Source organism: Pseudochaenichthys georgianus, chromosome 17 (assembly GCF_902827115.2).
Source record: "Pseudochaenichthys georgianus chromosome 17, fPseGeo1.2, whole genome shotgun sequence".
NCBI classification, from domain to species: Eukaryota; Metazoa; Chordata; class Actinopteri; order Perciformes; family Channichthyidae; genus Pseudochaenichthys; species Pseudochaenichthys georgianus.
Window position 1 is genome coordinate 31759225 of NC_047519.1, and position 68489 is coordinate 31827713.

General features: G+C 39.6%; 2 protein-coding genes across 2 annotated transcripts; one reads left to right on the plus strand and one right to left on the minus strand.

Annotated features, from left to right (window-relative positions):
• The first annotated feature begins 2145 nt into the window (after positions 1-2145).
• Positions 2146-48432, plus strand: LOC117462378 (dynein axonemal heavy chain 8-like). Its single transcript, XM_071206222.1, has 91 exons — positions 2146-2246; positions 2365-2499; positions 2753-2837; positions 2974-3125; positions 3406-3592; positions 3834-3997; positions 4176-4352; positions 4579-4692; positions 5346-5453; positions 5548-5649; positions 5752-5898; positions 5982-6179; positions 6304-6380; positions 6498-6597; positions 6701-6820; positions 6913-7048; positions 7425-7612; positions 7703-7783; positions 8181-8297; positions 8472-8591; positions 9455-9611; positions 9731-9837; positions 9928-10034; positions 10112-10181; positions 10322-10445; positions 11229-11401; positions 11519-11645; positions 12088-12323; positions 12489-12593; positions 12685-12798; positions 12885-12947; positions 13154-13254; positions 13374-13511; positions 15839-16079; positions 16624-16823; positions 16903-17056; positions 18445-18608; positions 18777-18984; positions 19624-19785; positions 20005-20229; positions 20319-20487; positions 20574-20756; positions 20833-21020; positions 21101-21187; positions 21279-21386; positions 21469-21603; positions 21712-21873; positions 21962-22208; positions 22322-22563; positions 22664-22804; positions 22908-23139; positions 23235-23377; positions 23466-23600; positions 26237-26359; positions 26447-26660; positions 26740-26849; positions 26954-27117; positions 27200-27392; positions 27484-27606; positions 27696-27826; positions 27947-28100; positions 29288-29452; positions 29648-29874; positions 29994-30112; positions 30194-30297; positions 31169-31345; positions 31621-31788; positions 32050-32265; positions 33010-33147; positions 33243-33370; positions 33479-33650; positions 33751-33906; positions 34797-34952; positions 35029-35211; positions 37771-37876; positions 37952-38204; positions 38329-38519; positions 39314-39435; positions 39510-39625; positions 41150-41352; positions 41943-42016; positions 42112-42264; positions 42414-42569; positions 43798-43914; positions 43997-44098; positions 44198-44358; positions 44476-44632; positions 44726-44878; positions 45883-46072; positions 47781-47902; positions 48063-48432. Exons 1-91 carry the CDS (start codon positions 2205-2207, stop codon positions 48348-48350), a joined length of 13683 nt encoding a protein of 4560 aa, XP_071062323.1. The 5' UTR covers positions 2146-2204; the 3' UTR covers positions 48351-48432.
• Positions 48433-52706: 4274 nt separating this feature from the next.
• LOC117462996 (retinal homeobox protein Rx2-like) lies at positions 52707-56385 on the minus strand. The gene is made up of 3 exons (XM_034105395.1): positions 56103-56385; positions 53500-53747; positions 52707-53144 (listed from the first exon to the last, which is right to left on the minus strand). The coding sequence occupies exons 1-3, from the start codon at positions 56383-56385 to the stop codon at positions 52707-52709; spliced, it is 969 nt and encodes a 322-aa protein (XP_033961286.1).
• Positions 56386-68489: the final 12104 nt, after the last annotated feature.

Below are 68489 nucleotides of genomic sequence, written 5' to 3' on the forward strand. Positions count from 1 at the left end.
TTATACATTATCATTTCTTTTCAATTTGACTTGAAGCATGGTTTGCTAAAATAAACAAACGTGCTATATTTATGATGAAATATTGGCGAGTGAGGGTTGCAACGCCCTTGGCAATTGTCGCTTCTTGAGGGGAGTTTCCACTGCTTGCTACGATAAACCAGGTGTATGACTAGTAAAGACAAATAATTAATAAATACATATCTGTATTGACACAGTAATGTGTACACTGGTGTTATTAGACTTGGCTACAGACTTAGGGCAGCTGTAACTGATTGCAGTTGCCACTGCTAGTGAGATGCTATGGTTTCCTTTATAAATTAGGAAAAGGATTTATATTTGCCCCATGCCTTCAGCAGCAGCAGGCCATTCACTTTGATTTAATCCAGTTATGAAATGTCATCATTTCGACAATAAAGAAATGCAACATAAACGTTATCTTGCACGTTTTATCGAACCATCTCCGTTTCTAACTTTCAATATATTTAAAAAGAGATCTCTCTCATCTGCGTGCGGGGGCGAGGCCTCACAGACATGCTGCTGCGCTGTGCACACAGTTCTGCCGGTAATGAATATTAGGATACATTTTCTGAGGAAACTTTTCCACCAATAATTCCAATAAGTATTCCAAAATGTATTCACTCCAGGTTTACGAAAGTAACTGTATTCGGATTAGTTGTTTTTCAAATGTAACGCGAGCTGAATACAGTTAGGCTACTTGGTTTTTGTATTCTGATTACGTAACGCCGTTACATGTATTCCGTTACAACCTTATATATACAGTCTATCTATGGTTACAACCCAACCCTGTGTACAGATCATCAGTCCTGTGTACAGATCAGTTCGATAAAGTCATGCCAAAACAGCGACATTTTACACGATAAATACGGGTTTAAATAGCAGCATTTACCACGGAAGGCGAGTGGCAGCTACCGTAAACGTTCTCTGGCATCTTGTGGCAACTCCCGTTGAGCAGCGGCAGATGCCTCGGCAAGTTGTGGCACCTGTGGCATATGCCGGAAGTACTTGCCACAGCTACCACAGAGTAGCGGCCTCTGTGGCATATGCTGGAAGGATTTGCCACTGCCTGCAGATGCCACGAAATGAGCCAGGCTCTACTGCATCGTTGTTTGTTTGCATGCGTTCATGCTGTTAAAGCGTCTCAAACAAGACTATAACATATAAACACAAATATTAGAGCGATATCTGAAAGAAATACACGAACAAGCATAATACAGTGTTTGGCTTTATCTCTTAAAAGTAAGAATAAACATCACCACTCAATTGAAAGTTAGTTAGAAACGTTCAGATTTAAATGACCGTTACTGGTTTGTTTCCCCACGTCATATCTAGCACTAACGGCTAGTGCGCGTGCCATCTTTTTAAACAGTTACCGTTAGAAAACGCAAAGAGATAACGGCTGGATTTCGATGACATTGTCAACGACACCACCAATGAGTCTTCCCTGGAAGAAACAGAAACAGCACTCAAAGAAAAATGAAGCCAACGCGCAGCTATATTTGTATCGGATTACTGAGTTTTGGTAAGTGTAGACAATATGTTAAATATTGTTAGCAACGTTGACAAGAGGTACGATATGTTAGCTAACAGCAAACTGTCTGACTTGCTAACGGTAGCGTTGATGTTAGCTAGCAAACGCTTACTGTATGTTTTTAAATGTATTTATTACAGTTTTAAGTTTAGCATAAAGTTAATAAACTAGCCAGTTAAGAATAATTTAGTTACATAAACTGTATGTTTTCAACAATGATAGGCCTTTAAACCCACAACGATACACAAACGTTGGTCTAGCTTAGTTGACCGTTGACCTAGTTTTTTCTTCTTTTTTTTCTCCTTTATTCAAGAAAATATATATCTACATCAAACATTATATTCACACAAAAATATTGACATCAGGGGTACACAGGTATTTATACAGAGTAAAACAAGAAAATACAAAATAATTTTACTGAAAAAAATACACAAAAATACATTTTACTTGGATTAACGGTATTTCTTTGAGGCTTCATCAAGTCACTTTGTATAACTTTGCTATGTCTATTCAACAAACTACAGTTCATGTCCACGATAATGAAGCGTTTGTTGGTATACAATTATGTTGTGTTTCTTTTGCTCATTACAGAGAATATGCAGAAAAACTACGTTATTCAACAGTGAAATAAGTAATATTGCCTGAGCCCTCAAAGATGGATACACCTGATTCAAAGGCAAACAAGCATGCATCTCAGGTACATGTCCTTACAAAATATAAGTGAACACATTTGTTGTACTAGTTCAGTATGGCACAGCGTTTTTTCCAAGTGTTGAAATACCATTGCTTCTATTTACAACCTTTGTTTTCTACAGGCCAAATACATGCAGGCTAGACAGGAGAGAAATAAGCTCCTCACCCCTTCACACAAGTACATGATTGACATCCTGGCCAACGGTCTGTTCTTGAAGCCAACAGCAGTAGAGGAATTTATTTTAGATTGTTCACCTGTGAGTTATTCCATTGGTGACAACTTTTTTTTCCCATAGATAATACTAGGTATGTCACACCATACATAAAGTAGTTGATACCAATACCAGCGGTGTCTCTCCTTGACTTATAAGAGAAGTTTACATTTCGTAGATGTTTTTATTTACGACGAAATAAAAAGTGTGTTTTTGGTTTAATGTCCTTATTGCCTATTTAACTCAGCCATTTCATTAAAAGTTTAAAATAATTTAATTTTTTTGTCTTGCTAAATAGCTGGATGATTTTGATGATTTCTTCGCCAAAGGAGGTCGTAAGGCCATTTCCTTTGTGTATCAAATGTCGGAAGTTCCAGGAATAGGTAGGCATAATTGTATTGCATAGTTGATTGTATTTGTCCCTGTACTTAAATATTACATTTTAGTACAGAATCTTTATAAATTGTCCAGATTAATTTGAGATTTTAATCAAAAAAACATTTGACCATTTAATTTCAGAGTGTGGACGCTCATATACTGGCACTACCAAAAAGGGAAAAATATTGAGGCTGTTTTTAGCCAATCTGTCTCAGACATGCCTGACAGGTATTTGCTGCTCTTTCACACGGACCAGAGTGGACATTCCTGTGAATTCAGAAAACATACGTGAGGTAACGTCTGTTTTGTGTAAAGTAGTGTTTTTCTGGATATTGTTTGTGTGTAAAATATAAAGCTTTAATTTTTACACTGCAAATCAGTAAGATTAGCAACCCCAGTTCAGTTATTTTAATTGCCTTTTTTTCCCTTTTGGATTTTGTGAAGAGATGGAAATTAGCTATTAGCTATAATCTGGCATATTGCATCTCTTCTCTTTGCTGAGATTAATGTTTTTGTATGCATGGTCCTTCTATAAATAAAATAAATGGAGGATATTATCTTCATGCTTTGTAGGAGATCTTCTTTTCAATGGTCGATGCCAGAGAGGGCCTTCTAAAAGGAACAAGAAATACCTTCAATTTTCTGTTACCAGCTCTCGATGCGGGACAAAACTGGGGTGTCTTAGATAAATCAAGACATGGTGAAAAAATTAAAAGTAACTTCAAGTACTCCATGAAGTTTTGCCTTAGCTCTTTAGATGGTAAGTTGTTATTTGATTTAAGTTGGCATTTGCACTTTTTTTTAAGTCTTCAAGTTTTGATTATAATACATTATAAGCAGCAACACCACACCACACCAACAGTCTTTACCATATTGTTTCGCCAGTCATATTTAATTTCTTTAGAATGGTCAATCTTTATCTGTTAGCCATTATATCGGTGTAACCCAATAATGGTGGTGAATTTGATGATCTTGTACTTTTTTGCTTGTTTGTACCTTAGACATCCAGATGAGCAATGAGAGTATTGTTCATCTTTATAAAGTCACTGACATTGACTTCTCTAAGTTGGTCTCCGTTGAAGACATGAAGGTTGCAGCTGCTAACTTTGACATGGTGCATCGACTGGAAGAAATTCTCATGCAATGGTATAAGCAAATCGAGAAGGTAAATTTATTTACAATCTTTAAAAATAAATCCTTTACCACTTACCCAGTATCAAGCATCAGTTAACTGCCAAAGCATATTACTCACAAAATTAATCTTATTGTACATGAATTACTGCGTGTGGAAAATACTCATAATAATAATAATTATAATTATTCTCTATATCCATCCTCGTCAGGTCCTGATTGAAACTGATCAGTTAAGGAAAGGGGTTGATTCTGCAGGCCCGTTGAGTGAGTTAGAACACTGGAAAAAAATGTCTTTAAGGTTCAACTCCATCATCAATCACATCAAGGGTCCAGAGTGTAAGGCGGTGGTGATGGTGCTCCATATCAGCCACTCCAAGACTATGAAGGTATGGACGCTTAAGTGTAGAAAGTCAACATACTAATACAGAGTTATTGTGTATATATTTTTCAATCTTTTTTAAGACATGTCTTATGTGTTTTTAATTAAACCTGAGAACATCACTTTAAGTGAAAAGAGTTTTTATTTGAAACAAGAATCGGTAGGCGTAAATTGCATCTTTAACTTGTCTTTTTGAAGGATTACATTGTATATCAACTTTTTGAACTATATAGATGTGGCGGGAGCTGGATGCCAGGATAACAGATCGCGTAAATGAGGCAAAGGACAATGTCAAATATCTTAACACACTGGAGAAAATCTGTCAACCTCTTTACAATAGTGACCCGGTAGGAGCATTCATTTATAATACATGTCTAAGCAACGTTTGTATTTGTACTTTTTGTATGCTACAATGTACTCATTGTATCTGCACTAAGATGTAGGGGTATATTGCTGGCACAATGTGCCAATGGTTGTTAAAACACTGCATATCAAATGTATTACTTCTTTGTAGAGTGTTGACATTCTACAGGGAGGACTTATTACACCATACGTATTAGAGTGACATAATGACATAAATCGGCATAAAACATATTAAACATTGATGATCACCTTTCACATTACCCATGATATCAATCCTTATTATTTTTTTGACAATAACACACTTAAAACAGTTGACATGTAATTCAATGTTTATTGAACAAGCCAACAATCTCCGGCAGTGGCTCAGTCAGTAGGGGCTTGGACTGGGACCTGTAGGGTCGCCAGTTCAAGCACCCTTAATTTCGTTACACTGTGCTTGCATTTTGTAATGACAATAAAGTAATCTAATTTAAGTGCGACAGATCGTACTAGTCACCTTTCTACTTCTCTTAGAGCCAATGGATTTTTTGGTAATATCAAAAATGTTACAACTTTAACTGGAACTTTAAGAATGTCACATATGAAGGTGATTCGGTACCTAGTAGTTTAATAATATTTGAATTATGTGTGATTTCAGGTCACCATGTTGAAAAGCGTGCCGAACGTCATCAATGCTATTCAAATGATTTACGATGTTTCATTGTACTACAATACCAGAGAAAAGATATCGGCACTGTTCGTAAAAGTAAGTGTTTTGTTTTTAGTCGCAGAACATTTAAGTTGTTTTCAGAAAATGTAAGCGTCCAATTTACTTTTTGTTTCTCAAAAAAAACTTCCAGGTTACAAATCAGATGGTTACAGCCTGCAGATCATATATTACTGACAACGGCAAATGTCTAATATGGGACCAAGATGCTGAGGAAATGGTCAAGAAAATGCAGGTGATAATGACACCTACCGCTTTATGGATCATTTTGTGGTGTCATGTAACTTGTGTTAAAATCAGCATGCCACTTTATTTATGCATCTTCTATTTTTGGCAGGACTGCATCCGCCTATTTCAGGAGTATCAGTCATGCTTCCAGAAAGCAAAGAAAAAAAATATGGAAAGTCCTGGAAAGAAGCCCTTTGATGTTTCAGAGAGTCAGATTTTTGGCAAGTTTGAGGGCTTCTGCAAGCAGCTTGAAAAGGTGCGGTCCATGCTCACTTTTTAAATTTGAATCCCACTCTAATCACAAGGTCTCGCAAAGTAACCAAGCATTCTTTATTGTAGATCACACAAATAATTACACTGTTCAAGATGTTTGAACCCCTTGGGAAATCAAATATTGAGGGCATTGAGATTCTGGCCAGACAATTCCACACTGTGTCCATGAACATGAAGAGGAAGCAGTATGACATGTTGACTCCAAGGACCATTGAATTTGAGTCGGATTTCACGAAGTTCATCGCTCAAATTGGCCACATTGAGGTATATTTATATCCTTTTGTGTACAGTTTGTAATGTAGGTAGCTTCCTTTCTTTAAGTTCATTAAGTATTGTTCCAAATATACAATAGATGGTTTATTTATATTTCGGCTATCCCTTTCTGCAGCATCAGCTTCGGGCATTTATGAGTTCCTGTTTCTTGAACAAATTCTCATCTCAGCAAGCTCTGGTCCTAATACAGCGGTTAGTATATAAATATAATATAAACATTGTTCTGTCTTTTTTTTTTTTAAACTGGATGATTTGGCTTTCTAATCCTAACATTTTAATGCGGTGTTTAATGATTCTTGTTATTTGTAGTTTTCAGAGGCTGAATATTCCCTGTCTTGACTCTGAAATCTCCAACCTGTTGGCTCGTATTCTTCAGCACTATTTCTCAGAAGTAGAGTTTGCGAAAAAGGTATCCCATTTCCATGCTTCAGTCGACACAGAGAATAATATATAAATGTCAAATTAAAACTTTGACGTTTTTGATTAAATTAACATGTACATTTTCTCTGCAGCTCTATGAAAAACAGAGAGATGACCCACCATTAGCTAGAAACATGCCTCCAGTGGCTGGAAGGATTGGTTGGGTCAAGCATCTCTACCAAATAATAGAGGAACCCATCACATACATAAAAGTATGGCTTAATTTCTCTCTGAAAAACAACTTTAAATAATGAGTTATCTCCTGAATTGTTTTAATGTTGAAATCACCTTTTGCCATTAACAGAACAACTCTGACATCCTGTCCAGCCCTGAGGGACAAGATGTGGTGAAAATGTACAACCAAACTGCAGCTGCATTTCTAGAGTTTGAGTCTGTTTACCACAGAGCATGGATGACTGAAGTGTCCAAATTGGATTATAGTAAGTTACCTGGCTATGACTTGTTATGTTGATACCCTAGATTGCAACACAATAGAGTGCCACAGTGATGCGTCCTAAAACTAGGACATAAATCTATCGATTAGATTTATGATTCGAAAATTATAAAAGTAGGGTAGACATGTGGAGATTATCCGGCTGAACAAAACGTGATCTGTCTCTTCAATGTGTGTCAACCACAGACCTTATTTCAAGCTATTTTACAAAAGCCTATGGAGAAATTGCATTGGTTTTTGTCGAAGGAACCGGAAGGTAAAATGCTAACTTACTTCCGGGTTTTAGGACGCGTCACTGTGGCACTCTCCTTGAACCTTGAATTATTTTCAAATGCCTTCTCCCCCATTCCTCCTTATTACAGTCTTGAATATTACTCTGCTGGTTCGTCACGCAAAGACTGGAAAATTAGTTGTCAACTTCGACCCTAAAGTCACCGAGGTCATACGGGAGGCTAACTGTTTGATGAAGATGGGAATGGAGGTTCCGAAGCAGGCTTTGAATCTTTTAAAGTTGGAAAGCAAACTCAACTCCGACCACCTCCGACTGCAGGTAAATTATAACGACATTTAAAACATTTTAACAGATGGACTGGAAGCTTTATTAAAAATTACTTTTTTGTGTGTTTTTTTTTTTCTATAGACCATTTTGACAGATTATGAGGCGACCATTCAGAGCATTCCTGCAGAGTTAGTCAACCTGATGACTTCAAAAATAAAACATGTAAGCAGTTTGTAAACACAGTTAATTTTTTAAGTAGAACATTTACCTTAATACAAAATAAATCGAATTGGTAAAGAGAGACTTGTATCAAATATAATGTTATGATAAATTAAACATAAATACTTCAACTTCTATGTTCCACAGGTCAGTGCAAACAAACCCTTTCAGTGCTTCTTGCTAAGTTCTTTATCCACTAAAACACTAGTGCGTTATGTGAGCAATTGTATAAAAAGTCAAATGTAAAGCTTGCTACAGGCAATATTCATAGGTGTGGAACTAGCTTTATCACATTTTTATTATCACGTCATTTGTGCCTTAAAAAGTTACTGTTGTGTTATTTATAGAACGCTTTCACAGTTTCTAATTATTTACCTGTTCTGTTTTGGTGAAATGCAAGGTGGAATCTGTGCTTCGCCACGGCTCGGTGATGCTCACCTGGTCGTCCTTTCTCCTGGACAAGTTCTTCGAAAATGTGGACGCTGCTTTGTTTGAGCTTAAACATCTCGTAAAGAATGTATGTTGCTGAAGAAACGCTCTTACCAAATGTTAGCTATCTTTATTTGTCACATATGGATAGCATTGCAATCGCCGGTCAGCAACCCTTTTCACACTTCTACCCCCCAGGTATTCATGAAGCTGCTATTGCTTTAGAGGAATATTTCCATATGTTTCCTTTCCTGTTTTCCAGGTGCAGGATGTCTGTAAGATACACATTGATGATGTCCTTAGAGACATCTCAGAGACTGTGATGATAGAGCTCCCTGAAGACCATGCATCTTCAGTGCAGCACTTGATGGACCTCAATGAGGTATTTATTCATCTTCAAAATTATTACATGAATATTGAATTTCCTTATTTTTCGCTGAATATTGTTATAATAATGTTGAGTTCAACATGTATTTCTGCTGCCCTATGTGGCCTTAACAAAGGTTTAGTTTTTTATCTGCAATACATAGAGGGGTGAAGTCCCGCCCATCTATTTCCGACTCATGGGACCTCATTTCGGAAAAATAATGTATTGAAGTCAATGGGGAGAGAAAACATATCTTTCGATCCTGTTTGAATTGTGCCATGAATTACACATATGATGTTTGTGAATCTTAAAAAATAATTTCCACGTCAAAAAAGTCACAGTTTGTCGTACAACTGTTGAAATATAAGACTGAAAAATACGCAGCTAGAAAGACTACAAATCCCAGAGTCCCGGTCCCGCATGTTGGCTCTTACGGAACCGACTAACTCCCCTTTTGTGTATGTACAGCTCTCAACATGCCCAGACAGTGATTTTCACCTCTTTTAATGCTTTTCCCCTCATTCTGAAAGAAAGAAGTGAAATGTGGCAACGTGACGGCCTTCTTGGTGTGTGGTGCAAGACGGGAGATGTAGTTCATTGAGCGGTTTCACACAAAAAAAGTCTTACTTCACAGTTTTACGGCAAAACGTATTATTTTTGACCTGCAAAATTATCTTTTAAATTGACAAACATCATATGTGAAATTTGTGGCACAATTCAAACGGGATCGAAAGATAATCTTTCTCTCGCCATTGACTTCAATACATACTTTTTCCAAAATAAGGTCCCATGGAGGTGCCCCGGAAAGGGAGGGACTTCACCTCTCTATTTGAATTATGTCTGGTTCATTTATTGACTCATTATATATCTGTTTTTAGAATCATTCTAAGGAGTGGACAAAGATATTGGACTTCAAATATAATCGTGTTAAACGAGCAGTGAAGGAGCTTGATAATGTGTTCAGGGGCATTTATGAATCAAAAAGCACAAAGAAGACTGTGGAGGAACCCGTTTCAGGTCAATTGCCTATCTCAGGTATTGAATACAGGTGGAATTAATATAAAACAATTGAAGAAACGGTCATACAGCACCTGAAATTACAATATCTTACATGTATGCATGTTTATCTCCTTTATCTAACCTTTTCAATGTAGGACGACGGACCGTGTCATTCTCAGGAGAGACTCAGAAAGCCCCTAGTGAGGATGTGGGAAGGAATTCAGAAGGTCCTGACAGAGATAGAGCAATCAAATTTGAGAAGGTTTGTTTGCTTACAAACTATAAAACATTGCTCATATAAAAACCATAAGCATAAATATGTCAATGCTTAAATAAAACATCTTAATTCCAGGAGTTTAAGAAGCTTTATGAATACTTTACTGAGAGGGTATTCGATGCACTGGTGAAAACAACCAAGCTATCTCTGAAGGCCCTGAGAAGGAGAGTGTGTGGCACTAAGTAAGTGTGTCTGTTTTATTCAGCATGTAAAAATAAAAAAGGCCAAAATCTAATAGGAATGACATGATCTCTTCCAGATCGAAATCAACAAAGTCTAAGATGGTTTCGCTAATAAATAGTGAAGTCCAGCTGATTATACCAAACGTGGTGAGTTTCTACTTCTCATTGGCAACTGATTCCACCTCACACAAGTACTGTTACTTGTTTAAAGGTGATGGACAACTTAGATCTCCTTGCCAATTGTGTTAAACAGAAAATATGTGTTCTCTGTCTGATGTTGTCATCAGGTAATGATTCCCGCTGTAGAGGAGATCCAACAGGCAATCAATCGGTTAATCGATTTGGTCTTGGAAATAAGCAAGGGCATTGCCTGGCAGCGGGAATACAGTCATGATGGCACCAAGAACAAAGGTACGTTGTTGTCAGCATGCACATGGATGAATACCTGAAAGACAGACAGAAATCACATACAGTGTATCCTTACATATAATGAATGTGGATCTGAGGCAACCAACTATTCGTCTTATTAAATTGAAACAGACGAAATGCATTAAATTGAAGTTTAGTAAGTCATATATTTGTAGGCTTTTTTTTCAAATATAGAGTGGCGAAGTCCCTCCCTTTCCGGGGGACCTCCATGAGACCTTATTTCGGAAAAATTATGTATTGAAGTCAATGGGGAGAGAAAGCGTGAAGTAAAGTGAAACCACTCAATGAACTACATCTCCCGTTTCACACCACACACCAAGACGGCTGTCACGTTGGCACATTTCACTTCTTTCTTTCAGAATGAGGCGAAAAGTATTAAAAGAGGTGACAATCACTACAAGTCTGGGCATGTTGAGAGCTGTACACACACACACAAGGGGAGTTAGTCGGTTCCGTAAGAGCCAGCATGCGGGACCGGGATTCTGGTTATAGTTGCGTATTTTTCATAGTCTTATATTTCAACAGTTTTACGACAAACTGTGATTTTTTTTTTTTTATATGGAAATCATTTTTTAAGATTGACAAACATCATATGTGTAATTCGTGGCACAATTCAAACGGATAGAGAGATAATCTTTCTTTCCCCATTGACTTCAATACATAATTTCCCCAAAATAAGGTCCCATGGGTCGGAAGTAGATGGGCGGGACTTCGCCTCTCTATAGTCAAAATACATTTAATCTTTTTTTTGTGATGTTCATACAGGCGGAGAAAAAGAAAATTTCTATCACAGAGTTGTTGAACACAAGGACATAAAAAAGGTTGTGGTCATTCTGAAATCAGCAGTCAGCACCCAAAGGAAAGAAGCACCCGGTGTTCTGAAGCAATTCAGCCCGTTCAGAGTGCTTTGGGAGGTTGACAGGAACCTCAAAGTCAAGGTTTGTACACATAACATAAGACCTTCTGGCAGAAAATATGTTTTCCAATAATGCTGATGATGATGATGAAGATGATGATGATGACCAACGACATCATGTTTATCTTAACTTTTAAAGGAATTCATGGACAGCAATCCATCCTTGATCCAGATCAAATCTGAAATCCAGCACTACGACTCAATTGAAAAAGATATTGATGATATCAAACCCATCATTGTTTTGGGGTCGACTGAATTGTCAACAGGTACGGTAGCAGGAATAATGTACAGCATCAGGGTTTCACTTGATACTTGAGAGAAAGCATTACAGTACACAGCCAGAGGATGGTCTGAAGTGTTAGAGTTTTTTACTTTTACAGTTAGAAGCAGCTATGTCTTGAGCATGATTGTCTGTATATGTAATGACCTTTTGGGAACACCACATTTTCAAAATTTAAATGTTGTAATAATATATTTCTGTTTGAAACCAAGCCGTGTACATACTTACCGACATTGCTGTCTCAGCCAACAATTTTTTTACAATAAAAAACCCCCTCTATCATAGGGAATTTGATTTAAAAAATGGATTTGATAGCAACATTTTGGTTTTGCCGTGATTTGTAGGTCGGGCCTGGTTTATGAACTGTGCTTATGTTAGAGCGAAGGGGTTGCATTTTCTGCACTGTAAATGATATCTCTTGAATGCAGCGCCATTAAGGAAGTCCTTGACAGTTGAGACCAAAGCCTGGAAGAAGCTTTTGTGCAAATACCTGAAGGAGAAGTACAAGAAGAAAATGATCGACACCAGCATCCATACTAACAAATACATTGTACAACTATCCCACCCTGTGGCTAATCTCGAAGATGTGCGCAAATCCATGGGGGCCCTGTCTAAGCTCCGGGATGCTGAAATACAAACTGATATGACATTGATTTCCATTGAGGTATGACATTTGTTGCTTATCAAATTTTTAATCTGTGTGCTCTGAAAAACGTTTGATCACGCCACGGTGGTTCAGAAATGTTGTTTTTTCCTTGATAAGTAAGAACTGCATTTTCAATGATGTGCATGTCAAATAACCATTTTATGATTATGTTATATGTTACAGGAAGCTTTTGAAATTTTGACTAAATATGAAGCAGAGGTGACCAAAAGAGAAGCAGAGGGAGTGTTCAATCTGAGGCATTTCTTCACAAAGCTTCAGTCTAAAGCTGTCAGTATTATAATTGTATTCATATATATATTTATATTTTTTGGTTTTATAATGTGTTCTTCTGAAACGTTTTGGTTCCTGTCTTTCCCAGAGATTAGTGCAAGAAGAACTTGTTCGTAAGCAGCCCATTTTCAAACAAGACCTTCTGGAGGGTGTAACTACTTTCCAAAATGATGTTGGCACTTTTTTGAACCAGTATGATACAGTAAGTCATCTGTGAATTTGTAGGAAAGATTTTTATCATTCAAAGTCAATTAATCAATTAACTGATTCAAATGGTCTTGCTTTTAGGAAGGCCCCATGGCTGATGGAATTGCTCCCCAAGAAGCCAGCTCCAGGCTTCGGATCTGTCAGGTAACACAAGAAGAGAGGCCATATATTACATATACAATTTGTAGAACACTTCATTTTTAATTGTTTTAACCTGTTAACCATTACTCCAAATAATTGAATTGTGACCTCACTATTTTTAGCCCATGAAGAAACAAAAATTGAATTAAACGAAGTAAGATGAAAGAAAATACCATCAAATGAAAACCTTGTTGTTTGTTTCTCCTCAGACTCAATTTGAAGAACTGTGGAGGGATTTCACCACGTATAACTCTGGGGAGCAACTCCTCGGCTTGCCAGTCACACAGTATGACTGCCTACAGAAGAAAAAGTTTGTACAACTCTACAAAAGCTACTTTAGCTGGAGTTCTTGGTTAAGTTGTTCATCTTGATAATATTTGAAAATGTGTTCAGACTAATTCAATCAATGATTTCCTTTTATAACTTTAGAAAAGAGCTTGACCTCCTGCACAAACTCTATGGCCTCTATGATGCAGTGATGGGTAAAATCAGCGGGTACTATGGCATTCTGTGGACAGAAGTGGATATTGAGAAGATAAATGGAGAACTTTTGGAATTTCAGAACAGGTAATCCAAGTATTATTGTTGTTTCTCCCCACCTTACTGTTGCACCCAATATGCATTATGCTTTTTATTTGTTGGGAAACAACATTGCTTATAGCAGTGTTTCTCAAAGTGTGGTCCGTGAGCGCCCCCTAGTGGTCCGTGAGTATATCTCTCAGTAGCCAACGATCTGTGAGTCTGTTGGACATAAACTCCGTAATAAATGTAGTCTACATTTTACAAGAGGTGTAAAACCTGTGAGCATTTTAAATTGCATTTGAACGAAAGGCTTATATAATCTGTAGTTGTATTTGTATTGTTGATTTAATGTGTGAACGAGGCGATACAGAGAGGTCACGTTAAGCTGTTGTTATTATTAGGCTGTACTTTGTTATATACTGTTGGAGTGGTAAGCAGGCCTATTGTTTTGGGGTATTAGGCGAGTCATGAACGAGATCGCGGATACAAGCGGCCGAGATGGGTTTGCTCTGCAGGGTGGCGGGTGTCTCCCTTAGGGATAAGGTGAGAAGTTCGGTCATCAGGGAGGGACTCGGAGTTGAGCCGCTCCTCCTTCGCGTCGAAAGGAGCCAGTTGAAGTGGTTCGGGCACCTAGTTAGGATGCCACCTGGGCGCCTCCCTAGGGAGGTGTTCCAGGCACGTCCAGCTGGGAAGAGACCAAGGGGTAGACCTAGGACCAGGTGGAGGGATTATATCTCTTCGCTGGCCTGGGAGCGCCTTGGGATCCCCCAGTCAGAGCTGGTTGATGTCGCCAGGGAAAAGAAAGTTTGGGGCTCTCTGCTGGAACTGCTACCCCCGCGACCCGACCACGGATAAGCGGGAGAAGATGGATGGATGGATGGATGGATGGTATTAGGGGAGTTAGGTGGTCCGCGTGTGTTTTTTTTATTGGTTAAGTGGTCCTTGGTATGAAAAAGTTTGAGAAACACTGGCTTATAGGTAAGCATGTGCCAATATAAAAACATGATTGTACAAAACACTGTAATGTGGCCCATTAATACAATATCATCTCTATAACTTCTGTAGAAAGTTACAATTATTAAAGTATATGTAGTGTTTAGAGTTCTAGGTGAGGCCCCGATTAATTTATTCCGGTAAATTACTCTGACCTCACTAATTGACCCGACCGAAGTTACTGAGTCTATGTAAGTTTACTGCTTGGCTCAGATCCACCAAACGTCAGCAAGATCTCACCTCTATTAACTCCCCGAAGAACCAGGTTCAATTAACTGCTGTTTCTATTCAGACAACTCTTTTTAATCTGTTTAAGCGATCCCGAAGGATTTTGGTATCAGTAAATGGGGTGTGTTCCTACCTAAACATGTGTGTGGCAGGGTGCAATCTTACCTTTGGAGCAGGAGAGGAGAGCACAGATTTTCCCTTTTATTGTCCCAATCCAAAAGGTGAGATCAGTTTATTTGAAGAAAAAATAATAGGTCCAAACCAGTACAGAGTCTTTACCTTTTAACACATTATAATCATACAAAACATATCAAAATGGGGTTATATATTTTTTATCTAAAACCTTAATTCATATTCATTTCAAAAGCCCAAATCATGTATTCCGAATCGTTATAGCAACTTTCCAGCATAAAATCATGTATTCCAGATCGTTCTATTAACTTTCCAGCATAAAACCCAAATCATGTATTCCGAATCGTTATAGCAACTTTCCAGCATAAAATCATGTATTCCAGATCGTTCTATTAACTTTCCAGCATAAAACCACCGAGAGCCGTCTAACCCAGCTCTGAAAGACAGAGCCTACCGGGAGAGAGTATACCAGGGGTTTCCCCCCCTCTCCCCACCGAAAATCCAAAAAGGCCAGTCTTTTTATGCTCAAAAAACCGGATAGAAAACCCACAAACACCTCCTCTATACCCAACCAACATATTCTATTGGCTCTGGCATAAGACACACCTTCCCAGGTTTGTGTAAAACAAAACATGACTAGACATATTCTATGACTATGACATAACCACCTTTTTGAGGCCTCAATGTGTTTCTGCTTAAGTCCGGAGCCCCCCTCCCTGCTGTGAGAGGAGAGGAAAGAAACTGCCTACTCCCTTATCAGTGACACCCATAAATCATTATAAGTCTTACACTCAATTTAACAAACCACTTTGTTTTGTTTATGCTGTAAATATAGAAAAACCTAAAATATGAAGCATTTTCATTGTGGGTTATACAAGAATATAATTGATTATATTTGATTATAACTAACTTTCGTTTTAAGTATTCAACATACTATGAAGCTCTCAACAGTAGATACAACTTAAACTGTTTGTCTATTTCTTTCAAACCTTTATATCAATGTTGTTCCCTATGTCTAGGTGCCGAAAGCTACCTAAAGCACTGAAGGACTGGCCAGCTTTCATGGACCTGAAAAAGACAATTGATGATTTCAGTGAGTCATGTCCTCTGCTTGAGATGATGGCAAGCAAGTCTATGATGAGGAGACACTGGGACCGGATCACAGGCCTGACTGGGCACCATTTTGAGGTGGAGTCCGTCACCTTTACGCTGCGCAACATCATGGAAGCGCCTCTTCTGAAGTACAAGGACGATATTGAGGTTTGCTGGCTTCTTGGATACTTGTCATGCTGCCTCCCTGATGGCTCCCACAGGATTGTAGTTGACATCTTCGTAGATTCATCTTCTTATTACAGACACATGCATTTCCTAACATTTGGACTACCTATGCTTTAAAATGTATTATCTCTTCGATTTACACACGGCATCTATTGCACGTCTGTCCGTCCTGGGAGAGGGATCCCTCCTCTGTTGCTCTCCCTGAGGTTTCTCCCATTTTCCCTTTAAACTGTGGGTTTTCTCCAGAAGTTTTTCCATGTACGATGTGAGGGTCTAAGGATAGAGGGTGTCGTTTTTTCTCATACTGATATTCTGAACAATCTGTGCTGTTGTATTTGCTGTAAAGTGTCTACTGTAGGCTATTTTTATTATATGTACAGCACTTTGGCTCGACCAAAAATCGTTTATAAATGTGCTATATAAATAAAACTTGATTTGATTTGGGTTGCAACCTGCCCTAATTTCTAGTTACAGTATTTGATCTAATGTTGTTCTCCTAAGCTTGATTCTTTCTTTGCATCTGTAGGACATCTGTATATCGTCTATAAAGGAGAAGGATATCGACGCCAAGTTGATACAGGTGAAAGAAGTGTGGTCCGTCCAGCTCCTGAGCCTGATCAACTTTAAGGATAGAGGTGAACTGATGCTGAAAGCGGCGGACACAACAGAGATCCTTACCTTCCTGGAGGACAGTCTAATGGTGCTGGGGTCACTGCTGAGCAACAGGTACTGCTGAGCAACCATTGAAGCCACACAGTGCATCGTGCAGTCTTAAGTAACTAGTGTCCTTGTCTTCCTTTTATAGGTACAGTGCCTTCTACAAAGCAGAGATCCAGGAATGGGTGTCAAACCTTTCAACATCATCGGATGTTATTGAGCAGTGGGTAATTGTGCAAAATCTGTGGATCTATCTGGAAGCTGTGTTTGTTGGGGGTGACATTGCCAAAGACCTGCCACAGGTAATACGAATTGACTTTATCTTAAAGGTGGGGTAGGTAGTTCACTTCAGAAACACTTTTTGTTATATTCCATGGAATGCTCTTAACATCCCGATAGCAATGAATATATTAAATGGTTTGACAATAATACATACAAAAATGTCATCTGTGGAAGCCGTGATACTGTAAAAAGCACGACCAATCATCTGAGCCGGCCCGGCTAAAATAACTGGATGGCCTACCTGCCTGTCAGCCTTCCATCTGTGCACAAACTTATCTCGTGCTCTCATTGGTCATGTGCGCGTTTGTGTGTGTTGGAGGAGGGACTCTGTGAGGAAGTCTGAAGGAAGGGGCAGACCTTTTCCGGTTGTGTACTTTCAAATTCTAGCGCACTCGAGCTGGTTTCTCCATTCTTACCTACCCTACCTTTAAGCCCCTGTCACACTGTCCCGAAATTGACACCCGATGGACACACGAATATGGAATTGTGAATTTCGCACGAAGATGGCCCCGAACCACACACGAAGGCAACATTTACATTACATTTAAGACATACAACTGCAATGAAAGTAACAAAAACAATTATGTTACAGTACTATGATACTGTACTGATATCTTCAGACTTTGTTCTTTACTTTATCCGTCTTTATATGTAGAAAATATTACGTTTTCTCCGCAATGTTGTTTCCATAACAACAACAACTTCCTGTCAACTGTCCTTCAAAATAATATATTATATCCTTTTTAGTTTCACAGAACACAAATTGGGTTATTTACATAATATGTTTACATTATTTTGTTGTGCAATAAAACAACCCGATGGACACACGATAAAGGAAATGTTCAAATTCGGCTGTGATTGTAGCAACATCGGGCCATTCGTGAGGGCATCTAAGCCATCGTATGACCACTGGTAGAGTTTCTCAGGCTCCGGCAGCAACTTCGTGAGCGGTGGCAAAATCTTTGGCATGCCAAAAAATTGCCGAAGGACCTTGTGAAGGTTCATTTTCGTGTTGAATTCGTGTGTCAATTTTGCCCTTCGTAAGGCCATCGTGAGGGCATCTTGTTATCCTCGGTGCCATCGGGCATTCGCCCCGATCAGAGTGAGTGTGAATGCACCGATGATTACACGATTTGACAAGATGCCCTCACGAGTGCCTTACGAAGTTGCCGCTCACGAAGTTGCTGCCGGAGCCTGAGAAACTCCACCGGCGGTCATACGATGGCTTAGATGCCCTCACGAATGGCCCGATGTTGCTACGATCACAGCCGAATTTGAACATTTCCTTTATCGTGTGTCCATCGGGTGTCAATTTCGGTACAGTGTGACAGGGCCTTTAATGTTTGCAAATAATAATTATCAGCCTTTAAATAAACCTCAAATGATATATATATTTTTTCCAATGTAGGAAGCAAAGCGTTTTCAGAACATTGACAAGTCCTGGGTTACAGTAATGCAGCGAGCCCACAAAGTCCCAAATGTGGTGGAGTGCTGCGTGGGTGATCCAATTCTGGTACAGCTCCTCCCAGATCTGCAGAAACAGCTGGAGTTCTGTCAAAAATCTCTGGCAGGGTAAAGCTTTACACATTTGGTTTTGTATTATTGTCTTCCATTCCAGCACTGTCATCAGGCTCCTTCTTTTTCCTTCTTTTCATTGGTTAATACTCACATATGCAAACCCTTTGCTGCAGTTGGTGGTGGCGACGTGTTCACTGGAGTTCATGTGATCTGACTCAACAGGTACCTTGAGAAAAAGAGGCTCCTCTTCCCACGGTTCTTCTTCGTGTCTGATCCATCCCTTTTGGAAATCCTCGGACAAGCCAGTGACTCTCACACAATTCAGCCACATCTTCTCGGAGTGTTTGACAATGTTAACGAAGCGGAGTTTCATGCAACTGAGTATGACAAGATTATGGGTGTTATCTCACAAGAGGGAGAGAAGCTTCCGGTATGTAACGCTGATTGCAGAATCATGTACTAACAACATGTGGAGCTTCATTTGGTACTCCTAATGTTAAGCACTTCTTTGCAGTTGGTGTGAATCAATTGATTTGAATTACTTTATAAATTGTTGGGAATCTTTAAAACTGTATGATTTAGTATAGTGTGTATTAGGGCTGCTCAATTAATCGTATTTTAATCGCAATTACGATTTTGGCTTGCAACGATTATGAAAACAGCAATCTAAATAAAACGATTTTTTTTTTTTTTTTTGGTTTTTCAGTTGAATTATACTTGAAGTTCAGGGTAATCAACTGTTCAAAACATACTCTTCCATTTTTTTTTTTCAATAAATAGATGTTTTCAAAGTAAATGGATAATTGTTTTTAATAATCGTGGTATCAATTATTGACCCAAATAATCGAGATTATGATTTTTGCCATAATCGAGCAGCCCTAGTGTGTATGTGTTTTGTATGTAAAATGTATTAATTGATACATATATTATAATTGATACAATAACTTTAAAATGCTGTGTAGGAGAGGGGAAAAAACACCTTAAAATTGTACTTGAGTAAATGCACTTTGCTGATTTCCTCTCAAGAAGTATAGTATCTTGTATAGTAAATGTGTATTTGTGTTTTCAGCTTGACCACCCTGTCATGGGACAGGGGCCTGTGGAGCTCTGGCTCGGGCAGCTGTTGTTACAACAGCAGGCTTCATTGCACTCTGTAATAAAATCTGCAGATCTAGAGGTCAACGATGAAGACTTTGAACTTGTGCCTTTCCTCGACAAGTTCCAATCCCAGGTCCGAGTACAGTAGTGAATATGTGCTCTACATTGACTGTACCTTGTTTACCTTAAGTATCGGCTCAATACTAGGCGTGGGTCTTTTTAGATCGATTTTTCTCTATTGTTTAAGTTGGATACGAACAACCAACACTTGAAGATGTTTCCACAAAAAGAATGACTAATTCATATCCTGATTAAACTACTACGTGGTGATCTCTTTATATGCTTTTTCTAGGTGGGCTTGCTGGGGATCCAGATGCTATGGACAAGAGATTCAGAAGAGGCACTGCAGTCTGCTGAATATGACAGGGAGATCATGCCTTTTACCAAAAAGAAATTTCTAAATCTACTCGGCGCACTAATTAAACAAACAACCTGTGATCTGACCAAATTTGACAGAATCAAATATGAGACGCTCGTCACAATCCATGTGCACCAGAGTGACATATTTAATGACCTAGTAGGTTCTACGAATCTTTATATCTTTATCTTGACAGTTTTTTGTAATGTATCCAAGATGTTGATATTGATATCCTGATTTGTCCTCAGGTAAAAAAGCGTATCAAATCTATCAGTGACTTTGAATGGCTGAAGCAGAGCAGATTTTTCTTCAAGGAGGATGTGGATAAGGTCCTTGTGTCCATTACTAATGTAGACTTCATGTATCAGAATGAGTTCCTAGGCTGTACCGACCGTCTGGTCATCACCCCTCTGACTGACAGGAAAGAGATTTATATATTGATTATATTGCCTTTCTCTACACTCTTTATTTTCTAAGTTGAATCATGACATTTATTTTGATCAACAGGTGTTATATCACACTGTCCCAGGCTCTTGGCATGAGCATGGGAGGAGCTCCAGCAGGTCCTGCTGGCACAGGAAAAACTGAAACCACTAAAGACATGGGTCGCTGCCTCGGCAAGTATGTTGTGGTTTTTAACTGCTCGGACCAGATGGACTTTAGAGGACTTGGCAAGATATACAAAGGTATCCCGGGCAATAAAAAGATTCATCCAGCAGGGTGTGTAACATTTCAATTGTCTGATCATCTATTCTTTTTCAGGCCTTGCACAGTCAGGGTCCTGGGGCTGCTTTGATGAGTTCAACAGAATCGACCTGCCAGTGCTTTCTGTTGCTGCTCAGCAGATCTACATTGTCCTGATGGCACGCAAGAAAGTCAAAACCTCTTTCATCTTTACTGATGGAGACTTAGTGCATCTGAATCCAGAGTTTGGCCTGTTTATCACAATGGTAAGATACAAAAATGCACAGGAATCTCTGAAAAATACAAAAAATACACTAAATATGTTGTGTCTCCGTTCGATATGTAGAACCCAGGGTATGCAGGTCGTCAGGAACTTCCTGAAAACCTAAAAGTGCAATTCAGGACAGTATCAATGATGGTACCAGACCGGCAAGTAAGTCATAGCTACATGTGCTGGAAAACAACTGTTTTTGTAGTGCTCTAATCATTACACATGGTAAATGTTCTGCTATTGTTTTGGGCAGATCATCATGAGAGTCAAACTAGCCAGTTGTGGATTTAATGACAATGTCATATTGGCCCAGAAGTTCTTTGTCCTTTATAAACTCTGTGAAGAACAACTTACAAAACAGGTGAGAATGTTGTGGCCAATGCTTGATTCCTATTTTGGTATGAGGCTTGACCTACTGACAAACGTCCTCTGCTATTTGTCAGGTCCACTATGACTTTGGCCTGAGGAACATCCTGTCTGTGTTAAGAACACTTGGAGCCAATAAAAGAGCACGCCCCGAAGACACAGAGTCCAGCACTGTCATGAGAGTTCTACGTGACATGAATCTTTCTAAATTGGTATTACACAATCTAGTTTTGTTACCACCTTGGATAAGATAACATACTTCGGAGGTATAGTACTGTGTCAGTGGATACTGTTTAAGAGAATCTTTCTGTATATTTCAGGTGGATGAGGATGAGCCTCTCTTCCTCAGTTTGATCAATGATCTATTCCCTGGTATCCAGCTGGATGGGAGCACATATGTTGAACTTCAAGTTGCTGTGGCTCATCAAGTTGAGCTTGCTGGACTAGTCAACCACCCACCATGGAACCTGAAGCTTGTTCAGGTACCTCAGAAAGTCTTTACTTGTATGTCAAGCTCCTGTTGTGTTGTGCTTGGATCAAACATGACTCAAGTGTTTCCTTTACAAACAGCTTTATGAGTCTTCTCGAGTGCGTCATGGCCTGATGACTCTGGGTCCAAGTGGAGCTGGAAAGACTGCGGCCATCAACACACTCATGAAAGCTATGTCTGAATGTGGAGCCCCTCACAGAGAGATGCGCATGAATCCCAAAGCAATCTCTGCCCCACAAATGTTCGGTCGTCTTGACGTAGCCACCAATGATTGGACTGATGGAATCTTTTCCACTCTGTGGAGGAGGACGCTTAAAGCCAAGAAAGGTTAATGACTTAATAACTAACAAAAGACAACAAAGATTCAGTTTTTAATGTGGAAGATATGGTTTGATATTAAAACATTTCGTTGTTATGGCTTTGAAATGTTCACACTTTAGGGGAGTTCATATGGATTTTGCTGGATGGTCCTGTGGACGCCATATGGATTGAGAACCTCAACTCTGTGCTGGATGATAACAAAACTCTGACCCTGGCTAATGGTGACCGCATCGTCATGTCTCCATGCTGCAAGCTGGTGTTTGAAGTGCACAACATGGATAATGCCTCCCCTGCTACTGTGTCCCGGGTGGGTATGGTCTTCATGAGCTCCTCAGCTCTCAGCTGGCAACCCATACTCCAGGTACAGTTTATTTGTTAAATGATCAAAGAATAGTGTTTGCAAAGAATAATTCTTCTTTTAAAATTGAGTGTTTAGGTTGAGCATGTTCTTTATGTTCTAGGGATGGTCTCACAAGCGCAATGCAAGAGAGGCAGAAAGCATTTTGACTCTGTATGACAAGATATTTGAGGACACTTACTTATTTATGAAACAGAATCTTAAACCGAAAATGGAGCTGTTAGAGTGCAACTACATCGTGCAGGTATGTACGCACAAACATGTTGAAGACAAACAGGAATTAGGAAGTATGTTTCTAAACCTGTGTCATGAAACACTGAATGATCTGAATATGATCTACCCTACAGTCTGTGAATCTGCTGGAGGGCCTTATCCCAACCAAGGAGACAGGGGGCTTGGCCGGTGACCACCACCTTGAACGTCTTTTTGTCTTCTGCCTGATGTGGAGCCTGGGAGCCCTTTTGGAGTTACAGGATAGAGAAAAACTGGAGAACTTCATCCAAGCTCATGACAGTCACATTGATGTACCTCAAACCCAGCAGGGGGAGACTATGTTTGAGTACATGGTCAACACAAACGGTACAGCATTAAAAACCACCAATTTGCTGCCTTTAACAGTTTTTTAAAAGTGTTTAAAGCACTGTTACTGTATACATCTATGATTTGTGTTTCAGGTGAATGGTGCCATTGGAATAACCTTGTTGGAGAGTATATCTATCCAACAGATTGTGTGCCTGACTACGCTTCCATTCTTGTGCCAAATGTGGATAACACAAGAACCTCCTTCCTCCTGGAGACTATTGCCAAGCAACACAAGGTGATCTTGTCACCTATAAAATAACACGTGTATTTACATTAAAAAAATATAAATAGTTTTTTTTAACATGTACATATTCTTTGCATAGGCTGTACTGCTTATTGGTGAACAAGGGACAGCGAAGACCGTCATGATAAAAAGCTACACTAAAAAATTTGATCCAGAGACAGACCTGTCCAAGTCCGTAAACTTTTCATCTGCAACAGAACCTATTATGTTTCAGGTATGTTATTTATCATGCTCTCTATGCATGGCTTTGTACAGTTTTGAATCAGTTGCAACAATTAGGAATCAGATTGCAACAGTTTTGAATCAGTTGCAACAGTTAAAGAGCCTGTGACAGCATCCCAACAACTGTTGTGCAATGAAATATTGGGCTACTAGTCATCTCGAACCGTCAGTTTAAAAAAGAAAAAGCGATACCGTTCCGATAAATATCAATAATTTCGAATATCGCGGGGAAATTCCTTCGACTCATTTTGAAGTTTTGGGGGAAGCCGGAAGTGACGTCAATGCGGGAACGCTTCACTGTGTGGCGAGAGAGCCAAACACGGACAAAGTGTGTTGTCATGCGTAGAAATGGTGAATTACTGAGATTAGGCACGTTAATAACGTTTTAATGAAGTTGACTACAGTATATTCATATGTGTCAGTGCTTTCATGTCAATTCGGCGAACATAAACATAAATGATCGTGGTGAAGATGATGATTTAAATTAGGATTAAAATCGGTAGTGAGAGCTGCTGAATTTCCTCCCGTAGGATGTGATATAAAAACAAATCGATTATTTTTGTAGTTGTAAACTCAAGTGGATGAAACTACATTTATTAGTGCTTTCATGTCAATTCGGTGAACATATGATACATTAAATGATCGTGAGGATGATGATTAAAAATCATTTGTTTGAGCCGGTCTGCATTTCCTGATGAGAAAACAAACCGATGCTTTTTGTAGTTGTAGTACACCAACATGGATTAAACATGTGGTTTTTTTTACCACAATGTTGGGGAAATTAATGGATAAAATGCACAGATTATTATTATTATTATTCCCACTCCGATTGGGACACTAGGTCCACCGTTTCCCCGCAGCGAGGCTTCCCCCGTTGACAGTTTACGTGGGCTGGGTGCAGTGGCGGACTGGCCATCGGGACGAATCCCGATGGGCCGGTACCGAAGTGGGCCGGTCGGATAAGTCACCAGCACATCCCCCATAGGCGGCGCGTGAGGCTCAGGTTTGGGAAGGCTAAATAACTTTTTTTACCTGACGCTGCCCGCCTCCGGCGTCTATAGAAAAGAGATCAACTCAGTGTGCGGAGTTTAAATCTCTCAAGTCATATTACAGGATAAAGGAAATACAGTTTAAACTGCCGTATGCAGAGAAGACGCCGACGTGTCGCACTTATCATTCATATTACATCATCAATCAGATCATCGATCATATAATATCATAATATATCATATATTTCCTTATCTGAGTCAGCTTCTCCAGCCTCATCTGGCCGTGCAACACTCACAGTGTCACAGACTGGATGCAGAAGTATTATTTTAAGCAACACATTATGTTGACAAAACACTCGAGTCAAATGTAATTAAAGTCAGATCCACTCGTGTCTTAGATGGGGCAGTGATATCATAAAACTATACGCTTTCAAACACTCGGTAGGCCTAGTTATTTTTTAACCAGTTGTTCTGTATTCACCATGCAGGTGCAACTCTGTGGCTTGTATCCTGGATTATATGTTTAAGTCAAATGTAGCTAACCCCGCCCCTTTCACGTGAACGCGCTCTCAGCTGGTGAGAGAAACCCTGGCTTGATTTACCGAGTTGATAACCAGCGTCGTAGGACCGCTTAGCGAGATCTCGTTTGTTAGTTTGTTGTTGTTAGTTTGTTTGTTACTCAAACATATCCAGGGTATGTTGAACTGGCTTCGTAGTACAGGGCACAGGTGGCTAGCAGCGCTAATGTCAAAGACACAGACATTATACATTATATTTGTATTTTACCAGGATGCAGTGACACAAATATTTGGGAAGGCTTAGCCTTCCCTAGCCTACAGCACCCGCCGCCCTTGACATCCCCCACTCCCCCCGTTGACAATTTACTAGCGGTACCGAAGTGGGCCGGTCGAGAGTCCCGGGATGATTTTTAGTCCCATATTCCACCACTGGCTACATGACCGTATGATCGCCGATATTGACGCACATAATTCCTAAACTTCTAACAGATACAACATAAACCGATCCTTCAGCCTCATATGAGCTCTCAGACACGTTCAAAATTAAACTGTCATCACTGTCTGAGCTTGCTGCTGTGTGCACCATCGTGCGTTTACATCTGACTGTATATATATAAAGGTTTACATGCAGATGCTGGGATCCTGGACGGTGCAGCTGGAGCGCTGTGCCCACAATGACGTCACACATAATTTGGCGGGACTTGAAGAATCCCCGAGAAGATCCAGAAAATGGTCAACATTGAAGGGCAGATTAATGGTTATCAAAGTACAAATATCCAAAATCAGTTCAGTAACGGTTTTCAAGGGGACAATATTTACTCAAATTGATGGGTTTCGATGATGGGGGAAACTCGTGTCACAGGCTCTTTAAGAATCAGTTGCAACAGTTAGGAATCAGTTGCAACAGTTAGGAATCAGTTGCAACAGTTAGGAATCAGTTGCAACAGTTAGGAATCAGTTGCAACAGTTTTGAATCAGATTGCAAGAGTTAGGAATCAGATTGCAACCGTTTTGAATCAGTTGCAACAGTTAGGAATCAGTTGCAACAGTTAGGAATCAGTTGGGAATCAGATTGCAACAGTTGGGAATCAGATTGCAAAATATTTGTTTTTCTACTAAAGCGCACAGTGGAAAGCTACATTGAGAAAAGGATCGGCAGCACCTATGGTCCCCCAGGGGGGCGCAGGATGACTGTCTTCGTTGATGACATCAACATGCCTATCGTCAATGAATGGGGAGATCAGGTGTTTATATAACAAGTTTTTTAAATTTGATTTGTTGACTATGTTATGTTCAGTCTGAGTATCTTCTGTGTCTGACTGCCGTTCCAGATCACAAATGAGATAGTACGCCAGATGATGGAAATGAAGGGCATGTACAACCTAGACAAACCGGGAGACTTCACCACTATTGTGGATGTAATGATTCAGGCTGCCATGATTCATCCTGGTGGTGGGAGAAACGACATCCCACAAAGACTGAAGAGACAGTTTACAGTCTTCAATTGTACTCTGCCATCCAACACCTCCATTGATAAGATCTTTGGTAGCTGTCTCTAACATTATGCATTTTTCTTATTCTTTTTGTGTCTATGATACGCATCGTTTTTACACTTTCTGTGCAGGTGTAATTGGCAATGGATATTTCCATGAATGCAGGAATTTCAATCCTGAGATTATAGATATGGTAAAGAGTCTGGTGTCTGCTGGGAGGATTTTATGGCAGTGGACAAAGGTGCTTACTGAAAAGATGATGTGAAGTAGATTATATTGATAGATTGATTAATGGTATACATTTCTTAATGAAGAATGACCTGATTTGTTGTTTTCTTATTGAAGACAAAAATGCTTCCTACACCATCCAAGTTCCACTACGTCTTCAATTTGAGAGACTTGTCCAGGATCTGGCAAGGGATGTTAAACGTAAAGGCTGAGGATTGCAATGATATCCCCACTCTCTTGGCTCTTTTCAAGTGTGAATGTACGAGGGTGATTGCTGACAGGTACCGTGCTAACAGACAGTAAAGCCCCTTTTGCATACTCCAAAATGGCAGAATGGCAAACTGAAACATTATTTTGTTATAGGTTTATTTGCTCAGAGGACCGACAGTGGTTTGAGAAGGGTGTGTCGCGTGTGATTGAAGAGCATGTTGACCCCAGTCTGGTCCCAGGACTTCACTCTGAGCCATACTTTGTGGATTTCCTGCAAGAGGCTCCTGAGCCCACTGGAGAAGAAGAGGAAGATGCCTGTTTCGATGCCCCCAAAATTTATGAACTGGTAAAATGTATTATTTACAACATTGTATGATATCTGTGAAATCAATGTAGAAGCCTGTCACCAAAATATGTGCAAACTAAAATTAATTCAGGTGCCAAGTTTTGAGTTTTTATCAGAAAAGCTGATGCTGTACCAGACCCTGCACAACGAGTTCGTCAGGGGCTCTAGCCTGGATTTGGTTTTCTTCACAGATGCCATGACTCACCTTGTCAAGGTCAGGGTACAAGCCAATCAAACCATTAATTATCCTATACAACGGGCGAGAGAATCATTCTAACTATTTTGAGATTTGCCTTCCTATAGATCTCACGAATCATTCGAACTGACAATGGTAATGCCTTGCTTGTGGGAGTGGGAGGATCAGGAAAACAGAGCCTGACTCGCCTGGCCTCATACATAGCAGGATACAGCATCTTCCAGATCACATTGACCAAGTAAAATCTTATATCCAATATAAATCCTTATGATAGTTCATTCACGTTGGCCTGTTTAATTCTTCTTGGGATCAATGATAGTTTGTTTGTTAGACACTGCTTACTTTGTTTCTTCATCAGAACATACAATATGAGTAATTTCATGGATGACCTCAAACTGTTATATAAAACCGCTGGGGCTGAGGGAAAAGGCATCACCTTCATCTTCACGGACAATGAGATAAAAGATGAAGCCTTCCTTGAGTACCTCAACAATGTCCTTTCTTCTGGAGAGGTGAGTACTTCAATGTGTTTAAAGCCCCAAACAAGCTGACTTTGAATTTGGACATTTAAGAACTTTATTTATTATTATTAAAACTTGTAATCATTACTGTCAGGGAATAATTTCCATAGATGTTTACCTTTTTCCCTCTGACGCAGATGCCCCAGCCTTGGGCAGCATGCTATCTCCCTTAAGGAGGGGCTGCCCTAGCATTTTGTTGTTGTTACCAGTTTGTGACCGGGCAACTCTCGGTCAGAGATAGTTCAATCAGGAGAGACGGTTTTGATGTAAGAATACATATTTATTGCCAGGAATACACAAATGAATGTAATTAAGTGTTGGCGATTAGGCCCCGTTGTGCAGGAGTATCATTCTGGAGGGGAGAACCGATCCGATGAAACCCCCCGGGGTCTAGACACTGGTCGTGGTGAATGGATAGTTGGGGTCGGTCTGAAGAGCTTAGCTTGAAACTGGATTCAGATGGACGGGAGGTGAAAAAGGGGTGGAGGAGGGTTGCGTTGAGTCACCTGAAATGACAGCTGTTGGAGGGGGGAAAGCAGATTTAAAAGTGTTAGCGGTGCGCTATGATCTTTATATATACAGTCTATGGCTATGATGGGCTTGTGAGAATAGAGCGAAGTGATTGGTTAAGCTGGGGAGTGACGCCCCCGATCACTTATTGAGAGGAAAGAGAGTAGTAACATAGAAATAGTAAATGAATCAGTAAAGACGGTCTTCCTGGTTGAACTTGCGCTGAGCTTAATTTATTCTTGTGGTACACCTGTAACACATCCTTCTCGGGGTGTAGATGACCCCGAGCCATAAGCGACAACAACTGTGATTCAGTGTCCTCAGCTGTTTAGTCTATCTATTGAAGAATGTTGATTATTACACTCTGAACTAGTGAAAACCTGGAACTACAGGAGGGTTCTTCAGAATTGATTGTGGCATCTCAACCGTGTGGTCAAACCGTGGCCCGTGACATGTCTTGTGAATTTTCCGGCCGAAGCTCCGAATAAACCATCAGTGTTTGCCATCAAAGCTCCAGCTCTTCATCGTGTCTCTCTCTCCGAGTCCTGACTCCAATTGCTTCAGAAGTTTCCCCCAAACCTGCTATATCACAGAAACAAAGAAGGTAGAGAAGGCTGTTGGGTAAGCTTTCACAGGTCCTGATATCAATGTGAAATATCTGTGTGCAGGTCTCCAACCTGTTTGCTAAAGATGAGATAACAGAGATCACCCAGAACCTGATTCCTGTAATGAAAAGGGAGTTGCCTCGTATTCCACCGACTTTTGACAATCTGTATGACTACTTCATATCCCGATCCAAGAAGAATCTGCATGTCGTGCTTTGCTTCTCTCCGGTATGTGAAGCATTTTATATTACCAAATATAATGGTCTTATGATCTTATGTTTGCTCATATTTTTTATTTCCTTTATATTTCTCTATTAGTTTTGTTTCTTGCATGTCGATTGTAAACTTTAGCATTTAACTGGCAGCAAGCTAGACATACATAGGTCAATGTTCTCATTTAAATTATATATATAATCTACTCAGGTGGGGCAGAAGTTTCGCAACAGATCCCTCAAGTTTCCAGGGCTAATTTCTGGCTGTACCATGGACTGGTTCACTCCTTGGCCCAACGAGGCTCTGGTGGCTGTATCCAACTACTTCTTGTCTGAGTTTCCAATGGTTTGCTCTCCTGAAGTGAAGAGTTCTGTCGTGACCACCATGGGTACATATCATGACAAAGTGTCTGAAACCTGTGAAAGCTACTTCGAAAGGTATAACACGGAAATCTAGGTTCAGTTTGTTACATTGTAGTTATTCATATAAACATCAATCTTTTTAATCTAAAGACATATTTTACATGACGTATTTTGTGGTTCATTTTATCTTTCAGGTTTCGGAGAAGAACTCATGTCACTCCTAAATCCTACCTCTCTTTTGTAAATGGTTATAAAACACTGTACACTGAAAAGCACAGCTACATCAACACGCTTGCAGAGCGCATGTCTGTTGGTAAGAATGTTTTGGGAACAGGGTTATGACATGTGTATAGACAAATGAGCAAGGCGTATTAAAAGATGTTACTTATTCCAGGGTTGGACAAACTGATGGAGGCGAGTAAGTCTGTGGCTCAACTCTCCAAAGTTCTTGTAGTCAAGGAAAAAGAGCTGGCTATTGCATCTGTCAAAGCGGACAAGGTAAGTTATTAAATCACCTTCAGCAGCCACCCGCGATCCGGCACTTAATTTATTCTACTAATTCATCCAAAAAAGAAAAAAGTATAATTCATACACACAAAGATAAACAAAATTAGTAGAAGCGGGAGGGCTGAAGCATAGCTTATGGGAAGTAGCCCTCCCGTGAATCATCCTAATATAATATTGGCATTATTGCGTCAAAAACGTATAGAAATGAAGGAGTACAAAGAAATAAAGAAAACTGGGGGAAAAATAAATCAAAGTTAGGGCAAGAAAGAAAAAAATGCATATATATATATAAGAAAACTAGATCTGCACATGTCAATAGCAGTTGACTATCTTTTTTGAAAAGGAAAATACTGTACATGTACTTGGCAAATAAATAATAATAATATATGCATAGAAACATTGTGGATACTTATTTTCAAGTGACTTTTTTTACATTCAATCATATGTTCACACATACACAAAATATACATAAGCATCATATATTCAGGTGTATAAGTACACAAATGCATTTTCCAGGGCTGAAATAATAATTCAACCGTATAATGATGAAAAGAAATAAGAAGGAAACAATTAATAAAAAGTAATGTAAACAATATTAAATAAATAAAGAAACTGAGAAGTTATTACAAAAATAACCAATGGTTAGCTGGAGTAATCTGCAAATATACATTTTTGAAATTTAGTTTTGAATTGTTGATGACATGTGATATGTGAAAGGTCTGGGTAAAGTCAGCATGGATGGATTGATGGTTTTATGTATCTTCTCTAGAAACACCATATTCTTCTTGTGTGCATTCAGTGCTTTCTGGTATTCATTTGATATACTTTATTTATTTATACATGTCTTGTTGCCTACACATAGGTTGTGGCAGAGGTAACTGTCATTGCTGAAGCTGCTACTATTGTCAAGAATGAAGTCCAGATTGTGAAGGACAGAGCCCAGAAGATTGTGGACGGGATCGAGAAAGAGAAAGCTTATGCGGAGGGAAAGCTAGCGGCTGCCAAGCCAGCTTTAGAGGAGGCTGAAGCTGCACTAAATGTGAGTTTTTTTTAAACTATTTAAAGTATTTAGGAGGCTGTGGATAGTGTGTGCTGGACTTCAAATCAGGGGATAGCAAGTTCGAGTCCCACTGCAGTCAGCATGTCGTTGTGTCCCTGGGCAAGAGACTTCACCCCAAATTGCTCCTGTGGGGATTGTCCACAGTACTGAATGTTTGTAAGTCACTTTGGATAAAAGCGTCTAACAAATTACATGTAATGTAATGTATTTATTCCATACATAGTGCTATTCATGATATCATTAAAATATTACAGACCATCAAGCCTGCTGACATTGCCACCGTGAGAAAACTAGCCAAGCCTCCGCATCTGATCATGAGGATTATGGACTGCTGCCTGCTGCTATTCCAAAGGAAGTTGGAAACTGTCTCTATCGATCCAGAAAAAAATTGTATCAAGCCATCATGGTCAGATGCATTGAAGGTAAAACATATTTTATTTGATGTTATATTTTTATTTTGCGGGGATTCTCATGACTTGTAACCTTCACGTAAGCAGTTTCTGTAATTCCGACATTCCGGCAGTTTCTGTAATTCCGATATTACTAGAAATGTTGTCTGCATGTACATTCCAGCATGTGTTTTCTGTAATGGTAACAATAATAATGTTGCAAAAAATAATCCATATTATCAAGTTTCTTATTGCTCCCTTTTGTCCAACGTTCCTTCCTTGTCTTGTCTTTAGCTCATTAGTGCCACTGGTTTTATGACCTCACTCCAGCAGTTCAAAAAAGATTCAATTAATGAGGAAATGGTAGAACTGTTGCAGATGTACTTTGACATGGATGATTACACAATGGAGAACGCCAAGAAAGTGTGTGGTTCTGTCGCTGGTCTGCTAGCATGGACGCGGGCTATGTCAACATTCTTTGGCATAAACAAAGAAGTGCTGCCACTCAAGGTAAAGTTTATCTTCATGGCATCCAACCAACGTAACGTAGATCTGGCTAAGTTGACTCATGTTCTTTAACATTGGGTTCTAAATGTTCTACTTTGAGCCATTTTTTAGATATACATACAAAATAAAATGGACTGCATTGTAGACATTAATCAGAATCCCTTCATTAGTCCCACGGAGGGGAAATGTGCATAGTTACAGCAGGAAAAAGAGCCACAGACAGCTTAATGTTACATATATCTTAAATATGTGACATGCATTTAAAAAAAGTACTAAGTTATGATATAATACAAAATATACAGTATAATACAAAATAAAAAGTTACATAATTAAACAAAAATACACATCCTGTAACAGTTCTTAGGATTTAGCAGCCAGGTATACACAGTTATTAACGGCATCTATATATATTGCACATAGGTGGTTGGTATTTAACAGCAGCAAGTTACACAATTTACAAAATACACACCTTGTAACAGTTCTAAGGATTTAGCAGCCAGATATATATTACACAGTTATTAACGGCATATATATATTGCACATAGTTTGTTAGTATTTAGCAGCAAGGGGTGATATAGTCTGTGTTGTGGTGTGTGTGTGGGGGGGGGTCAACTAGGGGCTGTGCTGGTTGTATAGTCTGACCGCTGCAGGAAGGAAAGACCTGCGGTACCTCTCTATTAATGTTATTTTAATGATGACATTTTTATTTTGGTTTCATGAACTGTGATGTCGCTTGTCTGTGTGTAGGCTAACCTGGCTGTGCAGGAAATCAGGCTAACAAAGGCTAATAATGAGCTGGGTGCGGCTGAGGCTCTGCTGGCTGCGAAACAAGCAGAGTTTGACATAGTCAAGGCCAAATGTGATGCTGCTTTGAAAGAGAAACAGGTGTGCTTATTACTTTATAAAACCTGTATAATATCTATTTTACTTTAAGATATAAATACCAATTGTTTATCACATGAAACATTGTTTTTTATCAGGATTTATTGGATGATGCTGAAATGTGCAAGAATAAAATGCAGGCTGCATCTACACTTATTGATGGACTTAGTGGAGAAAAGATTCGCTGGATAGAGCAAAGCAAAGAATTTAAATCACAGATTAACAGGTAGGGTTCAATTAGAGGAATGTTCAATTGAAAAAAGTAATAGCCTTTTTTAATGTGATATGTATTATTTACCCATCATAAAGCATTTGATTCTGTTATTCCTGGCAGACTTGTAGGGGATGTGCTTCAGCTTACTGGCTTCTTGTCTTACTGCGGGCCATTCAACCAGAGCTTCCGGGACATGTTGTTGAAGCACACCTGGGAGATGGAGCTCAGGAAGCATAACATCCCTTTTACAGAAAACCTCAACATTATTTCTGCCCTAGCCGATCCTCCCACTGTAAGAAACACCTTAATTTAATTTAAAACATGGTTAACTTGTTGTGCAGCTAAATCGAATTCAGGTTGTGACAAAACACACACTTTTGTTTTCGTTTAAGATAAGCGAGTGGAACCTTCAAGGACTCCCTGGAGATGATTTGTCTGTGCAGAATGGCATCATCGTCACAAAAGCCACAAGATACCCCCTCCTCATTGACCCCCAGACTCAGGGAAAGGCTTGGATTAAGAAAAAAGAAAAGGCTACTATGCTCCAAGTACATAGTACAAATACAGTACATCACAAAGTAGTTGTTTTAACCCTTAGATGCATACGTGGGTATTTTTTTACCCAGTGAGGTGGTTTTCTTGAAGTATCTTTGTAATTACATTTTGTTATCATTTCATATTCCAGCTATTCCTCAAAAAACATGCTTTGGATATCATGCCATTCAAATGTTTAATTTAAATTGTATACATTTTAAGAAATTGTAGTTTTTGTATTACTACCCCAAGCTTCCATAAGTGGGTCAAAAATGACCCGCATGCCTTACGTACTGTATGGCATCCTATGGGAACCTTTGATTCTTATCTCCTGTGGCTGTCAGGAATACATTCACTGTAGAACACACAGACTACATCACAAGTGACACCTCTCAGGAAGATTATTGTACACAGCCAGATCTGATACCTGTCAGTATAATAATAATAATAATACATTATATTTGTATAGGGCTTTTCAAGGACTCAAAATCTCTTTACAATATAAGGGAAGGTTAGGGTGGGGGGTATCGGACTATCAAACTTGATCAACCGGGATGGATTGACGGGGGGTGGGCTATGATGAGTAGACAAGAGAAGAGATGAGTTTTGAAAAGGGACTGGAATACTGTGAGGGTCTCAGAATAGCAGAGATCTTTGCATCAATATGTTCAAAATGTAAAAGAAATGTCTAAAATTATAAATAGTGAAAAATTAAATGTATAATATTTAGTATTATATTTTGGTTCACATTAAAACATATTTTATAAGTGATTTTTCATAACCAAAATGGCATAAAAACACATATTATTCTAATACGGGTCCTTTTTTACCCACTTATGTTCCAGTCACTCGTGTATCTGAGGGTTAATGATACATCGTGTGAAACTAATCATCTGTTTTTCAGGTGACGTCACTCAACCACAAATTCTTTCGCTCCCATTTGGAAGACTGCCTCTCTATGGGACGCCCACTGCTTATCGAAGATGTATCTGAGGAGCTAGACCCTGCACTTGACAACGTCCTTGAGAAAAACTTTATTAAATCTGGTACCAGTTTCAAGGTAATGTTGCTGCCACTTGAAATCACCAATACTACTAAAATGTGTCCTCTTAAATGTTTGAATTTGTCTCATGTAGGTTAAAGTGGGAGACAAAGAGGTAAATGTGATGGATGGCTTCCAGCTCTATATAACCACCAAACTGCCCAATCCATCATACAGCCCAGAAGTCAGCGCCAAGACATCCATCATTGATTTCACTGTGAACATGAAGGGCCTGGAGAACCAGCTACTGGGCCGCGTCATCCTCAGAGAGAAATACGTTAGTGTCTTCCTCTCTATGTTGAACAAAGCAGGTTTTTCTAACATTGATCAATTATATTAGCGATTGTTACAGTATTGAGCATGTCATATTATGTGTGTCTCGGACTACTCTAGAATTTGAGTTTCCCTACTAAGATATTAGTAGCACTTTACAATAAGACTACCCTTATAAAGGGGTTTACGAATAGTTTGTAATTCATTTATTAATTAGGTTGTAAACACTTATTACTCCACTTACTTAACACTTACACTGAACAAAAATATAAATGCAACACTTTTGTTTTTGCTCCCATTTTTCATGAGATGAACTCAAAGATCTAAAACATTTTCTATATACACAAAATAACCATTTCTCTCAAATATTGTTCACAAATCTGAAAGAATCTGTGATAGTGAGCACTTCTCCTTTGCCGAGATAATCCATCCCACCTCACAGGTGTGGCATATCAAGATGCTGATTAGACAGCATGATTATTGCACAGGTGTGCCTTAGGCTGGCCACAATAAAAGGCCACTCTGAAACGTGCAGTTTTATCACACAGCACAATACCACAGATGTCGCAAGTTTTGAGGGAGCGTGCAATTGGCATGCTGACAGCAGGAATGTCCACCAGAGCTGTTGCCCGTGAATTGAATGTTCATTTCTCTACCATAAGCCGTCTCCAAAGGCGTTTCAGAGAATTTGGCAGTACATCCAACCGGCCTCACAACCGCAGACCACGTGTAACCACACCAGCCCAGGACCTCCACATCCAGCATGTTCACCTCCAAGATCGTCTGAGACCAGCCACTCGGACAGCTGCTGCAACAATCGGTTTGCATAACCAAAGAATTTCTGCACAGACTGTCAGAAACCGTCTCAGGGAAGCTCATCTGCATGCTCGTCGTCCTCATCGGGGTCTCGACCTGACTCCGGTAACCGACTTGAGTGGGCAAATGCTCACATTCGATGGCGTCTGGCACGTTGGAGAAGTGTTCTCTTCACGGATGAATCCCGGTTTTCACTGTTCAGGGCAGATGGCAGACAGCGTGTGTGGCGTCGTGTGGGTGAGCGGTTTTCTGATGTCAATGTTGTGAATCGAGTGGCCCGTGGTGGTGGGGTTATGGTATGGGCAGGCGTATGTTATGGATGACGAACAGAGGTGCATTTTATTGATGGCATTGTGAATGCACAGAGATACCGTGACGAGATCCTGAGGCCCATTGTTGTGCCATTCATCCACGACCATCACCTCATGTTGCAGCATGATAATGCATGGCCCCATGTTGCAAGGATCTGTTCACAATTCCTGGAGGCTGAAAACATCCCAGTTCTTGCATGGCCAGCATACTTACCGGACATGTCACCCATTGAGCATGTTTGGAATGCTCTGGATCGGCGTATGCGACAGCGTGTTCCAGTTCCTGCCAATATCCAGCAACTTCGCACAGCCATTGAAGAGGAGTGGACCAACATTCCACAGGCCCCAATCAACAACCTGATCAACTCTATGCGAAGGAGATGTGTTGCACTGCGTGAGGCAAATGGTGGTCACACCAGATACTGACTGGTTTTCAGACCCCCCCCAATAAAGCAAAAATGCACGTTTCAGAGTGGCCTTTTATTGTGGCCAGCCTAAGGCACACCTGTGCAATAATCATGCTGTCTAATCAGCATCTTGATATGCCACACCTGTGAGGTGGGATGGATTATCTCGGCAAAGGAGAAGTGCTCACTATCACAGATCTTTTCAGATTTGTGAACAATATTTGAGAGAAATGGTTATTTTGTGTATATAGAAAATGTTTTAGATCTTTGAGTTCATCTCATGAAAAAAGGGAGCAAAAACAAAAGTGTTGCATTTATATTTTTGTTCTGTGTAATTAATAAGCTTTTATAAGACATGAGATAAACAGGGCAACTGTGACCGGTTGCTTGCCAAATAGTGAGCCCACATTTATCTGTACTGCTAAGTAGGGCTGCTCAATTAATCGTATTTCAATCGCAATTACGATTTTGGCTAGCAACGATTATGAAAATAACATAATCGAAATAAAACAATTATTTATTTTAATTAATTATTTATTTTAGTATTGGTTTTTCAGTTGAATTATACTTAAAGTTCAGAGTAATCAACTGTTAAAAACATACTGTTAAAACATTTTTTTGCAATACATTGATGTTTTCAAAGTAAATGGATAATTGTTTTTAATAATCGTGATATCAATTATTGACCCAAATAATCGAGATTATGATTTTTGCCATAATCGAGCAGCCCTACTGCTAAGCTTTATATCGGCTTACTTCGTCTTCTTCATCAGCCAGCATCCTTGGTATCTGTTGCTCACTGAGTTGATTCTCGCTAAGTAGCCAATATAAGGCTTAGTCATCTTGCCAAATAGTGAGTCTGTGTTGATGTATGAAAGCTATGTTAGAACCGGTTTATAAATGGTTCTTAATGATTAATAAAAATGTTTACAACCTAATTAATAACCTAATTATAAACCCTTTATGAATCCTTTATAAGGGTAGTCTTATTGTGAAGTGGTACCAAGATATCATATTTATTTTTGACAGGAGCTAGAGGCGGAAAGATTGAAGTTGATTGAGGATGTTACTGCCAATAAGAGAAAGATGCAGGAATTGGAAGACAACTTGCTTTACAAACTCAGCAGCACCAAAGGTAAAACAGTTACTGGTGTACCTTTCCTTTTAAGGCAATACCCTTTTTAATAAAAATGTGTTTGTATAATCAAAGGTTCCTTGGTTGATGATGACTCTATGATCGGCATCTTGAGTACAACTAAGCGAACTGCAGCTGAAGTCAGTGCAAAGCTCAGTGTCGCAGCAGATGCAGAGGTCAAGATCAATATAGCTCAAGCAGAATATCGTCCTGTCGCCTCCCGAGGCAGCACCGTGTACTTCCTCATCACAGAGATGAGCATGGTCAATGTCATGTACCAGACCTCTCTGGGGCAGTTCCTCAAAGTCTTTGACCTGTCACTAGAAAGGTTTGTTTTGATCAAAGATGCATTAAGAACAATCTTGGTGCTTATTATATTATTATTTTACATATTTTATGCACCTTTTTATATTTAACATTTACTTTTATCCCTATCATTCATGCTTTTCCAGGTCTGAGAAGTCCGCTAAAACTCAGAAGCGAATTGCAAACATTATTGAGTCTCTGACCTACGAGGTGTTCAGATACACAGTGAGAGGCCTATATGAAAACCACAAGTTCATCTTCACACTCTTGCTGGCTCTCAAGATTGACCTGCAGAAGAATAAAATAGAGCATGACAAGTTTCAGATACTTATTAAAGGTAAGGTAACCATTACTGAAGAGATAATCCTATGCACCGGTTAGTTATTTAACAGATAATGTGCAGTGAGGTGGTCATTATGGGGAAAATAACACCCGACAGGCAGATCAGGAGCCCGGCGTGTAGCGGAGGGATCTTGATCTGCATGTCGCTGCACATTATCCCGCTTATTACAAGGCCACATTCTCAACAAAGTAACGACATGACTCCCAATATTAATTGAAATGCTTTTATGGATTTAGAAAGTTGTATTGATATAAATTGACATGCATCCGCTAAGAAAAATTGTCCGTTGTTACCGTTTGAAATACTTAGCAACGGCAGGAAGGCGGAGCTTTTTGATTACAGATTTGAAAACATCGTTGCTTGCTTTAAACGTAGCACAATTCATTATGTCAAATCTTGGAAAGTATCTAGATATCCCTGCCCTAATGCCAAAGTAACTGGCAACTGAATATGTTTTGCCGTTTGATGTCTATGTCTGGGCCGTTGCGTAAAAAGGAGGGTTTCTTCCCCGTTACCTCTCCGCTGTTTTCTTGTCGCTCTTGTCTTGTCGCTCTTGTCTTGTCAGTTCGAAAAGAAAACTGTATACAGTTAAATCGACCAAACTTCTTTGTGCAGATGTGAGTGTCCTTAACAACGGTCAATAAGTGCTTGACAGCGGTCTGTCTGTACTGGATTAACAACGTGTCACAGTCACGTGTTCTGAATTGACCAATCAGAATCGAGTATTCAACTAAGACATGTAATAAATCATCTTTAAACAAGTTAACACCTTTTAAATATACCAAAAGGTGGTGCTGCTCTTGACCTGAAGACCTGCCCCACAAAGCCGTTCAGTTGGATCCTGGATATGGTATGGCTAAATATTGTTGAACTCGGCAAATTGCCACAGTTTGCCAACATCATAACCCAGGTGAGCTTAAGTTCCATTGATCATACATCTGAATCTTCAATAAAATTGTCCTCACAAGTTGACATTTTTTGCAGGTGTCTCAAAATGGGAAACTCTGGAAAGCATGGCTCAATCTAGACGCCCCAGAGGAAGGTGTCATCCCAGATGGATACAATTCTCTCGATGTCTTCATTAAACTTCTGCTGATAAGGTTGGATCCTCCTGCCATGCATTTTGCTTATGTTACATTTCAGAATATGATGTTTAAAATACTAATGTCACAAGCTATTCCCGTTACAATCCTTTTAAAGCAATGGTTCCCAACCCGGGGGTACAGGGACCCCTAGGGGAACTTGAGGGGATCGCAGGGGGTATGCATGTGCCTGGTCCCCCGCAGGGTGCGTTCTAAAAATAGCGCATGTCTTCTTTGCCAAATAAATAAATAACTTTTGTCTTACATGAATAAAAAAATAACAATGTTTCTTTTCAAATATGACGGATAAAAGTGACTGTTCAGAGGGGAGGGGTCTCCTCCTAAAAAAAGATATTATAGAGTGCCACAGTGACGCGTCCTAAGACCCGGAAGTAAGCTGCGCATGGGTTCCCTCAAGCCCCCAGGAAGTTTGCCGGACTCTGAGGAAAATATTCGTTGTGGCCAAACGGCGGTACTACACTTCCGTTTGGTTGCTGGGCCCGGAAACACTTTTTCCAATTGATTAACATTGAGAAAGAGACGTCTGTAAATCGTTGGATCATTTTTTTAAAACTAAATAAGCTACCCAGTATGAACATTTGTATAGCCCTTACTAAAAACATTCAGTCCTCAAGTTGTAAAATGTGCTAATAACGTTATTCTGAGTTATTTTCCTCTGCATTATGAACGCGCATCTAACCCACGGGACCGCGTCGCCCGGCACGTTCATGTTACGTGTTCAGTACTACATGAGTTTTACCTTTACCCATGGATGCACAATAACAACGGATTATATGATTATATGAATACTTTCGTGACGTTTCGCTCTCTCAAAAGTTGGGCCATTTTGTCTTCATGCGCCAATGAGCAACTCTCATAGGAATGAACGAGGCCCCGCCTCCCACGCTGTATCAAGTTCTTATTATACATCCATGGGTTCCCTCGACAAAAAAGCAATGCAATTTCTCCATAGGATTTGGGAAAATAGCTCGAAATAAGGTCTGTGGTTGACACGCATTTAAGAGACGGATCACGTTTTGTTCAGTCGGATAATCTCCACATGTCTACCCTACTTTTATAATTTTCTAATCATAAATCTATCGATTATATTTATGATTCCATGCGCAGCTTACTTCCGGGTTTTAGGACACGTCACTGTGGCACTCTATTGGCTTCCTAAATAAGTAGTGAGTCTTAACATCATTTTTTTTACCGACAGCAAGTGTACATTTCGAGTTTAAATGCATTTATATTGAATGTGAGTTATATGTGATTTTCATTCTGGAGCAGTTGGGTTGAACACGACAACAAAGGGTTTAATACACAAACAAATGTAGGCGAATTATCACAGATGAGTGGGGGGGGGTGGTACTTATAGAATGGCGACCAGCTCAAGGGTTACTCGAGACAAAAAAGGTTGGGAACCACTGCTTTTAAAGGACTGCAGATGGAAATTAGCTAAATCTGCCATAAATCATCTCTTCTCTGAGATTAATGTATTTGAATGCATGGTCCTTGTTTAAATAAATACATACATTACAGGTCTTGCTGCCCTGACCGCACCCTGTCTCAAGCCAGAAAGTATGTCGGAGATTCCTTGGGCATGAGGTTTGCTGAGCCGGTCATTTTGAACCTTCACAAAACTTGGGAGGAGAGTGACCCTCGCACCCCTCTGATTTGCTTCCTTTCTATGGGTTCAGATCCCACTGAACAAATTGAAGCACTTGCTAAGAAACTTCTACTTGGTAAACATTTCTGCCCTATTAACACTAGAACCTCCAGAGGTCGCTGTATACCTAAAACCGCGAACGGGTCACATTTACCCGCTATTGATTTTCAAGGTACAATGTTCTTTTATTTATCATACAGAAAAGTGAGTTTTGATCGCACAGGGATGAAACTTATACCAATAGAATCTGTGGACTCTCAGCTTTTCACATGATATAGTTTGTGCAGATAGCATGAAGTATAAAATATCGCTACCAGTGCGGATTTAAACGCTTGGTGTTAGACTAGTGTTTTGTTTAGGTACATATCTATCTATCTAACTATCTATCTCTCTCTCTCTCTCTCGCATTTTGTTTTGGTGATTTTTTCAATCTGACTTCATATTGACAATTTTTAACAACACAGGGTGCTACATAACACACTTTCAGGAAAAGTCACGGACTGGGAGACTTGAATATTTGATTGAAAAAAAGTTACATACAATCAAAAAAGAGCTGCGGGTAAAATTGACCCGTTGGCGGTTCTAGTGTTAAACGTTCAACCTTTACAAATTCTCATCTTACTGAAGAATCTCACACAATCTCACACAATGTGCTTTGTCCTTTAGAATGCAGAGCTATATCCATGGGGCAAGGGCAGGAAGTGCATGCAAGGAAGCTTGTTAAGACGTCAATGACGCATGTATGTATTGGTTAATGATAGTAGTACGTTGTATGAATAAAGTGATGGCTGACCATTTCACCCTATATGTGGCTTCTGTATCTTGATATGTGTAGGGGGGCTGGGCCCTTCTGCAAAATTGCCATCTGGGCCTGGAGTTTATGGAGGAGTTGCTGGAAACCATTACAACTGCTGAGACCATTCATGATTCCTTCAGGGTTTGGATCACCACAGAGCCAAATGAGTTTTTCTCCATCACACTACTACAGGTGAGACTTTACAAAGTTATTATTGAAGGTGTTGTGAAAGTGTAACTTCATGTATTACTTTTTTTCCTGACCTTACCCCTACAAATACTGTAATGTACTTACATACAGTAGATGCACAAGATTAAAGCAATTGTTTCTCCCCCCTCCAGTCCTCCATCAAGTTTACCAACGATCCACCCCAAGGAATTCGTGCTGGTTTGAAACGTACATTTGCAGGGATTTCCCAGAACCAGTTGGAAGTCAGCAACCTGCCCATGTGGAAGCCTATGCTTTACAGTGTGGCATTTCTACACACTGCTGTGCAGGTACTGTCCATTTGAGACTCATGGATTAAGTAGAGCAGGGATGGGCAATTTGGATGGCGGTGGGGGCCACATCATTTATGTACTGGCCACCAGGGGGCCGCAGATTTACTTGGAACACACACACACAAATTAGTAGTAGTGGCGGCTCAAGTTGCTTACTTTCATTACAGCAACGGTCTGCAAACATACTCAACATTGTGGTTTACCCCTGAATTCAGTGAAAATATATTCTTTCTCTCACTTTTCTTGGAAAACATGATTTTACTCGGATACCTTTCTCTTGCTCGTGCTGACATCCACAGAGGGCTGTGCTCATATGTGACCCGCTCTATCGAAATCAGTCGGAAGTCGCAACGGCTCATTTCAAAATAAAAGTTAATTTGTGTAAAAAAAACAACTAGTTTTTCGGGGTTCGGGTGTTTTGTTTGATTTTAAATAAACAAAGTCTTAGCTTTCAGAATATGAAACTTTTATTGCCAAAATCACACGATAAATACATTTTTGAAGCTTGTAAAGGGAAGATGGCACCTCTCACTCGCACTCTGCTCTTCCGCAGCGCAGCTCCCCCTCCCTCCCTCCCGCTGAAATTATGAATACAAGGCATATAGTAATCATAGATAACACGGCAGGGTCCGTTACAGTTTGTTTTCATCTGATTTAAATTAAACAAAATCTTGACTTTCAGAATATTAAACTTGTTTTGGCAAATTCAGATGATAAATACAACTTTGAAGCTTGTAACGGAATATTACAAGCGGAGAACGGAGTAACTTAACGTCACAGCAGGCATAACAACAGCCGGTGTTTCTTGTGAGTGTTTCTCTGGGAAACAAACACAATACACACAAACGTGTCACAGATTATTTTTGCAGTATTTGGCTGCTGAACGAAATCATGTAGTATCAGTACTACAAGTAAAAAAAAATATATATATATATTATATATTTTAATTAATTACGTTTTCTAAATTGATCTGAGGGCCGCAAAAAGAGGAGGTGGGGGCCCCCGGTCCGCCCTTCCCTGAGGTAGAGGATCTAATGAGGCAATATGTAGCTCGTTGCATATTTCAGGCTGGGAGCACAACAAGTTATAAAGTCTTAGAAAGGTCTTTCCAAGTTAAGGAAAACATTTTCTTCACAATCACTCAATGTTTTTACTTTCTAATATTATTTGATACTAATTTACCTGCATTTATTCATAACCATGTGTTTATTGCTTTCTTTCTAAGGAGCGACGCAAATTCGGACCATTGGGTTGGAACATACCCTATGAGTTCAACTCTGCAGACTTCACTGCCAGTGTTGAATTTGTTGAGAGACACTTGGATGACTGTGGCCCCAGGAAGGTGAGAATTCGGGAACAGCAGTGTTACTTTTAGAGATGTTTTTATCATCTTCCCTCACTTATTATTGTGTGCTTTCTCCCAGGATGTGTCCTGGGTAACTGTGCGATACATGCTAGCTGAGGTGCAGTATGGAGGAAGGGTTACAGATGATTATGACAAACGCCTACTGCAGTGTTTTGCACGAGTAATATCCTATTTTTTTGTTCCTTTATGTTTAACATCTTGATACATTTGATTATTATTTGTCTTGTTACGATACATGAACAGGTTATTTTCGTTGCAGGTGTGGTTCAGTAAAAAGATGTTCGACCCATTATTTTGCTTCTACACGGGCTACAAAGTCCCAGTGTGCAAGACAGTAGACGAGTACATTGAATGTATTCAGAGCTTACCCACTGCGGACTCCCCACAGGCATTGGGGCTGCATCCTAATGCGGATATCACGTAAAGAAATACATTGTCCTAAAACTATAAATGACAAGGATATGATGCCTATATTGTGTCATTTTAACGTATAAATGATAAATAACATTTCATTTTGCTTTGTTTAATGCTCACTAGGTATCAGACAAACACATCGGCTGAAGTGCTAGAGACAATTACAAATATCCAGCCAAAGGAAAGCGGAGGAGGATCAGGAGCAACTCGGGAGTCCATTGTTTACAGCATGGCAGAAGACATGTTGGAGAAGCTGCCCCCCAATTATGTGCCACATGAGGTGATTTCTTATATTTGTTATTATTAGGGTGGCAGTCTCCACTTTAATACACCTACTCAAATCCAAATTGTGCAATTCTTATACTGGTTTCAGGTCAAAGCCAGACTGTTGAAGATGGGAGCTCTAAACCCAATGAACATCTTCCTACGCCAAGAGGTAGATCGAATGCAAAGGATCATCGGTGTGGTGCGGATTAGTCTGACGGACCTGAAGCTGGCCATTGATGGTACCATCATAATGAGCGAGGTGAGACCACTCATTTATCACTCTCACATACAGATTGTTTTTTAAATATTAACTTCAGTACATTCTAGGGCTGTACCCGAATATTCGTTCGTTGAAGTCCTATTCGGGTCTCAATTTCGTTATTCATTTATTTATTTATTTTTCGTTTTTTTTCAATACATTTAATTTATTGAAATCTCCAATATCAACGTAATAGCTTGTGCCTCTTCGGGGGGTGTTAACACTTAACCATAAACTTTATTGTTTACTTTCTCCGTCTTTATATGTAGATATGACTTTTCTCCGTTAATCTCCGTCACGTTGTTTCCATAGCAACAACAACTTCCTGTCAACAGCGCTAACTCCTTCAAAATAAAAGCATGTCCATACAAAATAGGAAGCCAAGCCAAATTACACTTAAGACATATACAACTGCAACAAAAGTAACAAACACAATGCAATATCCTTTTCAATTTCAAAGAACACAAATTGGGTTATATACATTAACAAATAACTATAAAACAACAATACTGTAGAATAACAAAATGAATGCCGTGAATACACCGAAATACACGTGTTGAACATAGACTGTATATATAAATGGACGTAGGGTCCGTGACGTCACCCATCGGATTCTGCAGAGTTGCCGAGAAGCCCTTAGTAGACGGAGTCGGCCACTAACGGCTCGACAGTGACGTCAGAGTTCAACTCCCGCCTGCTCCAAATAAGGGCAAAGAGGCGGGACCTGCTGCCATCGAGCTGAAAGTTCCAGAGCTAGCTGAAGCTACCAAGCTAAGCTAACATGCCCCCCCCCCCCCCCGCGCGGGCCGAATATTCGCTGCTGATTACTACCAATTATCCGGAGCCCAACAAATTGTATTTGGGACAGCCCTAGTACATTCCATTTTGTTCTAACCATTTTTCAACAATTGATATTCTATAAACATGTTGTTTAAAATATGAATTTGCTTTCATTATCACAAGGCTGTAAGTTACTGTAAAAGTGATCTCTACTTGACTCCTAGAACCTCCGTGATGCACTGGACAATATCTTTGATGCCCGTGTGCCAAACCAGTGGAGGAAAGTCTCCTGGGATTCCTCCACACTGGGCTTCTGGTACACAGAGCTTCTGGAGAGAAACAAACAATTTCACAGCTGGGTGTTTGAAGGAAGACCAAAAGCTTTTTGGATGACAGGTTTCTTCAACCCGCAAGGTGAGTCAAGTATTCATTATTAGACTTTCCAACAGATTTAATTAGATGTATTGAAACATGTTAAGTTTGACTGTGGTAAATCAGGGTGTCTTAAAAAGTATTAAAAGTTGATAAATACATTTTGCGAAAATTAAGGGCCTATTAAAAAGTATTAAACAGCATTTTCCAAGGTATTACATTTTGTAGCTTGTTTTCAATAAGTATATAAATTGTCCAAAGAGGTTGTATTCTAAAGTCTGCCTGAATGTAATCATTGCGTAGCTGTGTAGTGTGATTCTTTGTAGTTTATTTATGGCATCCTGTTGGATTTGACCTCATCTGAACTCGCACTCTCACTGCTTGATAGCGCGCGAAGGTCCGTTTACGCCGGTTGTTAAACAACATCGTTATGGGGAAATGCAAGTTTGCGTCCAAATGGTTGGAAGATAAGGAGGAAGGACGATCAATACTGTATATAGTATATGTGAGGTAAAGTGTGTCACCAATGTAATCGGTTAAAACTCAAAGTGGCGATGAGGTCTTAAAACAGGGGTGGGGAACCTCCGGCCCCCGGCCGTATACGGCCCGCGAGACAATTTGATACGGCCCTCAAGGTAACACACACAAAAAAGAAAAAAAAATTAAGAAATCTAGACCGCAAAAAAATTAGACAAGCGAGTGCCTGTTTTTCCTGGCCAAGGTCAGGGTCCTTGAGCACAACACGAGCCTAACATGTCATCACGTGGTATATGTCTCATCTGACAGGGGTGCAGTTCTGACGGAGAGCACCAGAACGCCGCTCCGGTACTTCCAAAAATTGCAGTACCCATAAGGAGCCGTACACATGCCGCAGTTTTTGCGTGGCTGTGTCTTTAGTTGAAAGCCCAGTGGCGATCTGTTCATCTGTCACACTGATCATACAGTCAATAACTTTGTTGTTATTAGCATCTGGTTAGCTAGCTATGCTAACGAATATAAGAAGCTTTTTCTCCTACCAGGGAGGTAAAGGCACATCTTTATATGATCATTATAGTTATAACAAATAAGAGAATAAAGTAAACAGGTATAAAATACTATGACAGTAAAAAAAAGTTATTAATAAACAAGAATACAGTTTGAAAGGGGAGTGATTTGTAAAATATCCATAAAGAAAAACATAATCTGCTTAGAGTTCTGTTTCATATGGATGTTGAGAGATGTATCCATAGATCTCCTAATTTTGCTCTCAAAGTGCACCAGATTGATGCTTTTAACTTTTAAAAAAAGTTCCAGGGGGAGCATGCCCCTGGACCCCCCTAGAGGAGGTTAGGTTCCCCCCCCCCCCCACACTTAAATCATGTCCACATGGATAGGAAACTAAATTGAACACATCTTGTGTCCATATCTTTCTGTTTGGGTGGTCATGCCACAACCGTGCACGTGCATGCATGCGTGAGTCATGGTAAAATATCTGGATTAAGAGGTTGTTTTTTCTTTGCACAGCATGAAAGAAAGGCCAAATGAATGGGCTGTGATTTTAGTACTTTTAAGCAGAGGTCAATCATTTGTACGGCCCTTGGAGGATGTTGAAAAAATTTAAATGGCCCTTGAGAGAAAAAAGGTTCCCCACCCCTGTCTTAAAATGTATTACATCTGACTTCAGGATTCCTGCATATACCCTGTAAATGTGCTGTGTTCAGCTGGTGTTGAATTTATATCAGATAATGTATTTTCTGTGGGATGTGTATAGGGTTCCTAACCGCTATGAGACAAGAAGTAACGAGGGCAAACAAAGGCTGGGCTCTGGACACGGTAAACCTGCACAACAAAGTTCTGAAACAGGCCCAGGAGGAGATCACTGCCTCGCCTACAGTGAGTGGAAAAGCATGGAGATGATGATATATATTTCTCAATTAAGCTTACACTTTCATTCATTATAAACTTGGTCAGACATTAAAATAAGTATGATCATATGTCTGCTTACTTTAAATGTGAGATGATAATTCTGTCCCTGACTGCTTCTCTTCACCAGGAGGGAGTCTATGTCTATGGTCTGTACCTGGAAGGTGCCAGCTGGGACAGGAAGAATGTCCACCTCATCGAGTCCTCACCCAAAGTGCTGTTCACACCCCTGCCTGTCATCCACATGTTTGCCATTAACTCTACTGCCCCCATGGACCCCAAACTGTATATCTGCCCCATATACAAGAAACCAAGGCGCACAGATCTGAATTACATCACAGCAGTGGTGTTGCATACCCTCCAGCCACCAGACCACTGGATCATGCGTGGAGTCGCCCTGCTATGCGATATCAAATAATAAGATAGCTGCATGTATTTGTTAATGTGTGACATTGCTTAAAGGGGAAATAAATGTATTTTTAAGGTCAAATATTTAAAAATGTATTCTTACCAGTTTTATTTTTCTAGTTGTCTCACTCACTATCTGTGTATTGGTCAGGAAGTATGAATGACTTTTCAAACGTTGCAGATCAATTAAATGTTTATTACAAACTGTTCACAACCACACGGTTGCTTCACTTGGAAAAGTATCAATTGTTGGTAAGTCATTGCATTACTATCAAAAACTGATACTTTTTATTTTTTTGATCACGCATAAATTACATTTCTATTATTACATTGCATTGCATTTAGCTGACGATTTTATCCAAAGGGACTTACAATAAGTGCATTCGACCAAGAAAATACAAACTTGAAGAAGACAGAATCATATAAGTACAGAATCATATCAGGTTTCATAGAGCCAAAACATGTCAAGTTCTCCAGGAGAGGGGGGCTGAGTTCTGAGAGGGATAATGGAAAAGTGATACCCCACAACTCTGCAGTGCAGGTAGATGATTCCAGTATTCACTATTGATCCAAAAGTGGTCCTTGAAAAGCACATTAAAAAACCTAATGTGTACATCTCTCTAGAAGTCTCAACTCAAACTGAAAAAACAACAACAATGGTCAACAGCATTGTCAGACTGATTAATTTCCACACTAAGCGAGTGCAATCAATTAATCTCCATGCCTGTATGCACAACATTTGACGCAGCTTGGTGGCTTCAAACAATATGGACACATCTACTGAGGACAGAGCTGGCAAGTTGGACATGTTTCTGATGCCATTCCATCATGTCAATCCCGCTATGTGATACAAAGAAAAGTAAGGGTTTCCTATTTGATCTTGCTGCCTTTTTTTTATTAAATAAAAGAGATGGTAATATTGACGCTTATTTTGTATACAGGTTAAGACAAGAGATGAATCCATAAAGCCCAAACACCTACAGAAAGAAAGGAAGCCAACCACCATAAACTCTACAATCAGATCAGCACTGGAATGCAGGTATCTCCCATTGGTGAAAGGTGAAGAGAAAATAACTAGTCGTTGCAGAACTTTACAGCAACAAATTCTAATTCATCATGTTACAGTTATGTTTTAACTCTAACCACTAGACAATAGGAGGTAATTTTCTAAAGCAATGGATTGCTTGCTTGATGTTGCTAAGAATCAAATCAAGCCGTGCATTCAGGCTGTGTGGGCAAGCATGTAGAACAGAAAATAAAGGGTTGGGTTGGGTACCCCCTTTCAAACACTACAGTTGCCAGATCAAAAGACCAAACTAAGCCAGAATCAGAAAAAAAAATGCACACACTACAAATCTCCCAATGTTTTAAATGTGCAACTTTGGATCGAACAGAGATCTTTGTCAGCCATTGTTAAATCTTTTTAATACAGTGTGCAGATCTTTTGTCTGATTCTCAATAATGTAAACATGTTTCGAAACATGCTGAACACACAAAGTAAGAGACTGAATGGTAGTCAATGCAATGATTGGCAAAACGAAAAGGTTAACATGTGTGCCGATGCATGTTATGCACAAGACAGACGAGGAAGGAGGTGCTTTTTGAGTGACATGTCCTTTTTTCTAGAGGGAACACTGGGGCGAAGACGAGTAACTGGCGCCAGCCAACAAAATCCCCCCACTCTCTAAATGATCCCCAATTATGTCAACGGGGGGAAATGGTGTCCTTTGAAAAGTGTTCTTAATCAAACCCAATTAATTCCGCTCCTTACCCTTATTATTTCCACCGTGGACCCTGTCCCGCTAGTCAGCCTGTTAACTAGAGCCCGGGCCCCAGCAAAGGTCACGCTTGGCCAAGCAAAATAACATAATAATGTGCGTAATTAAACACTAGTTCTGAAAGTGTCTCTAGCAAATTCTGGGTGTTGCAACATTAAGTCTTTCTGACAAAGGTGTGGTGAGAAAGGATTGTCACGTAACATAGTGTATTCACTTTAAGTTTTTTCATCTACTTACCACTAATGTATTATGCACATTCCCTACCTAGCTATTTTGGCTCCATTATTGTTATAATGCAGAGATGCTAAGAGGCCTATATCATTTGGTAAAACCTAGGTTTAATTGTTTTTATTATTATCTATCTGAGTCTCTACTAAGCCAAGAGTATTCCTTATATATATTTAACATGAAATGTATATTTTCAAATCAAATAAACAAATCCTTGCACTCCATTGTTCCTTTGAATATGCAGACCCATGAACACTTCATTAAGCCATTTTGTGAGTTGACACAAGCATTTATTTATTTATGATTTTAAAAATCTCCCACCCTGATGTTGGCTTTTTCGTTTAGGTTGACTGGGTCCTTTTTACAAACTGCCATCCAAAATAAATTAGTGCAGCTGAACACACGCTACCGTAGGGCAATTAGAACTTGAGCCCTTGTGGCCTCTGCAGCCTAGCGGGCGGGGCCTCCTGACACCCCTGGTTGGGCCTGATGAAGTGGAGCTTCATCTGCCTAACGGCCTGGCAAAGCTCCACAGGCTTGGACGAACACAACAGGCCTCCATCAGGCCAGCTCGTTCTGTCACAGCTTACATGGCCTTTTGTACACCAGCGCTCATTAACGGCACTAAGTCATGTTGGTGGCTCATTAATGCATGCATAGAAAGAAATACAAGATCCACCATCAACGTTATTCTACAGTGGTGCTACAGTAACTTTATTCTGTATTTTGCACATGTTAAATGAAAAACACATTCTTTAAACTCAAAAGTACTAGAAAATACTTAACTGATGACATCTTTTTTTTAAACATAATAAACATCCTCACACATTTATTAATGTGTTTTCTAGTAATAAGAAATGTCGTCTTTGGCCTTTTAGTCCACTGTTGTCAACAGGGATTGTAACAATATAAAAAACAAAACCTATAAAACTGACAATGTGGGTGCTGCCATTTCTAAAGGCCATGATGGACACATTATGTTTTAGAGTGATTTAAAGGAGGACTTTTCCTCACACTTCATTGTGGTGTACACATATTTTCATTGCCAGCACTAGATAAAACTTGATACCACCTTATTTTTCCAAATAGTGGACAGCATTGGTAAAATGCATTACAAGTCGTTCTTCCATTGATTCCATTTAATTGCATGTTTTTATTGCCTTTCCAAAGCCAGAGAGGAAATGATTTACTAGTAAAGCACCTTTTTGCTTTATTTCAATGCACACATACCAAATGCCAACATATTGTACTGTGTAAAACACACAAGCAATATTATCATTACGTCTCTGATAAAGGTTAATGTAACGTAATTTCCTTCTTGTTGTGGTCCAACAGTGCTACATCCAATGATAAGAGAGGCTGCCAGCACCTATTAACTCTCTCACTCATAATCCACCTGTCTTTAGGGAATATTTTGTCAACAATGCAATGAAAAGCATCCTCTACAAATAAGATGAAGATTAAGACAGGACATAACAAAAAACAAAATCAATATGTTGTGCCGTATCGGTAAATAAAAAATATATAAATTGTCAAGTTTGAGGGGAGGGGAGGGGAGGGGCAAAGATAATCAGGTCTTGAAAAAGTTTTTTTCAGGGGCAACTGAAGGCATTTTGTCTATGGCTGAGAATCCGGGGTTAATCGCTTTAAAAGCAGTAATTAGGTGTTAAGAGGTATGCTTGTCTGTCTAAATTAGCTTCTGAGCCAGATTACGCTCTGTGACTTCCGATAACCTACCCCATCAGGGCTCAATGCTCTTCAAAAGGCCAGTTTAATGATTTAAATCACACACACGCATATCGCTTAATAGAATTAAGTGGGAGAATTGCTTTGAATAAAATTGTCTGCCAACTTTCAAATGAGCTGAGAATATAGTAGAATATGCTGGACAGCCGATAGACTTTTTTTTTTAAATAGTTTGAATATCATGGAGAAAACCCAACCGAAAGACATACACAGAGAAACCCCTCTTTGAACCATCCATCTGTATACTACAATTGTCTAGTTCTAGGATCTAGATACCAGAAAATGCCCAAAGCACAGAGCTCAGTTATCTCCACAAAGATACTCTCTCAGGAGAGCAGGAAAATGTTCAAACCAAAGTGTAAAAACATTCATATTGAGGATTTTCTCTAAATAAGAGTCATTTCCAAAAACCTTCGAGCTAAATCAAAAAAGGGCCCCCAGAGAATCAATCATGATTTCTTTTTTTTAGAGTTGCTTATTAGCATCAGTGAAATTATGTCTGACTCATTTGGTGCCATGTATCGTCGTCATAGATACAGGAAATAATCAGTGAAAAATATGTTTGTAAACATTCACGGGAAACAGCTAAAAAATCCTTCCAAAGTGCCTCATGATCACATGTGCTGCCAGGTTTTATCCATTGACTGAAGGTGCTCTTTGGCCTTCATCCTGAGTGCTGCGATGCTGGAACTCCTTTCGTCCTCCATCGGGTATTTATCGTTGAAGCTGGGCGGGCACTGGTAGGGGGGAGGACCCATTGGCTGCATACCTTGGACCATACCAGGTGGGTTGTTGAGGAAGCTGTGACTTGAATAGGCCTGCTGCAGGCCCTGCGGTGAACCCATGAACCCTGGGATGGTATGCATGGGTGTGGCACTGGACATGGGTGAGGTCAGCCAGGGATCTAGGGGCATCGGGTTGGACATTGGCCCCACACTGGGAGGCATCGGAGGACGATTGAAGGATAGCATGGGTGAGTCGTGAAGCTTCATGGTGCTAGTATCCATCTTTTCTTGTCGTCTCCACTTGGCTCTCCGGTTTTGGAACCACACCTGGACCATGGAAATGAAATAGATGCTATGAGAATATGCTTCAATAGCATTAAACTATGTACCTCCTAAAGGTGGTATAGGATTGCAGAAACTTTTAAATTAACTTTAGCAACAAACAGTAGATTTGATCATATGTAGATAACCTTAGCAAAACCTAATTTGAGGATAGGGTAATGGCTCAATTAGAAGTGTTCTAGATAAATCTCCATCATTCCTAAACTGGACAACTGTTTTTCTACTCTTTTTTTTGTGTAAAAGGAAATATCCAAACAAATGATACAATAATTACATTATAAATTAAAGCACAGGCTGTGTACCAAGACCACAGGAAACTATTTGGATATCACTTAGTTACCTGAACTCGAACCTCTGGCAAGTTAACCTTCATTGCCAACTCCTCCCGACTATAGACGTCTGGGTAGTGGGACTTCTCGAATGCTCGCTCCAGCTCATGAAGCTGATAGGTGGTGAAGGTAGTACGGTTTCTTCTGTGTTTCTTTTTAGTGCGCTCTTCCTCTGTAATGGCCTCTTCAGCAACATCCACTTCCTTCTGCAGACTGCTCATTTCTTCAACACATTTGTCAGCGGAGAAAAGGTCTGATTCTAAAATTAAGGACAAAATACGAATAGTAAGATTTGTAGCCAGTTCATCATTTTAGGGACAATTCGTTGTGTGCACTATCCTACCTATAACTACCAAGTCAGTAGTAATAACATATCGGTAAATCTTTAACAGTTTACACCTCAAAACTCAGATTACAAATTTAGAAACGTCCAAAGGCAGAAACATAGTTAGCAATGCAATATCTGAATGAGCATGGATCATTTTACACTCCATTTCCAAGAAAGGTGTCTCCCATTTCATCCATCCCGGAGACTACTCCTTCGTTTATTTGATATCAAATAAATAATGAATTCGTAATACTTGTCTTTTCTTGTTTGAAGACAAAAATATGTCCCAAGAATTAAGAAAAATCATTATCAACATTCGAATATCACATTGTAACATACAGCCTGTTTAAAAAGTGAAATCTTAACTCTTCTCATGATAAAACAGCTTAATGGACACCAGGGGTTTGGCAAGTCCAAATAATATCACATCTTTCACTGAATTCTTCCCTCTCAGTAATCCCATAGTAACAGATGCTACCAGTTAAACCTGCAAGTCCCCGCCTCCTCTAATCTAACAAGGGATTTAAACTGTCAAAGTCCAGATTCCGTCTTTTAAAAAAATTGATTTGAAGCAAGTAAACTATGTGTGATGCACCCAGCTAATCATACCAAATTGTAAGAGAATATTGTCAACAGATTGTTTGTTAGAAAAAATGTAGTCTGGTCAAAAAGAGCTTTGTGTTCAAGGCACTTGAATTTCTTAAAAGCATTGTATTAAATGGTGCAACATGACATGGGTATGACTGGGATTTTTGCCTTTAATAGCCACAATAAGTTAATGCCATAATGGGAGATGCAAATCTTGCAGATAAATAAGTAAAATGTGTCACTACAGAGAATGGAGGCTCCTGATTATACAGACATGTTTGTAGATCATTTGTGTATCAACATTCCAGTCTTCAGGTTATCTTTCATCAAACCATAACCAGAATCATGTCATGTCCTACACCCTAAATATCACTATCTACCCTAAGGCAAACAATACAGGGTTCCCCTAAGCAGGCACCACCCTTGTCCCTCTATCCTTTTAAAGCCTTTAACACCATTGCATGTATGTGTAATGTGTATTTGTGAAGCGCTTTGAGCATCTGGAAAAGCGCTATAAGAAATATAAGGAATTATTATTATTATCTAAGAGGAAACATGTAGATATTAGGTATTGGCTTCTTTTGTCTAATAGAGACGGGCATGTTAATTTAATGAATACATTTATTTACTGTGATTTTTTTAGTGAGTGTGTTGTCCAAGGCACATTTACCACTGGGACTATGAGGCCTATATAGCTTATCAGAAGTGAACCAACAAAACAAAACAACCAAAGACACAGAAATCACTTCTTGTAATGTACTCTTCTATCCATTCCTTTGTGCTCCTGGTCAGAATTAATCTGGTGTAGCTCACCCACTGGATTTTGTCTGTTGTGGCTACTGTACTGTTCACATCGTTTGCAGCTATATTATTTGTTCATGTAATTTTTCCATTCAAAATGTTGGCTTTTGAGAAACAAACGTTGCATAAGAAGCTTATCTCAGACAGTGAATTACTGCTTCTAGGTTATTACAAATCTGCTGTACACTGGGTGCACATTACCTTTTTAATATTAACCAAGTAACAGATGGCCACATTTACTCATGGCAACTGAGAGAACATATGTGTTGCTATTGGAAGTGTCCATAATTATACAGAACCTGTCAGGTGTTGTTGTTTTTTAAAACTTTTTCCAGAGTTTGCTAAGTGGTCTTTTTATTGATTTTTTCATCTGCTTCATCATGTCAGTAAATTATTACATGGGATATAGAAATATTGTATTTGATAGCTTTAAGCTTACAGCCTGTGAATAGGTTCAAAGCATTTGAATGGATCATATCGATCACATGGTTTTATTTGTTTTAAGATACAGGTGTTGTTTAATCAAAAGTTAATAAAAAACGTATGTATGTACAAAAAAACATAATCGATTACGTTCCAGTTTAGCTGATTAGCAATAGGTAGTGATGTCTGGCATCAGGCTTATATCACTGGCTTCTTCACCTCGAACTGTATTTTGGTTGTATTTCCAACAAGGCCCATCCAGATGTCCATACTTAACAAACGCCTGCAGTGGGGGAATGTACCATGTGGGGGTATTGCGTTCGAAACTTGACATGCGAGACACAAACAACACCATTTTTGATAATACAGCCCTATTTCCAATTTGTATACAGTTGAGCAGAAAATCCCCAAAGTGATCTAAGGAAGTATTTGAGAGCGTTCGTGCCTGATCGCTTCTTTCCTCAAAAGACTCACCATGGTAGGAAGAGTTTTGGGAGCTGTCACCCAATTCTGAAAGGTGCCTATAGGGGTCCGACGGGATCTGCTTCTGAGGATGCTGTGGGTTTTCTCCATTGGCTTTTTGGCCATCATCATCACCTACAGAATGGAGTAAAGGGTCCTGGTCTTTAGTGAATCCCAGTATGACATCAATACTGTGGACCCTGCCACCATTGCTTGATCCAGCACCTTTGGCCATGTCATAGTTGTCCAGGCAACTATCGTCCACAATTCCGAGCGTATCCATTGACAAATGCATCCGAGCCTTTTGAGACACTATGTTGCTTTCCAAGTTAGAAAAAGCAGAGCAGTTGTACAGAGTTGTTGTTCTGTGATGGAGCAGACTTGTGCGAAGCGTGAGGGCTGTATCCTTCGGTGAGGCTGATTGTATTGTTTACACAAAAGCATAACAAACTCACATCTTTGTCTGTAAAGGAATGAGAGAAAAGAACCAAGATGTAACTAAAACACTTCAAAAGCCTCGCCAAGTTATACTCTTAGTATAAAATACATAATAAGGATCGTACATAGTCACTATATGCAGGCAATGTTTTGTTGCAAAAATAGATTTAACAATAATTCATAATAAATAAATAATAAGTGAGTCTAAGGAAAATGTTAAGTGAATTGTGTCTAGAAGAGGTTTTCGAACTCTATCAAGTTTAAATCACAACTGCATAACCTTTACATTTTAAAACCTCAGCATTTGAAAAGTTTTGTAAAAATGTATGCAGTTAGAAATTACCCTATTAAGTTTAAATACCAATAAACTTGTGTTGATGCACAAAAAAGCAACCTGCTCTTCGACAATATTTACACCTCTTCATTATGAATGTGCATTATTGACAGAATGCACAGTAATGAAGTATAAAAGTTATCTTACCTTCTTTCAGAATCCTACCATCGACTACGCTACAGACATGGTGTCTCTGTAGTCCATAGACAAATGACACTAACAATATCTACTGTAGGCGCTTGGCAGTTAAGTCCTTGAAATCCCCTGCACACAAGTGAGCAAAGGACCTACCGTTGGAGCCCTGTTCAACGAGCACATGTAATGTCTTTCTCTCCTGACAAAACTCCCCTTAACCACACAAGACACCAAAGCCTGCGGGGGAATGGTAGTAAAACCAAAGGGTTTAAGAGGTTTATTAATTGGAATCCTTCCCCTTTAAGAATGACTGACAGTTGTTTTCTGGTCAAGTAATTGCTCCAAATGTGTCCTGCTTTCAGACCACAGAGGGAGGCCATTGCTAATGAAGCCTCGACAAAACTTTCTTTCAAAAAATCTATTGTCTGAAAGATAATGGCTCGTACTGAGAGTTTTCCCTAATCCCTTCATTATAGACAATGTAAGGGAGAAAAGACACAGAGATGGACTTTTAACTTGAATGGCTACAAACTGTAAAGACTTGTATTAATAAAATAGTTTCATTCAAGTAGGCACTTAACTCTGCTTTTGGAATAGCTGGCATTATTTATAAAATAAAATAAAGCAAAAAAGTGAATTGTGTGTTAATACACAACTATACATTGAACTATATTATAGTAATTATAGTCTGATGATAAAAATGTGTTGTCTGTGTTAGGGGGACTTACAAGTAACAAAGTAACAAAATACAGTCCTATTTAGTTTAAACTAATTAATTTAAACAGAGTTTGAACCCAGTCTTTATTATCCTTTTAACATTTTTATTTGTGACATCCAACCAAATTGTTTTTGTTTTTACTTGGCCTGTTTTGCCAAATAGTATTTTTCCTCAGCCTCTGATGGTTCAAAGTAGAATTGGGTTGGGGCATCGTGGGCATTTTATCCTGCAGCCTGTAAGTTTCTCTTCTGCCATCTGGCACAACCAAAGCTGTGGTAGCCTCAGTAGGTGTTGCAGAGATCAATCCTATCCTTAATGAGTCTTAAGACTTCACTAGAGATTTACTCTGACCTCACTCTTCCTATCAGAAGATATATTTAGGACTTCTTTCACGTAAGACAATAGAAATACAAGATGTTCATATTCGCATAACTTTGTTATGGTACCAGCAGTCAGTGAAATTCTAAAGATGAATGAGAGGTTTTGCATTACCTTTTGACACTTTCTGTAGACCCAAGCCTCAATCCATTGACACACCTTCAGCTTGGAGTCACAGAGATGCACAGAAATGCAGCTCTTGTGTTAATGATTGGCACATGCCTAAGCAGCTGAGGACATTACAATGCTAACAAGTTTAAAGCCATCTGGCAACATCGGGCTGCATCGCCAATGGTTCCTGTGATCAGAATGGCTGTAAGTTAAGTGGCTTTGGCTAAACATATTTTCTTGGTTATCAAGTTTGTTTTGCCAGAAAGGAGAGGCTGCAAAGCCCATTAATTCTTCCAGTGAGGGCCAGGCTTTACCACTCAATAAATGAAATAAGGAAATCGTCCTTCTGGCAGGGATTGGCTAAAAAGTAATTTTATGTAAAATAGTGTTTATAAAGTTGATTAATAAATGAATATTTACTTATCCAGTTTTCAATATTTATAAATATTTTGCATTTTCTGAATTTTCTTCTAGCTAGGCAAACGTTGAAAGCAACATTAATTGCCTTTATAAGCTGATACCTTAAAACAGTCAATGCGATTTATTGATTTGACTGTGAGTGATTCAGTTCATTCAGTAAAGAACGGTATGCAGCAAATACATTTCTTTCCTGTATAACACTAATTTTGTTGACCAACATTTTAAGTGTGTTATCGGTAGCTAATAATTAGTACAAACTACTTATCTGTTGTTATTTTTGGCTTTTTGGTTTTAAGAGCTGCACTAAGGCAAATTCAACTGTGTTAACATTGAAATAAAATAGTAATATTTTTTATTACAGTTAGTACAGTATACTGTCTAACCAGTGTTAGATACATTCATGCATTGAAAGATATCTGAACTATAAAGTAAAACGTTTGCAGACTTCATAAGCAAATTGTATATCCCTTTTTTAACTGAAATCCTGCGTTCTAAACTAGACTTGGTCAGTTTGAAAGATCTGTGAGTTTGTGATGTGGGCAGGTCGGGCCCGATAAAAACATATTCGCAGATCCGTTGTGGGAGATTTAGAAACGAGGGAGAGGCATTTCTGGTACTTTTGAGAAATCTGTAACCCAACATACAACTTAATTGCACGAAGATGCAATTTAAAAAAAGCTATAGTTACATATTTGTTGATGTCCTTTTCTGTTTGGCCGATCGTATTATTAGCTAATATGAACTAGAGACTTCAGTTAAGACTTGCATGATGCTCCTAATACCGCTAGTCGTGTGCAAAGGAAATTGATAATGATTTTATCACATTAATATATTAAAGCTGTCCCTCTTTGCTTGTTTCCCCATTAGCCTAATTGAGTACAAATTGGTTAAGAGGGTGCAGCATAGCTAGCAAGCTCTTTAATTTTATCAGATGACAATGTAAGCCCAAGAGATCCTATTAGGAGGAAAGCGGCTAATGTTTCAAGGCGCTGTGTCAGCTTACAGGGGAAAGGGGGATGGTGAGCAGCAGGGGAAGACAGGGGAATGATGAAAAGGGAGGGTAAAAGACTGAGAGATGTGTCATATGACTAACATGACCGGAAATGTGAAGAAAAGCTCAAACTGTTGTATCTTGTACAGTCGTGGACGTACTGGCTCATGACAATTGTGTGTGAGCTAGTTAAGAAAAGGATCTTTGTGTAATTTTAAAGGACTTTAAACATTCATCCAGTGCCAAAATGAAATTCTATAAAGAATGACAGGATACCGCAGGAGTCAGAAATAGGGACTATTATTATCAACCAGAACAAGGCATGAATTGGGACTGTACTTCAGTTAAAGTTATCCCCTTTGGGAGGAACAGTATGGTGATTGATTTGCTTATTTACTTTAAAGCCTACTGTTTTAACTGATCTGAGGTCATTAGGTGAGGGAAAAATAAATATTTTGAGCATTCAGTTAATCTTTTGGCCAGTCATTAGAGGAGTTAACCCTGCCTCCACTCATCCAGATTAGGACCTTTCTTGACCAGGTTAATGCTTCCCTGGTAGGTCAATGGCAGCTCCAGCCATCTGAATAGTTGCAGTGTCTTGAGCATTCGCAGAAGACTTAAAATAGTAATACATTCAGACTGATGGTCAGACAATATGCAGTTTCTGAATGATCCAGAAGACAGACGCATTACACATATTTGTGAAACCAAAATGTTGTGGACTGTATTAAATTAATAAATGAAGTAGAAAAGTTTATCTTTGAAACAAATATGTGAGGAAGGTTTTGTGACAGAATCATGTTTAGAAAGATAGTGATGACTGAATGTCATAATTTGGATCCCCATTAGCCTCCACCAAGTGGCTGCTTCCTAACAACGAAATACATAAATACATTTTACTGTAAAAAAACAGGGTCAATAAGTAAATAAAATGCAAGCATCAGAAAAAATTAAATTAAATAACTTACTATATTAAAAGATAAACAATAATAACACACAATTAATGGATACAAAAACATTTTCACAAATACACAAAAAAGAAATACATTAAAAACATTTAGAAATACAAAAAGAACAATACATAATACAGGATAAATTAAAATGGAATATTACTCTTCAGTTAAAAAAATATTGTTATATTTGCAATCCCTTTTATTGTACATTTGAATGTTTTGCAAACGTTGTCCAGTGTCCAAACAATGTGTCCTAGCATAAGGACAGTGTATTAAAAGGTTAAAGGGTAGACAAAGAAACAGGTGGCTTTGAGCAAAGCTTTCTTCAAAGAGTGGTGTCTTATCAGCAGCAGCATTACCACGTTAGAGTAATGTTGTTAGCAGGGAAAACATTTCACAGCAGGAAATCCTGATCAGAGTCATTAGAGGAACATTATGTTAGTAGCCCAATCAAAGACTTACATTGTACTTTTGGTATTTTGGGAATTGTCCCTTATTTTGACCTTGGGTGGATCGGTGAGAATTGAGTTCCTCCCAGTTTACAAAACTGGTGCTGATTAAACTTGTTGTACTTCATTGTACTTGTACTTTATCCTAACTGTTTATTAACAAAACTCAAGTGATCACAACAATTGGCCTTGTGGGTAGTCATTTTACAACTGAAAACAGGTTGTTAAAAACCCAGTGCTTTAACAAACCTAGTATACTCCTACTACTGCTTAAAGGAAGGAGCTGTAGTATTGCCATCTCCTACACCCCCTGGCAAGAATTTGACAAAACATCCCCTTATTTTCCTTGACAGAGTGGTCCGGGTTTTCCTTAAAAAAAAAAGGTCAACATTTAAAACTTGGAAAGGTTGCAAAATGAATGTTCTTTTTACTGAGGAGAAGCTAAATAAATGGAAACTGATATTTATATTAAAATCTTGGAGAGTTCATAACCAACATTACTCCATAGTTGTATCGGGTATGTATGACATAATGTATAATATAATGTTTCAACAAATTCAAATTTTGACAGCATATCTGTGACTTTTGCCTTTGAACCACTCCTGTTACATTTACGGTCAGTGTTTTCTATGTTGATATAAAGTTGAATTACTTTGGTTAATGTAAGGTCCTGTTAGCATCGTTAGGTTTGAGTTAATCATTTTGTTTAGGTTAGGATAAATCCTTTGCCCTGGTTAGCGTTAGGGGAAGGGTTTACTTTATTCGTTAAGGGTAAGATACAGGTCACATCTGAGTCAGACCTTTTATAATAAGCCAGACAAAGAAAATAAATGGTCATTTGTTTATTTTTAATTGCTTTGTTCACTTCCTCAATCCAGATTGAATTCCAGGGGCCTCATTTATAAAGGGATATACGCTCAAAAAATGGCGTACGCCAGTTTCTACACAATGTTTGCGATTTATAAAATACTAACTTGACGGGAAAATGTGCGCTCCTCCACGCAGACTCTAACCCATGTGTACGCACTAAGCACAAACACGGGAGAGACGAGAAACTGCGACACCGTTGGCAGAAGGAAGAATGGAGAGAAATATGTGTAAATAATACCATAAATAAAATGTTACCTCTCATTTATCATATATGAAGAATTCATTTTCAAACATTGATTAAAGCCAATCTTAAAATGATTAAACAAACGGTTTAAAATTATAAACAAACTTGGAGAAATAAATAAATACGGATGTGTTATTGAAAACCACCTCGAATATGTTGTGTTAATGTTATGAAATGTTTTCTCATAAATGATGCGGTAAGCAGGAGGACAGAATTACGTCGAAACTGACGCCGTTTTGCATTTCTATAGGTTGTAGATACGAGCATGGTTTTATATACTATCACGTTTAATCGTGTTTTATGCCGTTTGCCAAGACTTGATAAGTCGCTCGTAAAACACAGGAGGTATGGAAACTAAGAACACCATGTGGTAAATTGTACAGTGTAGAGCCGATGAATGGGAGTCGGAGGCGGGGTGTTCAGTATAGAACTCCACACTTTATTATCTTGAAACATCAGACAGGTAATACATTAGCTGTTACTGCATGTGAAGCTAGCATGAATGAACAACCAACCCGGTGCCCTCGCTAACGGGTCCGGGTTGCAACACACACCAAACACACAGTGAATTATGTCCTCACACGTGACACCACACAAGCCCCCCCAGAATTCACATATAAACAAAGTGCGGCGGGGAGGAACGACACGCCAACCCCCACGACTCCTGAGCACGGGAGTCGGAAAAGCGACTTCTACCTGTGCGGCCCCCGGAAGAGGAGGGACCGGAACAACAGGTCCTAAATCCGTGACCGGGGTCACAGCCGGGGGGCGTCCCCGTTGCGGAGGTCGAGCCAGAACCACCGGCTGGCCCAAGTCCAGGTGAGCAGCCTTCACCCGGTCCACCGAGACGTCACCCAAGGCAGTTTGTCGACCCAATTACCGTCCGTAAGGGCCGCCGGCCGTGAGGGCCGCCGGCCGTGAGGGCCGCCGGCCGTGAGGGCCGCCTTCATGGAGCGATGGCTCCGCTCACAAAGGCCGTTAGCCTGAGGGTGATAAGCGGTAGTCCTGTGCCAGACGAACTTCGCGGCCACTAAGCACACCGAAGGCTTAACACCGGGGTGTGACAGTCCGTGCACTGCCTCGAACACAGAGAGCCTCCAGCTGGCGGGAACGACCGGCCGCGACAGGCCCGTAGAAACATCGCACAGGAGGGTAACGCCCGCGTCGCCGAACACCGTGTCCTCCAAGCGCAGCCCCGCACCCTCCACCTTCAGAGCCTGGACGCCGGGGTCTGCGACCTGGTCCGCCGCCATGCGAGTGTAGTCCAGGCCCAACTGGACTGCTCCGATGACGACCCTAGAGAGGCAATCTGCAACCAGGTTCGACTTGCCAGCCACGTGTTTAATGTCTTTGGTGAACTCCGAGATGTAGGAAAGCTGCCGCTGTTGACATGCCGACCAAGGCTCCGCCACTTTAGACATGGCGAAAGTGAGCGGCTTGTGGTCGACAAACGCCGTAAATTCACGGCCCTCCAGCAAAAAACGGAAATGCCACACGGCCAAATAAAGTCCAAGGAGCTCTCGGTCAAAGGCGCTGTACTTGCGTTCTCTGGGCGTCAGCTGGCGGCTGACAAAGGCGAGTGGCTGCCAAGCGTAAAAGCAGACGCAGCTTCCGCCGTCCAGTCGATCGCCTGGATGGGGGTCGTACCTTTCAAAGCCTCATACAGCGGCCGCATAATGTGAGCGGCCCGGGCGATGAAACGGTGGTAGAAAGTCACCATCCCCAGAAACTCCGGCAGCTTTACGAAAACATCGCAATTAGCCATGTTCATTGGGTCTTTGGAAACGTTCTCGAAAGAGGTCGTCGGAGTCACCAGTGTAGAGCCGATGAATGGGAGTCGGAGGCGGGGTGTTCAGTATAGAACTCCACACTTTATTATCTTGAAACATGAGACAGGTAATACATTAGCATGTTACTGCATGTGAAGCTAGCATGAGTGAACAACCAACCCGGTGCCCTCGCTAACTGGTCCGGGTTGCAACACACACCAAACACACAGTAAATGATGTCCTCACACGTGACACCACAACAGCTAATATAACACAACACATTAGTTGTATTTCCTTTAACTGGTTGATTATGGATACATAGTTGCTGATCGACAGCTGGAACACAAACCACCAAATACTCCACTCCGGAGGGATTCCCCGATCATTTCTTAGAGTTTCTCATCAAGGGGGTGTCTCCTGTCCCCGGTACAAACACACTGCCTGAGGAAGGTTATGTGTATTTTTTTTGTCATGAACCTTTTTCGGACCACTTATTTATTTATTTTGGTGACGATCCGACCTCCATGCTGCTACTCTGGTTCAAACTGCATCCACCAAACAATATGATTTATCTCGACCTCCTCAAAATAACCAAAATCTGACACACTGTGTGAGATGTCTTTTTTAGCTGTTCCGTCGTCATTTCCTGCGATCTTCTTCATAAAGTCAGTCAAAATGAATGAATGAATGGGCGTTTCTTTGACTATTTATATGCAAATATGGGCGTTACGTGAAGCCCGCAAAAGCTGCGCCGCATTACGAGTCGATTGTGATTTATAAAGGGAAACAGGTGTATGAAGTGCCATACGCACTGTCACTACCCGATCCGTCCCCCTGCCCGATCTGTACTGCGCATGTGCGAGATGGTCCGCCATATTGGAGAACTCCGGACGGCAACTCAAAAAGGACACTTGACACGGTGGCTTTTAGCAAAGCTGAAAAATAAAACTCGAGAGAGATGAGTTATTGTTATTACAACGTGACTTCATTTCATTTAACAACACTCTTTTATTTGAGGTTAAGTACATTGTCAGAATAAGTGAGAAATGAATTTAGACAGCTATCATACTGAATAAATATTTACTGTGAATGTATGCAAAAATATATGGCATATGGCTGTCTAACAGAAGTTAAATTCATTTCTCACTTATTCTGACAATGTACTTAACCCCAAATAAAAGAACCCAATAAAAGAGAGTTGTTAAATAATAGTGAAGTCACGTTGTAATAACAATAACTCATCTCTCTCGAGTTTTATTTTTCAGCTTTGCCAAAAGCCACTGGCCGTTTCTCAATCGCGAGGAAACTGGCTTCCAAGCCAATATTTCAAGGATATTACGTCATCGAGTGCCGCCGAAGGACTGTTCCAATCTCCAGCATACTTGGAATTCCACCGAGGCCGCGTCCTTGGTTTGGGGGTAATTTCGAGGCTGCACATGGGTAGACTTCGCGTCCTTCAAATCCCCACAATGCTTTGCGCACGGACCAATTTCCCCAAATCTGTGGCGGAAAATGTAAGGCGGGGCCTCTCATATGACGCACACCTGCACACTTTCTAGCCTGTTCCACTCTTCGTTTTCCGAATGCCAGGAAGGATTCTTGCCTAGCTTCTGAAAGAAGTGACTCGGAAGACATGTGCTACCAAGCAAGCATCCTCGCGATTGAGAAACGGCCACAGTGTCAAGTGTCCTTCTTGAGTTGTCGTCCGGAGTTCTCCAATATGGCGGACCAACTCGCACATGCGCAGTACAGATCGGGCAGGGGGACGGATCGGGTAGTGAGACGCACTTGATGATGTGACAAAGTATAGATACTGTCTAGATGTCATAGATACAAAAACAAAGGAATTGTAGCTTATTGTAAATAGCCTATTACATAAATCACTTGTTTTAACAGTCATTTGTTTATTTTATTTACTTTACTCTCTACCAAGATGTAGTTTAAATACTCTTTAAATAAAGTTCTGTAATGAATAAATGCCACTTGACTTTAAATAAATAACTGACATATCTTAGCAGGCTGACATTCAGTTTGATAATGAGACCTTGATTTCATTACAATGTTTCTGTTTACATAATTGAAGATACCTTACACAAGCATTACTCGAGGATGTAAGGTGATTAAATAATTATTGTTTTAAACCACACTGGGTAAGTGGTGTGTTTAATGGTGGCTTCTTGAAATCGAGCCCTGACAAGTTTTTATACATAGAGCCTAATCTTCTTCTTTGGCTAATTTGAGTCCCAAGGAATTCAATCCCTACCTAAAGCTCCCTTATAAGCTTTGCTCGCATCCGTTGATGTCACACATGCATCACACATGTCCACACGGGCAATCAAGTTCAAACTGGCTAAGACACACACACACACACACACACACACACACACACACACACACACACACACACACACACACACACACACACACACACACACACACACACACACACACACACACACACACACACACACACACACACACACACACACACACACACACACACACAGGCCAAAGGCCTTTGCCACCTAACCATTGTTTTTATGGGTGAACCTCCCATTGATTGATGTCAGACATTTCATTTAGTTTTTCTACACCTCACACTCTCCAAAACTACACACCCCTTCAAAACAAAAGCCCTATAGATGTAATGCTACTTGAACTTATACTACTACGTACATCTGATATACTCCTTCAGCCTACTTTCAGCTGCACAAACTATTCAACTATTAACTTATTCAGCTATTTCAGGACATTGAAGCTATACATTTGATTGTTTATACCTTTTTTTAAACTTTTCTTTTAAATATTAAGCTTCTTCACTATTTTTCCTACTCTTCCAGTTTAACATTTCACTTTCAAGTTTTCAACAAAGTAATTGCAATGCATTTGAGCTGTAACAATTTGATTCAAATCATTTCTCTTCTCTGCATTTCTCCGCTAAGTTCAGCAACACACTTACTTGGTTTGTGTAGCTAAAAGCAGCTACCATTCAGCTAATAACATATTCAGCTTTTTCTGCATTTTCAGCTAAATTCAGCCACAAATGTTCACAGTTTACAGCGTTCACACGCATTTTCTGCAGGAAATGCATTTTCTAGTTGCTCTCTAGAGTCTCTGAGACACACATGAGTGGGAGCCCACTTTAAGTAGAACTAATCACACCTGTTAATCCCTGCTTGATGGAATATGAAGGTCATATCTCCTATAGACCGCTTTACAGTCTGTTCAAGACTCCTGTATGAAACAACCGCAAATAACTTATGGTCACTTTTTTCCAAAAAATAATACAGCTGTGGTTTAAAGTGCTTTCAGTGACGCACACTAAAAAAGTTATCATCCCCTTTGGTAACATATTTGATTCACATGGAACACTGTAGCTTAATTCAAAAATATGTTACTCAGTCCTAGGTACAAGGGAAGCCGGGAATAGTGAAAGGAAGAAGTGGAACACTAAAATACAACATATACAAATTATCAAAATGAACACCTTGTTTTACACATTTCCAAAACTGAAATCTTGGCTATTTAGTGTGAAAATGATTAGACTGTATCAATAATTTGTGGCTGGAGTAAAACGGCTGAAGAGCTTAGCTCATAATTGGAAGCCTATGGAAAGTCTTTATCTTGTCAACAAGATGCAGCAGGATAGACACCCTAGATGTAGGCCACGGCTGTCTAGCTCATGAACAAGTAGTCATTACTAAAGTAGACATAATACAATAAATACATGCTCTTATGTCTTAATTTCTTAATTTTCAATGTCTAAATATCAGCAGGAACATCATAAATGTATCTGAATTGCAAACATCTGTAATAACTAGTTGTAAAAGGAAGCTTCACAAACATATACACATTTTTAAAAAATCATATTGTTCTTCATTTTTCAGGTTAAAAGCACCCAACAGCCAATGCCTTTATTTTTTACTAAACTGCAATGTTAATTATCCTTTATTTAGCAAATATGTCTGAACTTTTAGGAGTTCATTGACTTTGTTTAATATCTGTCTCAGTTTAATCCTGTACGGTCCTTCATGAAGCACAGTATACCCTTGTTAAAGGTCATGTCCTGATGGGACCGATGTTGCCAGTGGATTTGGGATTTAAGGGGATTCAAGAAGCTGTAAGATAATTAAAAACTCCCTGATCAGCCGTACTGTTCGTTGCTGTTGCCATATATTGTCTTCCTAAGACTCAGTATTTTTGGTATGCTTTGTACTTAACACCTCCTTGACTTTTAATCTCTGTACCTAACAAAGAATTAATAAGGCTCTGCACATTAGACTCATAGGACTTAAGACCACCTTATAACAGAAGATCTGTTTAAATGACTCCTGCCATGGGCCAAAATGTCCAACTTTAAGAGTAATTGTAAGTGTAATATTCCTGATCTCAGGCCATTCATGTGATTGACTTCAGTTCCATTGTAGGACACACACTGTATAACAGTTAAGCTCACCCCAAAGGTACAAATGTTTCACCAAAAAAGTTCTTTAAAACCCCCATCTTTGTTATGCTATGCCCCCTTCTCAAAGATCTGGAGATCCTTTAGAAAAAGCTAACTAGCTGTGCTGTTCAAACCAGGGAAATCC

Excerpts from the sequence above, each read along its gene's own strand:
- LOC117462378 (XM_071206222.1), top strand. The coding sequence starts at position 2,205 with ATGGATACACCTGATTCAAAGGCAAACAAGCATGCATCTCAG. Across the intron at positions 19,786-20,004 it reads TCGACAAGTTCCAATCCCAG|GTGGGCTTGCTGGGGATCCA; the intron begins GTCCGAGTACAG and ends TGCTTTTTCTAG. Across the intron at positions 20,488-20,573 it reads GGTCATCACCCCTCTGACTG|ACAGGTGTTATATCACACTG; the intron begins ACAGGAAAGAGA and ends TTATTTTGATCA.
- LOC117462996 (XM_034105395.1), bottom strand. The coding sequence starts at position 56,385 with ATGCATTTGTCAATGGATACGCTCGGAATTGTGGACGATAGTTGCCTG. Across the intron at positions 53,748-56,102 it reads CCAAAACTCTTCCTACCATG|AATCAGACCTTTTCTCCGCT; the intron begins GTGAGTCTTTTG and ends CCTTAATTTTAG. Across the intron at positions 53,145-53,499 it reads TGCCAGAGGTTCGAGTTCAG|GTGTGGTTCCAAAACCGGAG; the intron begins GTAACTAAGTGA and ends TCCATGGTCCAG.